The sequence below is a fragment of the Dasypus novemcinctus genome, chromosome 11, assembly GCF_030445035.2.
Source record: "Dasypus novemcinctus isolate mDasNov1 chromosome 11, mDasNov1.1.hap2, whole genome shotgun sequence".
In the NCBI taxonomy this organism is placed as follows: Eukaryota; Metazoa; Chordata; class Mammalia; order Cingulata; family Dasypodidae; genus Dasypus; species Dasypus novemcinctus.
In genome coordinates, this window is record NC_080683.1 from 63,002,986 (window position 1) to 63,060,507 (window position 57,522).

General features: G+C 44.6%; 1 protein-coding gene and 1 pseudogene across 2 annotated transcripts; both read right to left on the reverse strand.

The window, feature by feature from the left end:
• Positions 1 to 11,547: 11,547 nt before the first annotated feature.
• GABRR2 (gamma-aminobutyric acid type A receptor subunit rho2) lies at positions 11,548 to 53,086 on the reverse strand. 2 transcript variants are annotated; one of them, XM_071218596.1, is made up of 9 exons: positions 52,778 to 53,086; positions 45,843 to 45,949; positions 27,894 to 27,961; positions 27,082 to 27,305; positions 25,721 to 25,803; positions 25,382 to 25,522; positions 21,436 to 21,588; positions 19,901 to 20,097; positions 11,548 to 15,787 (listed from the first exon to the last, which is right to left on the reverse strand). In XM_071218596.1, the coding sequence occupies exons 1-9, from the start codon at positions 52,888 to 52,890 to the stop codon at positions 15,476 to 15,478; spliced, it is 1,398 nt and encodes a 465-aa protein (XP_071074697.1). In that variant the 5' UTR covers positions 52,891 to 53,086; the 3' UTR covers positions 11,548 to 15,475. The 2 variants fall into 2 exon arrangements, with proteins under 2 accessions (XP_071074697.1, XP_058163127.1); XM_058307144.2 differs by lacking the exon at positions 52,778 to 53,086 and adding an exon at positions 46,429 to 46,910.
• Positions 38,353 to 38,448, reverse strand: LOC111763209 (U6 spliceosomal RNA; annotated as a pseudogene).
• Positions 53,087 to 57,522: the final 4,436 nt, after the last annotated feature.

Here is a 57,522-nt window from a genome sequence, read left to right on the forward strand (position 1 = left end):
TTGCTTGCTGATGGTGAGTCACCTATTGAACAAGTCAAAATTGCTAGAAATTGTACAATGAAAACCAAGGTGTAAAAATCTTTATTCTGTAGTTCTGATCACTCCCACAGGTGAAAACTAAGAGTATTTCCAAATTAGTGTTCTAATCCTGAGTGAAGCCAGTTGCCCAAGGAGTGCCAGTTCACCAGGAGCATCTGACAGAGCGAATGAGTGTCAATCATTGAACAGCTTGGAATGTGTCTTCAGACAAAGCTAAGTGTCTGTTGCAATTTCTCTCTAAAGATGGATAACTTAAAAAAGAATATATATGCTGTTCCCACCAGCTTTTAAGGAATGCCATCTTTATAGGCATCTAACCTTGTCTATCTCTGTAATCCAATGTGTCCTCTTTTAAAAACGGGTATTCCAAATTTTTAATTAAGTTTGTTTCTTTCAGAGTGAACATCTTATTAACCATATGAAAACTTCATCCAACTTCGTACAGAATGCCAGATCCATCTTCCTCCAGTTAGAATAAATTAAAGAGTTTTTACACCTTATTAGGCAATGACTACAGCCCATGGCCAGCAGGAAGCAGTTACAGAAAAGAGATCGTCTCCCTTCAGCACCCCTTTTAAATTAAAATAATATTGTGTTTTACTTTCAGGTTGATTTGCAGGTGTTAATTAGTGGTCCCTAGACATTTTTAAATGGAAAAAAGAAATGTTATGCCATCCATCTCCACCTATCCCCATCCAATCTCCATATCTGTTATCCATTGCTTCTCAGACAAAAGGAGCCAGAGACTGAGGCCCTAGAGAGATGCCTCTAAGAAGCAAGCCTAAAAGGTCCAGGGAGTGAGGACAAAGAGATGGCCACTAGAGTGAATGGTCCAACCACCTTGGACTTGGGGATGTTCACTTCTTAGCACTCAGTGCTACAGAGCATTTCCCACTTCAGTCAAACATCACGTGATCACATCTTGCAAAGACAGCCCTATATAGATGTTGGCAAGTTCCGTTTAATCAGGTGGGTGATTTGCCTCGTTAAAAACCAAGATTGTTACAGGGCACGCTGAGAATACGGCTGACTTAGCAGTCACAGTGTAACCTCTGAGAAGACCAAAATTGGGAAATGATTGCTACTTGAAGCAAACCTTCAGCTTTCTTCTGTTATGTCTAGCGGGATACATACCAAAAAATGTTAATATGGTAACCCTCCTATAAGGAAATAAAGATTGTGGATGGGGAGAGTTAATGTAATGCAGGGGTGCTAAGAGAAGCTACGACTACATCTTTTTAGAAAAGCAGGTAGCGCAATACTAATGGCTCAGACTCCAGCCAGATCCAGTTGAGTTCAAATCCTACTACGTCTTTTATGCCTGTGTGCCCTGTGGTAGTTTTTCTCAACTTTCTGGGCTTCAGTTGCTTCATCTGTAAAATGGGAATGAAAACAATAGTACTTACTTTTGGGGGAGGTTAATGAGTTAATAAATATGAAATGCTTAGAACAGCACTTGGCACATGCAAAATGTTTTCATAGGGAAATGGTGAGACTTCTTCATAGACAACATCACCACTTTGCTCTTACGTGGGGCTTTAAGTTGACAGATGCTTTTCCATGCATTCTCTTATTTGCTTCTCACAACACTGTGAGGTAGGCTGAGCAGGAATAATCGACTCTGTTTTACATATAAGGAAACTAAGAGTCCAAGAATTTTCTCCACCATAAAATAGAGCAATTAATAGCCTATCAGGTGCAACTTGTTTCTAAATTATAAGCATGCATTTTCAAACCAAGCCAATTTTCTTCATTTGATTGCAATTGGTAAACAACAACTTTTAAAAATTGCATGAATTTGCAATTTTTTTATTTCACCTTACCAACTTCCCTTCTAAATTTCTCATTCACCCCTGTGTCCACCCAAAACAAGGTTAAAGTTGTATGGTGGCCACATTTGAGCCTCAGTCAAGAGTATCTTTTGTTTGGTGAGTATTTTTCTAAGCTAAACCATATGCTCACTCACACATACCCACCAGTTTTTTTCAAAGTTAAATGTATACCTGCCTTAGATAAGACACCAAAAACAAAATCAACCAAAGAAATTATAAATAAATTGAACTTCATTAAAATTAAAAACTCTGCTTCAAAGGGCACCAGTAAGAGAGGGAAAAGACAACCCACTGAATGAGAGAAATCTCTGATAAGGGGTTTCTATCTAGAATATATAAGGAAGTTTTACAACTCAATAATGAAAAGCCAAATAACCCAATTTTAAAACAGGCAAAAGGTTTGAATAAGCATTTCTCCAAAGAAGATATACAAATGGCTAATTAGTACAAGGAAAGATGTTCAGCATCATTTGTCACTAGGGAAATGCAAATCCAAGCCTCGAGATACCATTTCACAGCCACAATGGTGGTTATAATTAAACAGTCAGACGATAACAAATATTAGTGAGAATGTGGAAAAATTGAAACTTTCAGACATTATTGGTGAGAATATAAAATGATGTGTGACTTTAGAAAACAGTTTGACAGTTCTTCAAAATGTTAGACAGAGTTACCATATGGACCCAGCAAATTCACTCCTTACCCAAGAGAAATGAAAACATGTCCATATAAAATAAGGTGTCACAAATGTTCATAGCAACATTATTTACACTAGCCAAAAGTGGAAACAACCTAAGTGTCCAACAACTGATGACTGGATAAACAAAATGTGGTATACTCATATAATGGAATATTATTCATCAATAAAAAGGAATGAAGCACTGATACATGTTACAACATGGATGGACCTTGAAAACATTATACTAAGTGAAAAAAGCCAGACATATTATAAGATTCCATTTATATGAAATATCCAGAATAGGTAAAATGTATAGAGACAGAAAGTAAATTAGTGGTTGCCCAGGGCTTGGGGAGAGGAAGAAATTGAAGAAGGTTAGTGGTGTTAGTTAAAAGGTATCAGGTTTTTTGCGGGGGTGATGGAAATATTCTAAAATATATAGTGGTGATGGTTTTACAACCTAGAATATATTAAAGACCATTAAGTTGTATACTTTAAATAGATGAAGTATGTGATATGTGAATTATATTGCAATAAAGCTGCTACAAAAAAAAAAAATGTACACCTGCCTGTCACCCAACAATTCTACTCCTAAGTATGTACCCAGGAGTAATGAATGCATAAGTTCACACAAAGACTTGTACACACATTTTTGTAGAAGCTATGTTTATAATAGTCCCAAATTGTAAACTATCCAAATGTCTATCAAAAGAATATATTTTAAAAATTGTGGTTTATCCACACAATAGAATACTACTTAGCAGCAAATGGGGATGAACTACTAATTCATGAAACAGCATGAATTAATCTCAAAAACGTTATGTTGAGTGAAAGACAGACTCAAAAGAGTAGGGAGGTTATGATTCTATTATAATGAAGTTTTAGAAATGGCAAACTAGATAATGGTGATAGAACTTAGAACAGCATTTGTGAGATGTGGTCATGCAGATAAGGACTGACTAAAAATGAGGCATGAGAGAACAGCAGGAGGCATCAGAACTGTTCTATATCATGATAGGAAAATGGGTTAATAGGCATACACATTTGTCAAAATTCAGCTAACTGTACATTTATGGTCTGTGCATTTTATTGCATGTAAATCATACCTCAATAAAAACTATCAGCTGAAGGTAGCTATATAGTTATGTATTTACTATGTTTATTAAAAGATAACTTTATCAGAAATACATATTTGTCTATACAATTCAAATATTTAGATGTCTATAACCATGCAGAATGTTGATTAACATACAGTAGACAAGAGCAGAAAAATGGTACAGAAAACAAGAGATGCCTTTGTTCCTGGTAAGCAGAAACAAATGGTCCCCATCACTAATCCACTTAGTAGCATATTGCATTAATTTCCTTGGGCTAATTATAATACCACAGCATGTTACCACAAACTGGGTAACTTAAAACAATAGAAATGTATTCTCTCATGGTTCTGGAAACCAGATATCCAAAATTAGGGAATCTGCAGGGCCACGCTCCTTCCCTGCCTCTCCCAGTTCCTGGTGGCCTCAGTCATTCCTACAAGCCAGTCCCTGCCTCTGTCTTCACATGGCCATCTTCCCTCTGTATCTCCAACCCTGTATCCAAATTTCCCTCTCCTTATAAGGACACTGATAATAGTGGATGTAGGCCCGACCCTAATCCAGTATAACCTCTTCTCAACTTTATCACATCTGCACAGACACTTTCTAAATAAGGTCACAGTCACAAGTACTACGGGATAGGAATTGACGATGTCCTTTTGGGGAAGACAATATTCAACTCACAATGCATTTTTGTCCTCAATGATGTTTTTAAAAATTATTAGGAAAGAACCTCCAGAACATTTAACTCCACCTATTTACTTCACCCTGGATTCTTCTCATATTTAATGCACATGTATCATATTTGCTTACTGACTCACTTTCTTAAAGATACTGAAACTGAGAAACTCTCTTCCGTGTTCACATTTATATCTTTAAGCCAGCAGAATATCTTAAAAATGCACATTATTGTCCACTAAGAGTATGAGGTGACTCAGGAAAAGGCCCCTACCCCTCCGGGAAAAGCAACCTAAGACCATGAATCACCATGGAGGTCATGAAAATATTGTGCAATTTGGCCTTGTCCTGCTTTCTTCAATCTCGTACCAAAGCTCCGTGAGGATGTTGGGAAAATAGTCCAGCTCAGCCTCCAGGGAAGGCGGCATGGAGAGTGGTCACAAGGGAAGGTCAGACAGTTAGTGGAAAGTGGAAATGGCGGCATTGGGCCTTCATAGTCTATCCCAGGAGAGTTGCCTTAGATCTGCTGGTCCCATCTGTGTACCCCCAAGTTGTCAGAGATGGGGAAAAGGGGAAAAAATCCTGCACCCTTCCAAAATAAACAACCACAGAAATTCAGTGCCCAGGTCCTACTTTACATCTTTTGGAGTTCGATTGTCACAGAAGTTGGCACCAATCCAATGCTTTAGAAAGACTCATTAATCTCTGACCTGTCTGCTTCACACTTGAGACAGTTACAAGAAGGTATCTGGGTTAAGGAAGGTCATTGCTAAACCTTTTTTCTCCAATGGGAAATTCCCAACAACTCTCAGCTGGTGGTTTATGGAAATAAGTGGGTATATTCTTGGGTGGAATGGCAGAAACAACTCTTTCCTCCACTATATGTATTTCCTTTTCTTCTGGAGTCCCCTATTTTTAGCTAGGTATATTCAGAGTAAATACATTTCCCAGCATTCTTGGCAGTTAGGTATGCCATGGGACCAAGTTTGGGCCAATGGGAAGTGTGTGGCAGCCTCCTAGAACTTTCCTTGAAAGACAGCTGGGATGACATCGTTTCCCTTCTTCATCCCTTTAACCATCCCACTTCCTCCAATACAGACGCAATGCTGAGAACCCTGTCACCATGAGGCCAAGGGCCACACTCTACAGCTGTAAGCAGTAAGCTAGAAAGGACCGGAGCTTTTGGTCCCTGAGGACTGTATGGAGCAGAGCTACTATCCCATCCTAGATTGTCCGCTTCCAGAATTCTAACCTGTAACTGAATCTAATTGAAACTGATGCAGGTGAAATTCAGCAAGTCACTGAAAGTAAATGCATCAGCCTGAATGGTATTCAGTGACATCAAGTAAGTTTTTTTCAAAGGGCTTTTCCTGAGTCCAGAGATATGGTTCTAAGGAAACCTAATGAAAAGCATAATTCAGTGAAGAAACCTAAGAGATGGGCCACCTTCTCATTCCAACTTCAGAGAGAACACATGATGTACCCAAGTCAGGCTTCCACAAATGCCCCATGGTAAGAGAACCAAGAGAGTGAAATCTCCAGCCGAAGTGAGATATCCCCAACCCAGGTCAAGTGCTAGCACCAATTTCAGGTAATTCCACATGTCTAACTAATTTCAATTCTACAGCTGGCAGATAAGGGTATATGGATAAGCACTTTCCTTTAAAAACTAGCTGCCTGCCCTCTAATGAAGAGTCCCCCAGTCTGCCCCCCAAGATAGGTCATCCCCAAAGTGCTAGCTGCTCCATGATGACATTTCATTCTGTCCTTTGCTGAAAATGTCAGGGTAAAGCTGCAAACTGTGTTTTCTTGGGAAGGATTTCATATAGTCTTAGATCAGAACCTACATTTTCAGGGTTACAATTTTTTGTTGTGGTTTTAGAAATGATGGCGATAATAGATGGGGGCAGTATTTGGGGGGGGGGGGATGGTTTTAAGTGTTCTCAGCTGGCTAAGTTAACAAACGGCATCCCTGCTCCTTCTCTCCTCAGCTCCCTGCCTCTCCTCTCCCTCCTCTGCCTCTCCTCACCCCTGGTTCCCCTCCTCTTCCTTCCTCCCTCTTCTGCTCTCCTCCTCCTTCTTCCTCCCTCCACCTCCTCCCCTCCTCTCCTCCTCCCACTCTTCCTCTCCCCTACTCCCTCCATCCTCTCCTTCCTCTGCTTTGCATTTCCTCTCTGCCAGACACCTGAGCACTTCAGACATACAAACTCACTCCTCCCATGTGCCCTAAGAAACCAAAATTACTATCTTTTTTTTTCTGATGGAGAAACTAAAGCTCAGAAAGGTTAAAGACACTGTTTGAACTCACACAGCTAGCACTGTGCCTTCTACTCTCCAGGCTCCCTCCTGCCTCCACATTGAGCATGAATTGACTATCTCGACAGCTAACAGCTAATGACGCGAGGTAAGCAGAGCACCTAGCACAGAGTCTGGCGCTGAGAGGGCACTTGCAAAGAGTGGCTGTTCACCATTTCTTCCATAAATATTTACTGAGCATCTGCCATCAGCCAGGCACACTTTTGGACTCAGATTCAGCAGCTAAGGAAACACAAAAATGCTTGCTTTCATGGAATTTACATGCCAGGATTTATTATATCTGTGATGGTTGATAATCCCCGCTGTGGCAGCTTTCACCCACATGCTCTTTTTCTGCTCGCAGGCAAAACGACAAAGGGTGCAGCCATGCTCCACTTGACAGCCCTCCCAATGGCCTAGGACTTTAAAACTGGCTGAGCTGAGAGCCCGATAGAAGAGGGGCTGCGGGGCCAGAGCTGCCAGCTTTCTGTTGGAGGCAGAGCAGTGGTGCCCTCTTGAAAAAGGAAAGGAAGAAGTCGGGTGAAGGCTGGAGGCCAGAGCCTGGGGCCAGGAACATCCTCAAAGCAGCCTGGGGAGGTCCACACCACCGGGTAGAAAGCCAAAGCTCTGCGGGGGCTGGCGCCTTGCGGAGTGATCTGAGGAGTGTTGACAGAAGGTTTGAGCCCTCTCTGTCTCAGACCCCACAGCTTTATTTCAGGGAATGAGGCGAATGAAAGTGAAAAGGACTTGGGCCCAGAAGTCCCATTTCCAGGCCTGGCCCTGTCACTTACCATCTTTGAAATGAAAACAGACACTCTGGGGGTGGGGCTGAGACCTTAATGTTGTTTCAGAAGCTCCCCAGGTGACTCTACTGTGCAGCCAGGGTTGGGACCCACTGCTTTAGAGGAAGAATCACTCTATAAAGGAAATGCCTCGATGCACAAATGCATAAAGTGCTTTGGGAACAGAGTTGAGGTAATAAATTCTGTTATGGGAAGGGAGGGGACTTCAGGAAAATTACAGATGGGGAGGTGACATTGGAGCTCAGCTTTAAATGATGAGCAGAAGTCTCTAAAACTTCACTAGCTGAAAATATCGTTTGCAGCCCAGCAGCCCCAGCTTCCCCAGGGCGCTTGTTAGAAATGGATGATCGTGGGCCCCATCGCAAATCTACTGAACCAAAATCTGTGCTTTAACAAGCTCCCTGGGTTACTCACATGCGTGTTGAAGTTTGGGTGACACTGGGCTAAATGGACGGGGGGAGACCTTTTCAAATAAATCCAAAAGCTAATGTTCTCAATGGCTGGCACAAACGTCATTTCCCAATGATACGTGAAGTTCTGAGGTTCAGGACTGAGCGTTTCGTGCCAATCCGCTAATGGGGAATGTTTTCACTTTCCAGGGCAGGCTCTCTTTGGATGGCTCTGGAGGTTGCACAGGCTGCGCCGCAGAGCCCTCCAGGCCTGGGATTTAGCTCTTGCCCGAACGCGCCCCCCAACCCCATGTAGGGCACAGATTTCCTTGTAGCTACGGTTTTAACTCCTGTCCCATTTGGAGTGATTAGTGGGGGTGGGGGAGCCAGCTGCTTTAAATCCAGGCTTAATCCCCGAGGCCACAATGAACTGAAAAGGGGAAATATCTCAAATGAGGTGGGGGGTGCGGGCAATGAATTCTGCTTGTGTGTTCACTAAATGAATACACCATTCCAGCAGCCTGTGTGGTGGGAAGCCCATAGCTGCTCGTGCCCTGGCTGCCCTGAATAGCTGCACGAGCTACAGAACCAGCTTCCAGCTGCGAGGAGCTAACTGGAGGTCCTAGTTGAACTTCAAGTCTTCAGCCAGGGATAGGAAAAACTCTGTGCCAACATGCTTCAGCACAACCCAGACTAGTTTGTATTTTCTTTCTATTCTTTCCAACCCCTTCTCTACTCATCTAAGTAGGAGAATAAATCATTTTTTCCCTGAAAACACAGTAAGGAATGAATTGTTTCATGCAAAGTCCCCAACCTAAATGCGTAGAATACAATTACGGAAGGCAGCACTGTTTAGTGGGTAAGTTGCAGGGGAATTTTTTTCTTTCGTTGGTGGGGTTTATGTGAGAACTGAATGGGGAACCATTTGCACAGGTGCTGGCCACAGAGAGTGCACTCACATAGCCCTTGACACAATGAAGTTGCTATAATGTCTGTTCTCTTTTCTTCTGTGATGGCCCCGGTGGTGCCCACCCTATGTGTGGGGACAGAGAGGGCTGGAGGGGATGGCACAATCCCTCAAGGCTGCTGCTTGTCAAGCTGTGGCCACAGACCTGGCAACTGGGTAAAAACACTGTCCTTGGACTATTCCCCAAATTCCAATACAGCTGTTTGGGGAACCACTGAGAACACAAACCTTCAGTCAGACGAGGTGTCCACAGTGTTATTTTTAAATCCTCCAAGAGACCAAGAGTCTAGAATATCTATTTTTTAACCCTAAAAGTTCTTGCTTTGGCAACCAAGTTTTGCTCTATTTAGTGCCTTTAACAAGAAAACAAAAAAAGAAGATTTTATTATCATCTTCTCACAATAAATAGCATTAATTCTCTGGGTATTACCTTCTATCTACCTAAATCACTTGTTGTGGTTGACAGAAGGGTCGCCCTTCTTTACCAAGGATAGCCCTGTGACCTTGATCCCACTTACCATTCTGCCTAATCTGAGCCTCACTTGGCATTTGTATATTTTATTTTCTGAAAATTTTTCTCTCACAATGAACAGCCACCTCCCAATCACCACATCTGTTCATGGTATTTACTCTTCTCAACATTTCTGGTTATTATTTAACCAAAGCCTCACCCTCCTCCACTAACTTGTCTTCCTTCTCCTGGACCCAACAGTCTTCTGGTTCTCCTCCTATTTCTGTCATCAGTCCTTCTCTTCCCACTTACATGTATACTTCTCAGCTCCTGTCCACTGGCCACCTCTCCTGGTTTTTCTCCTCCAGGAGTTTCATCTACATCTGTAGCTTCATTCTAGAAGGGTCTTCCCAAACCTTATCTCCCTCCCAGGCCCCAACCAGCATCTACAACTTTTTATTTGACACCTCCACTTGCTTCTCAAACCCAAACTCATTGTCCTCCATGCAAAACAGCTCTTTCTCCTGGCTTACCAGGCTCTCTTAATGTCAGCCCATAGGCTGTGGGTCTCACACAAAATCGAACTTAACATAAACTTTCTCCATTATTATTATTATTTCCCTGCCTCAATGTTTCCCTCAAACTAAGCAGTTTCAGATTTTCAAATTCATGGTCTCCCTCCTGCAGATATTTACAAAAAGACTGAACCAAATAAAAGTGTTTATGAAGGCTGCTAACTTTGTAAACTTAAACCCAGCACACAGCTCTGGTTATCTTCAACACACGTGGCCCAGATCAGACCTGTCCTTACTCAGGTTCATTCTAAGTAGAATGAACCCAAAAGGACCCCTGACACCAGATGCAAGGAAGTAGGAGGGTGTGGCTGCCATCCTTCCCATTAAGTGGAAAAAACTATCTGTAGTAGGTGAAAATGAAGATAGGTGACTGATAGATAAAGAGATGACCCTGGAGGTATTAAGTCCTATTGTGAGTTGAATTGTGTTTCCCCAAAAAGAAATGTTCAAGTCCTAACGCCAATTTGGCAGATGGAACCAAGTTAAAATGAGAGTTTACTGGATCAGGGTTAGCCCTATATCCAATATGACTGATGCCCTTATAAGAAGAGGGAAATTTGGACAGAGAAACAGAGACATCCTGGGATGGCCATATGAAGATGGAAGCAGAGATTGGATTTACTCTGCCACAAGCCAAGGAACAACTGGGGCCAAATGGAAACTGGAAGAGGCAAGGAAGGGCTCTTCTCAGAACTTTGCTAACACCATGATTTTGGCTTTCTGGCCTCCAGAACTGTGAAAGAACAAATCTCTGTTGTTTGAAACACTGAGTTTGTGGTAATGTGTTATGGCAGCCCTAGGAAACTATGCAAGTCCCAATTCTAAACCCTTCAGTTCCCAGAGCTTCCCTGCTTCTTGTGAATTCTCTTACATTCTACGAAACACCCCAGGATCCTTCCAATAAATCCCCGTGGATTTCTGTTGCTGGCAACTAAAAGAGTTTTGAAAACATGCCAGCTTATATTCTGTTGACAAATTGATCAATTTACCAAATGATTATTACTTCCCTGCTGAATACCCTCTTGCCCCAGTGTTCTTTTCCAGTTTTTTTCTCTTTATCCATTTGGTAGGCTGGCTGTTTTCACTATCTCCTGAACATACCCCAAGCTTCCCTTCTGCCACGTTATCATTCATGTCTATCCAGTTGATGGCAACACATTATAGTGAGTATAACTAACACAGCTGATTTATAAAAGGGATTGTGGCTAGAAGGGGTGGTCTAGGGATATAAACGTCAATTGAAAGAAAACTGCAGAATAATCTAAGGTCTGAATAACACAGTGAACTTGGAGGTGGATGAGGACTGTGGTTCATAATACAAACACAAGAATGTTCTATGAAATAAAAGAAATGCATGTCACTATTACAAGGTGGTAAGAATATAATGATGCATGGGAAAATACAATTAATGTAACTTGTGGGCTATAGTTAACAGTAATATTGTAATCTTGCAATTAATATCAATGTCAAAGAAGGTGCTATAGCAACACTAAGGGTCAATAATAGGGTAGTATGGAATTTTTTCTTTTGGACTAAGGAAAATATTCAAAGGTTTACTAGGTCAATGGCTGCACAACTCTGTGCTGAAAGTGAGAACCACTGATTGTACACTTTGGATAGAATGTACAAGGCATGGGATTGTATAGTACAGTGAACCGTATGGTGGGAGATGAACTGTGGTTAACAGTGCAAATATGAGGATATTTTCTCATAAACTATAACAAACATACAATATTAACACATAGTGTTGATAAATTTGACATAATTTATATAACAGCATTCTTTCTTTCTGAATGGTTCATAAAATAAGGGTGCATCTTACAATTGATAATGTCTTAAACATTCTGTGAAAAAAGTATCACTCAAGCATCTCTGATAACAATTGTTTGCTCCTCTATCTTCCCATCTCTAGAGTAAATCATTCCATGTTCTCAACATTTCTTAATTCCTATTTCCACTCCCTCTATTATCTCATCTTTACCTCCTTTAATTTTCTACTTTTCTCAAGTAGAGTCAGACTGTTACACTGCAATAAGGCAATTCTAAGTACAATAGATCATTGTATCATGGTTCCCACATCATAAAACACTGTTTGTTTCTAAATGTTTGCTGTAAGATTAACTCCAGTTAAATGTATAATCTAACACAAAAACATTTTTCAAGTTATGAATAGGCAACCACGTTATATGAGCCACAGTTAACAAAGACAACATAGTCAAAAGAAAGAAAAGTGTTGAAGTAAAATAAGAATTGCAACTAAAGTAACATGACATATTTAATGACAATTATAATTATCACTCTTTGAGCTGCATTGTGACTTAGGAGAGCCTCCAGGGATTAAGGGCTAAACATGTCCAGATGCCCTGTATCATCCAATCTTCCTTGTTCTTGTGTTTTCATTTTTCATTTGCCTACGAAACTGGAAAATCTGGTGGTTTTGAGCCAGGCAACTCCGTGGTGGGAGTGCTGTCCTCCTTAGCACTAGCACGGTGGGGAGCTGCCAGACAACCCCGGGTGCCCTGGTCACGACCCCTGGTGTCATGGAAGAGCTAGTTTTTCTCCTCCTCTTCCTACAGCCTGGGCTCCAGTCAAAACAGATAACTTGACCCATAAACCCTATATCCCGCAGTCCCAGATTTTTCTGCCTCTCTCCCTGCCTTTGCTCAGGCTGACCCCATCATCTAGAGCAGTACTGTCCAATAGAACTTTCTGCGACTGTGGAAATGTTTCTTCAATATCTGCAATTTTCTAGTATAGTAGCCACTAACCACATGTGATATTCAACAATTGCCATGTGGCTAGTGTGACTGGGGAACTGTGTTTTTTATTTTATTTAATTAATTAAAATTTAAATAGACACTTGGGGTTAGTTACTACGTATTGGACGCACAAATCTAGCAAGTACTTTGGCCTATTTCTTCTTGCCTAAATCACCAACTTTAAGGTAGTAGGTTAGAGACCATTTTCTCCACGAGATCCTGTTGTAGAATTTGAGAGAGGTTCAATTATTTGCGTATAGAAAGGCCAGGACTCAGGAATGATTTTGAGAAGGAAAAATTATTTATTAATGGCCGGCCAGACTCAGGAGCTTTCTGTTTCAAACCCAAGCCCCGAACAAGACTTTTGAGTTCCTTTTATACAGAGAGGGAAGGCCAAATAGTCCTTTTGTTTCAGTTCTCAATAGGCTTGAATTAGCATATATATTTCCCACATCTAGGTAAGCTTTTAGCATGGACTTCATACATTCTAGATAAGCTTTTAGCACATTTGGTTTGCATTTTCCCTGAATATTTAAAGTTTATAGAGTTTGCATTGATAAACTGTTTCTTGGGACTGGAGTTGTTGCCATGGTTACCAAGGGCAGGGCTGCAGCCTCTCATCATCCCACACCCACAAGTCAGGACAGACAGCTTAGGTTAAGGTTATCTCCGAAGAGACAAAGAGCCTCCCACCCATAGCCCGCATCAATCCCATGTTCCCAGTGGGAATCATTCTCTTCTTAGACTTCCCATCATATTCTGAACCATTACTGTGGCACTTAACACTTTTTAATTTATATCATAGATACTTGTCTTCATATCCTCTATCAGTCTCTTCTCTGTGAGCTGTGACCATCTGTTTTTCTCAATTTGGACCTCCACTGTGCTGGTACAGTTTACCTCACAGGGATGCTTTAAAATATTCATTGCTTGAGTATATAATAGCCGCACAGCAATTAACATTAATAAGGGACTCACAAGGGTCACTCAAGATAATTTATGTCATAAAGTTGCCTGGAGCCAGTCCAGCTGAGAATTTAGCTCCTTGAATCCCAGCCTGGATCACGTGTCCTCTGGGCTGGTGTCCTGGGAGCCACGGTTCAGAACAGGGCTGGTGGCCAGAGAGGAGGCGTCTGGTCCTCAACTTGAGCAAGGGGCTGGTGAAGCAGGGACCAGGATCATTCCGTGAAGCACAAGGAGTGCGTATGAGAACAGAGGAAATGGGTGGGGGCTGACCCAGGAGAAGGGACAGACAAGCTGGGTGCATAGAGCAACGGTGGGGTGAGTCATTATGAGAGAGCAGTGGGAGGATCAGGAAGCTGCAGGCTCCTGATGTCTGGAGGCCCTGATGTCCATGTGGGCCCCAGGCCTCAGGACCTAAGGACCCTTGGCCCTGGGAGCTGTGAGCTCTGGAGCAGACTCCACAGGCCAGAGCTGATATGATTTAAGGCAAATTTCTGCCTCTCTTTTGCTGTGCTACTTGTCTACTCTTGACCAACGTTTGGACTGGATCCTGAGCAGGAAGGATACAGGCGCAGGGGGGGAACGACAGAACAACATCCTTCTGTAAGCAAGGGATCTGTGGTGGGCATTCCCCAACCCCTCTCCCCCAGGGACTGCCTTCTGATTCCAAGTGCTGTGGTTTAAAAAAAAGGCCCCCTTCTCAAAATCATTTCTTTTATACCACTTGAAATTCTACTAATTAGAGATTCATTTACGTTAACTAAAAAACACCCATAATAGCATGAAGGGAAATGGTCATTCACAGTTCAGTGTGGATTCAATAAATCAGATTGCTTTCCTAACTCTGAGCTTAGCTGCATTAGGATCAAGCGTCGTTAGCTTGGGGCATAAGAGAGAGATCATTCTAGAGTATGGAGCACTTCTGATTACAGGAGGTGGGTCTCCTGGGGGTGGAGGCAGGTCCAGGTATGGGGATTATTGTGCTGGGGAAGAAGGAGAGGAGCCTAGAAAGGACGGTAGAACGGCATCTGAAACAAATTTCCATAGCAGACCCATGCCCCCTTCCTCCCAAGACCAAGCCTGCTGCATTAATTCTCACGGCACTGCCCTCCTCCCCAGGCCTGGCTTGTCCCCATGGGGTTTCAGGAGAGGCGCACTGGGCTGGCCCTAAGAGGGCCTCACAGGAGACAGGACGAGCTGTTCGCCAGCAAACACAATGGGTCTGAGGGGTAAGTAGGGCACAAGGGAGGAAGAAGGGCAGAAGTACTTCATGTCATGCCTGGAATGAGCATGGGCTTGGAGAAGTTCTCTGAGAAAACAGACTTCTGTTTGTTCATTTCCACAGTGCACAGGGTGAGAACTCAATATTTAACAAAAGGTTGAATGGATGGATGAATGGGTAATGTCCCCTAATATTGCTGCCACACTCACACATGCCAACCCATTTCCTATCTAGTATCTGACCTTTTCTCCTTCCTAGGTCGGCCCATAATCAGTCATCTTGATTCACAGATTTTTTAATTCCTATTTTGAATCCTTATTTCCTGTCTCCTACCCAGTAGGTCCCTAAGCTTGCCCCTTCTTTTCTCCTTCTTTCCTCCACAACCACATCTTAGGCTTCATAAGGGCCTCAGAATGTCTGGGAGGCATTTGAGTCTTGTTTTTTTATGAAGGATGCTCTGGTGAACCAGTTCACACATAAGAACAGAAGCTAAGCCCAGAGAAGCATGAAGTGGGACACAGAACAGAGCACAAGCGAGGAGCAGACCCATGCAGTCTGCCGGAAGGGCAGCTGGAAGGTTCCAGGTTCCTACCAGGGAGGGGGCCCCCTCGTGGAGGCTCAGAGCTGCTACTGTCTCATGAGGGGAGTGTGGTCAGCAGGTCCGCATGCTGACGGCCGGCCAGCCTTCCCAGATAACCAAGCCCTTTCCTAGGCACAGCCTCGGAGCCCCTAGGAAAACACTGACCAATAAATCAAGTTGAAAACTATGTAGGAGGCAGGGAATATCAACCTCGAGTATTTGTCGATGGCGTGTGTGTTCTGGAAGATGCAAAAACCCATCTGGCCCTTCAGAAGCCCCTTCTTCCTAGAGGCATTAGATTCGTTGCTCAGGGCCAGGTGGACCACTATTTTGTCCTGTCTTTCTTCTTCTGTTAGAACATGGCTTCTCAGGTAACCGGCCAGGCTGTTGGCCTCAGACTCGCTGTAGCTTCCGTCCAGCATCATGGTTCTTGAATGAAGCATTCCACACATGCACGGGAACTGTGGAGCAAGCACAAGAGGAGGGCAGCAAACACATGAGGAGTGTCAGACTCGATTCAGCCTTGGGAAGTGGGCAGAGCAGGGGGCCCGGTCTGAAAGCAAAGCTCTTTTGCTATTTAGAACCACAGAATGGCAGAACTGGATCTCCAGAGACCACTTTGCTCAATGATTCAATACCCTGGCTGCATATTAGCATCACCTGGGGAGCTCCTTAAAATGGCCAAGCCCAGACTCCACTCTAGACAAAGTAGTTTAAACCTCCCGGGTGATTTCTTAAAGTGCAGCCAGGATTGAGAGGCACTGATTTAGTACAAACAGCCTCAACTACAGTGGCAAAAATTAAGGGCCGGAGAGGCTGTACAATTTGCCCGTGATCACAGCTAGGAAGTGCCGGAAGTAGGACTTTTAAAACTCCATGTTCAGATCTTAGTGCTGGACCCCATCTCTTTGTTCGTGGCTCAATAGAGCATCCTTACACTGAAGAGCTAAATTTAAAGATGAAGGGTGATGATGTCTGCTATATATATACATATATATGTAGCATTTGATAAGGCTATGAATTCCAAAAATAGATATTGGATTATTTTTGTAATCTGGTCTGTTCCTGGGCATTAAGTTATGATTAGGGCTTTGATTGGGCCACATCACTAGGGCATTGAGTCCCCACCCCTCGGTTGAGTTGAGGTTGAGAGTTTCTGATGTTGGAGTTTTTATATTGGAGTTTTATGCTGAAGTCTTAAGCTGGAGCCCGAGGAAGTAAGCACACAGAGGAAAGAGAAGCCAGCCCCAGGAAGACAAGACCTGAGCCAGGAGAAGAACACAGAGGACTGGAGATGGCTCCTTATACATGGCAGAAGCCCTGGGGAGAGAGACAGAGCCAGTCACCTGATAGTCTGTAGCTGATCTTGTGAAGAAAACAGAGGAGCTGAGCCCAGAGGAACCCAGGAAGCCTGAACCCTCACAGATGTCAGCAGCCATCTTGGTCCAACACATGGAAATAGACTTTAGTGAGGAAAGTCACTTATGCTTTATGGCCTGGTATCTGTAAGCTCCTACCCCAAATAAATACCCTTTATAATAACCAACCAATTTCTGGTATTTTGCATCAGCACCCCTTTGGCTGACTAATACTATATATATATATATATATATTTTTTTTTTTTTTTTTTAAGGTACTGGGGCCAGGGATTGAACCCAGGATTGCATATGTGGGAAGCCATTGCTCAACCACTGAGCCACCTTGGCTCCCCTGAGTTAGCTTTTTGTTTGCTTGTTGTCTGTTTTTTGTTTGTTTGTTTGTTTGTTTTTAGAAGGCACCAAGGACTGAACCCAGGACCTTCCATGTGGGAAGCAGGTGCTCAACCACTTGAGTCATATCCACTCCCCTGCAGTATATTTTTAAATTGCTCAACTGCAATAATAAAAACTTGTTCCTATGGAGAGAGTGTGCATACAAAAATGGCAAAATGTTAACAATATTGGATCTAGGTGGGGGGTATATGGATGCGCATTATTCTGTTCTTTCAACTATTTTCTGCAAGTATGAAAATGTTCATAGTAAGTTATAAGTTAGAGGGGAGGAAATGGTTTGACTTGACTTTCTTCCACAATTTGAGTCAGCAGAGTAGACTTCCAGCTGACCCCTGGAGAGGTGTTGGCTGAAGGGGTGAGACTGCTTGATCCAGCCAACTGGTCTTAGGTTTCTCCTCTCAGCCTGTTCTGACCTGGCTCTCAGCCCTTCAATTCCTCAACTTTTTCCATCTGGGAAAGTGAAATAATGGCATTTCACAACCTGCTCCTGTTGTGATGGGTCCCGAAATATTCAAATGAATAGTATGAGGCTTTAGAATGTAAGAATAGACGAGTGATTTTTTGTAAAATCAGAATTACCTAAAGTATTCCTTATAATTGAAGAAATTTTTGCGGTTTAGGAGGCTATTTTTTTAAAAATCAGGAATGATTGTTTCAATATTATTCCTATGTCTCTTCCCATCAGTAACAGTAACACAAAAATACATTTCTAGAACAATTAACATAGACTCATAAGCTGTAAGCAATCTTGTAGCCATCTCTTTGCACATGTAAAATAACACCCAAATATATTTTCTTTGGGACTTAAAAAAAAAAACAAAACACGCAAGTCTTTACTAATTTTCCCTGTTCCAATTTTCCTTCCTCTAAACTGAAATTCTTTCTGCTAAAATGAACATAGACTTTTCTCCCAAGGTTTTGAGTTAGAATCAGGAAATGACAAAACATACCCATAAACTCCTGTTACCCTATCAACTTATTTCTAAGAAAGATTTAGTGGCTCCTGGCATGTTGAACGAGTTTTGAATGATCAGCCAGAATATTAGGGTGTGGCAGGGAAGGCAGACCCTGTGCTTCCCCTGCTGCCTGGCCCCTGCAGCCCAAGGCAGCACTTGCCCCCCATTTGAACCAGGGCTGAACCTATCAGGTTCCAGTCAGCTTTGTCCTTTACACAGTAGAAGTTAAACTTTAAAGAGCATCAGACCTGGGAGCTTAAAAATGCCAGTTCCAGGTGCCACCTGCAGAGATTCTGAATCAGTAGGTCTGGGATGCAGCCCCAGAATCTTTATTTTTAATAGGCTCAGGAGGAATTCCAAGGTAGGGCAGATGGTATTTGGCTCCCACTTTGGGGAATTCGGCTCCACTGGGACCATTTTAATGCTCATGAGTGATGGTTTCTCTGTGTGGCAACAGAGAAGAGATTCTGGGTTTTCCCAAAACTGCCTGCCCGCTAGCAACTATGACTTCTTAGCCCTTAAATCACATGTTTCACAAAAGTGGAGTATGAGCTCTCAACTCCTGTATATCTGCCCTCACACAGACAGGAAGACAGACGTAGGAACCCAATGACCTTTCCACAGGTGATTTCTTTGTTGCCCTTTAGACAGTGTCCTATAATCAGTAGCAATGACCAGGACCCATTGTATGGCCACAGGTCAAGGAACCATCTGAATACAAGTTCTGCAGAATTAAGGGTTCCTGAGAGCATAATTGTTGGATAAAGTCTTTGCTGTTTTTTGAATAGCTCTATATAGGAAAGTCGATGGATTATAATTCAAAAGTGTCCAAATATAATCCAAAGACATTTGATAATGATCAGTGTATGAACCATTTAAAATTTAACCAAGTACTCAAATGCTAAAGTAAAAATACTTGGATAGAGTTTTAAAAATAAATTCTTAAACATTCTAGCATACTTGGAGACAATGTAGAAACATTGGCAGGCATAAGACGGGCATTGAAAATCTATTTTTGTAAATGCAACATAATCTCTTTTCCTAAAATCCAAAGGTCCCTCATGCTAAGGAGCTAACAACCACTTTGATGGGCCTAAAGTAAGTGGGATTTTAATGTCTCTTAATCCCCGTACTTTTTAGGTGAAAGTGCATTTTGGTTAGTGCAATGATTAGCATAAATTATTTGAAACAAGTCAGCATTTTATTTCTTACTGTGGTTTGCTAAGAGTCTGAATATGAATGGAATAGACTTTCTCTCCCTGTGTCAAAGGCCCCTGTACATTACCTTGTGGAATTCCACATTTGCCTTCTATTCTCATGGTATGGTATGGTACAGTATAATGCAATGAAGTATAAATAGTTTAGTATTTCCAATCAGTCTAAAGGCTAAAGTCTTACGTGGCTGAATTTTTACTGGACCAGAGTACTGATGAATAAAGGAGATTTTCATTTCAGAATTTCCCCTTCTCTGGTCATAGGACATAGAGGCATTTTCCCCAGATGTGTTCAGTAATAATAGTGCTAGTTTTTGTGTGTCTAGAACCCTACAGTTTTCAAAACAACTTTCATACACATTCTCTCACACCAGGAAGGCAGTGTAAGAATTCTGTTGTCCCCTTTTTACAGATGAGGAAACTGAGGCCCAGAGCAGATGACAGAGTTGGGCCTGAGTCTCCCTGTTCCCTGTCTTTGTACAAGGTCTTGCTGCTTTCTTGGATCCTTGGGGCAGAAGCTACAACCTGTTCTAAAGCAGGAACTTCCTCTTTTGTATAAACATCTGCCTCATCTACACGCATTCACTGACTCCTCACCCCTTAGATGAGGAAATGAACGAAGCTTCTCTCACCTTCTCCCTCAGCTTCCGCTCCCTCCGCTCCTGCACGGTGGTCAGGTAGTTGACGGCCGCGTACTCCAGCACTGAGAGGAACACGAACACGAAGCTGACCCAGAGGTAGATGTCCACGGCCTTGATGTAGGAGACGCGGGGCATGGAGGCGTTGACGCCCGTGATGATGGTGGACATGGTCAGCACCGTGGTGATGCCTGCAAGGCCCCAGGCCCAGCTCAGCCCCAGGCAACGGGACAGAACTGCCCCCCCATTCTGCTAAGGCGTAATTTTACATTCTCCATCTCTTAAATCGAATGAGAAATCCCCCAGCTCTGGTTCCAGCCAGGCCATCCTACTGTCAGCAGGACAACTCACTGCCTGTCTCCTCTCATCCACCTTGGGAGATGGGCTGCCAAGGGATGCTTCAGAAAGAACCTCTTCAGATGTGAAATAAAAACAGCGACAAAAGAACATCTCTAGAGGAAACCTCCTGAACCTCAAGGAATGCGCACACACACCCTCAACTAAACCACGCTTAAGTCCAGGGAGACTGGGGATTACTGCAAGCCTGTCGTGCTAGTTTCTTCCTCACTTTGGCTTGCTGGTTAAACCCTCACATGTCTCAGGGCCCAATCTGATTTTGTCCCAATTTACAATGAAGCGTTATGAACTTTCCCTCTGGAATCCAGGGTTTGTCAAGGATTCAAACCACAGCTTCAGGGAATGCAGCCCTCCCCTTCCCAGCAGTCACATATTATGGGTTCTGTCCCGAAACTTTCAGTCTGTCTAAAGAAGGCCAACAAGCAAAGTTGTTGTATTTACAGAATAGAGTTTCAGCCTTTGTTGAATTATCATATTTGCCTAAGTACTGAGCTCCATTACTGACAGGTGTGGAAGTCTTATACAGTGATGCAAGCAAAGTTGACATAGTTTTAGCTCCCTGGGCTTTTCATAATGCAGTGGGGGAAACTGAGGCCAGCACCTGAGTGGCAAGGGCAAGACACAGGAAGAAAGTTTGTTCTTTTGACTCTGATTCTTGGGAATTGTGTTGGGTTGATTAGAATAGTGTCCCTGAAAATTCTCATCTACCCAGTACCTCAGGAGGTGATGGTTTTTGCAGGTATAATTAGTTAAGATGAGGTCATACTGTATCAGGGTGGACCCTAAATCCAATATGACTGATATCCTTAAAAGTAGAGGTGAGGACACCCAGCAGTACAGACACACAGGGAAGGTGGCCATGTGAAGGAGGCAGAGGTTGGAGTGCCACGGCTACAAGCCAGAGGATGCTGGCCGTCACAGAAGCCAGGAGAGAGGCAAGGAATGGCCTCCTTAGAGCCGTTGGAGCGAGCATGGCCGGCCGACACTTGATTTCAGATTTCTAGCCTCCAGAACTGCAAGACCATGTACCTCTGTTGTGTGACCCCACCCAGTTTGCAGATCTGAGAATTTTTTACAGCAGCCCAGGGAACCAACACAGGATGAACAGCAATTTTACTTTTTCTTGACATAGCAATCAGACCACCTTCCCACGCCTTATCGAATGCTTTTACCCAGTGAAACTCTGGCGGGCACAGCTCTGCGGTCGATCCAGAAGGACACCCAGGACAGCATGACCATCAGGGTGGCAGGGAAATAAGTTTGGAGCAAGAAGAAGAAGATGTGGCGACGCAAAGTGAAGTTGATGTATAGACGGTTGTACCAGCCTGGGGGACACAAGGAAGACATGAGTGAGATCCAATCCCAGTGGGAGGAACACAGCTCCCTCACTGGGAGCTCTCCTTTTCCTAATTCTGCCTTCAGCAGCAGCAGAAAGTTAAAATTAATGATCAATTGGCTTAATAAAATTCCTTTCCTTTTCAAAATCTTAGTCCTCTCTCCTATAAATATCTAATCCGTATCGAGTACATTTACTGTCATATTTTGTTTTATCTAACTTCTCTACACAGCATCCCTGCTAAAGGTAGAGCTAAGAGGAGCTATTGACTTAGTTTTTGGTTTGGCATTTGTTCTTTGCAACCCACAACCATCTTCCCTGAGTGACTCGCTGCTTAGGAGCATAAGGAGTTGGAGTGCTTCTATGGTGTTGAAGGCAATTTCACTGAGGCAGGAGGCTGGGCAGCTGGGCTGTTTTCATTGTCCCCTTTATTGTGCACGGGGTCAGCTCACTCAACCCCTCCTTCACAAGAAGAAATAGACTGTTCCTGCCTGATTACTAAATCAGACATGGGTTCTACCTCTGACACTCTACCTGCCTTGGGGAAGTCATTTACCATTTGATACTTCCTCAGGTGTAAAAGGATGATGTAGAAATGATCTATTTCACTATGCCAATCTGAGAATCACTGACTAATGGTTGTAAGCAAGGACTGAAAGTATAAGGTTTTGAATGACCTGCGAGATCATTACCCAACCATCCTGACCAAAAGATGGCCCAAGGACAGCCTGAGTGCCAGTGAGCAACATTAGACCTCTGTCCAGCCCTGGTGCCCCAAAGCAGGGGCTACATACAATGGTGGAGCACAGATTATTTCAGGGGTACAGAGGCAGGCACTTTTTGCTTGTATTCAATACATTTGTCATTAAAGTCATCTTCTATTTTTGGAAAATGATACCAGTTTTCCATTGATGATAGTGATGTAACATTTATTTTCAAAATAAATTTAAGTACAAAAGGGGAGTTGATTTACAGAAAAACTTGAAGTCAGTGATAGCATAGTTGGTATGGAAGTAAGACCAACACTGCACTGTCTTATGTAATTAACTGAGGTTTCGAATTTGGGAGCTGAGGACACTGAGACTCCTAGAGGTCAAGCTGCTTGTCCAAAACCTGGGCCTGATTCTCGGATGAGCTGGGTCAGCACTTGGGTCTCCAGTGCCCATTCAGGGCTCTTCTCATGTTCCATCCCTTCATTTCAGCAGGTGGTCGGTGAGGGCCCTCGCTTGTGAGTGTGGTGCTGGGGTTGGAGGAGGAGGGAGAAGCCTAGACCTTGGTTCCTGCCTCAAGGATTTTCAAGGAGCTGAAAGGAAATCCCACAGAATGGAAGTGCTTGAGATGTGCAACAGTGTGCATGTAAGTGCTAAAACATCAATGGAAACAGTAAGTGCTTTAGGTTTTGGAAAAGAAAGATCCGTGGAAGACCTGAGAAAGGACTCATTGAAGAGATGAGCACAAGTCGGTTGGGTGGGTGGGGAGAGGAGGGCATTGGGGGCAAGGAGACCATACAGCAGAGGCTCAGAGAGGCACAGAGCTGTGTGGGCTGGAGACTGGGTAACCCAGGACCATCTGGGACCTTCGACAACTCTCCAAAGCCTTGGTCCTATCTAGGAGAGATTCTGATTTATAGGTCTGGGGTGGGGACCTAAGCATGGATATGTTTTAAAACTTCCCCAGAGTTGGAAAAAACAGTGACCTCACAGTGGTTCTCACAGTAGGGTCTCTGGACCAGCAACAAGAGCATCGCTGGGAACTTATCAGAAATGCAAATTTTCAGAGCCCACACTGGACTTACTGGATCAGAAATGGGGTGCTGTTGGAGGAAGGCCCAGAAATCTGTACCTCTCTGGAGACCTTGTTAAAACTCTGATTGCTGGGCCCAGCCCCAGTACTCTTAGGCCATGCTGATGCTCCCAGTCTGGGCTTCACATTCTGAGAACACTGGCTAAGACCAATGGTCTTGGGTCTTTGATGTGCACAAAGCACCTGGGAGCTGTTGACCTGGGCTCCACCCTCAGAGATTTTGACTCAGTAGGCCTGCAGTGGGGCTCACAAATCTGATTGCGGCTCACACTCTCCTGGTGGCTCAGATAGAGGGAGAGACCAGGAGAAATATTGCTGGAGGGATAGAGACCACCTGTCTAGAGTGGTAGGTTGGTACTGAGTTGGGAAGGGGAAGTGCTGGGTCAACAGGGAAAGGCTGAAACAATAGGGCAGATCCAGACAAACTTGACATGTGGCTGCTGTGCAGGCTCCTGGGTTGTTTGAGGCAGGTACTTTTTGGATAAAGAGAAAGAAATCATCAAAGATAGTGGAAACTACTAATCAGTTTTTCATCCCACAGCCTTTGTCCACTCAGGCCAGCTCACCCAGATTCCACCTTTTATCTTTCCTACTCAAACGGGCGGCCATGAAACAAATCACATTGTTCCTTAGGTTTGCATAGAGTCTTTTCTGGAAAGGCTGAGGACTGCCTTTCTTCCTTTAGGGACTATTCTATTCTCCTTTCCCTCTGTCTAAGAAAACCAGGTGAGCATTGCCTTGGAACAGCTGGGCAGGAACCAGGAGCTTTGGAAATGTACTGTGTTCCACATAGAGGGCAGTGAGGTAACAGCTCCCACTCAGCCTAGGGTGTGGGATGGCAAACCTTGAGTGTGTGATATAGTACATAATGTGAGTGGAAGATGCATTTTCATCTGGTCTCCAGAAAGGCTCCAGTGGGGAATTAAACGAACAAATGAATATTATTCTAATAAAGAACATATCTAAGAGGCAGTATCTGTAGAGATTAAGACTGATTGCCTGCTACATACCAACAGTGTAACTTGGACAAATAGTGTAATCTCTTTAAGTCTCAGTTTTCTCCTCTGCAAACTGGGGATAATAACAACATCACACTATAGGTTAGTTGAGTAGAAATTAGTTAATCCATGAAAAGCACTCAGAACAGTGCTGTCACATAGTAAACTTAGGGCTTTACAAAGAGAAGTGAAGCCATTTAGAAAGAGTTGATTTGAGCTTGCTAAGAATAGATAAGAAAGAAAATCATGTGGCAACACAAAGCAGAGTGAAAGGGAAGAGGGGGTGAAGAGGAAAGCTGTGGAAATGCACTGAAGCAGTCCCAGGGGGAGTGTAGGGGAGGTCCTGTTGCCCACACAGCCATGACTAGGGCTCACTCTTTCACCGTGTTTGATGCTATGCACAGAGGGGTGGTGACAGAGAGGAGGTGAGCAAGGAGATGGTGGCCATGCAAGGATGGGCAAGGGCACGAAAACTTCCCGTGGAAGGGCTCAGGCTTCTTAGCACTGGAGCAAAGGCAATGATGCAGAAGCCCGTAGTTCTCCCATAACTGCTGTAGAGCTAATGGTGAAAGTAGAGAAGAGTGGATTCTCTCAAACATGGTTCAGGGTCCCAGAAGAGGATACTCTAAGCATTAAAATTAATGTATTTATTACTTGGGAAAACCGTATGTGCCATATGGTTAGCAAATCAGGTTACAGAATAACCTGTGAAGTGTGATCCCACATTTGTGAAATTGTGTAATCAAAACAAGATGTCTACGAGGTTTACTAAATTGTTAGGATTGATTGATTAGCTCTGGGTGATGGGATTTCAGACAGCAACTTTTTAACTTTCTGCTTTAATGTTGTTTATATTTTGTAGATATATATTGTTTTCATATTTAAAATGTCTTTTCATTGGAAGGAAAAAGGTTAAGGCTGAAGAAGAATTTGAATGTGTTTCCCTCCACATTGAATTAGACTATGGCAAAAGTTAGCTACCGGTGCTGCTGTAGAAGGCCAGCCTGGAAGTGGTGTGAAACTTCTGAATGAGAAACTGAGACAGGGATATCTTCTCATCTGTTTTCAGGGATTCGTCCCCATTCTTCCAATATAGCATCAGATCTTCATCTGTATAAGCATCTTTGGGGGGAAAGGAAAACAGTTAATTTGACTCCTTTGCTTCTGACCCGGTTGAAGCAGCAGAGAAATCTTATGCCAGCCTGAGAGGAAGTAAACACTTTAGGCTGGCAGGCAGCATTCAGTCTCACAAAAACTAAAATGTCACATGGGTCCAAGAGGGAATAGGCATAGTTTGTTGAGAGGAATGCTGATACTTACAGCTTTCCAGTTCCAAAGAACAGGTCTGGGAGTCCAGGGGAAAGTGGCTGAAGTCCATGTTGCACATGGCAGTGACGGTAATCCTAGACAACCCAAACATACACGTTGGCTTGTGCAGTGAGTTATTGGCTCTGAGACCTGCCCAGAGTAGAGGGCATGGCACACCACCAAGAGGAGCTGCCTCCTACGTCTATTTTCAGAAGTTTGGGGACAGATGTCTAAATTACAGGGCTGAACTTTCAGAGCTTTATCTTCTGTAGCAGGTGCTGTTGGTGCCCTGCCCAGACCCCATTTACTGCGCCAGGGCACCCTCCCCCAGCTATTACAGGCCTTGGCTGCACAAGGCCCACACCCTGCACCCCTTCTCCTGAGAACTGCCCCCCCCCCAGCCCATGGGCGACATCCACTCCCAGAGAAGCTTGGGAAGTTACGCTAACCCCCTGCCCCCACTGCCCTCTCCCCAACCAGTAAGTGTCTGCTACTAGTGTTTAATTCTGGTGAAGCATGCAAGCAGGCCAGGAATATGTGGAATAAGATTGTAAACCTCTCAAGTTAGCCCAGAAGCCAGTCTGCCATAGCACTGAAAAAAATGGTAGCTATTGTTGTTTGGTGTTTTTTTTTTATGTCTTTACAGCCAATTAACTAGAATCATGGGCTCTCAAAGGAGGAAGGTGTCTCCTTCAATCTGTTCAAGACCAAGTAGTGTACTACTCTAAGCTTAAGACCTGCAATGACAGGAAAGTCACCAAGCACCAGGCTGGCCATTTCATTTTTGATCAGTTCTGACTGGTAGCAGGTGTGTACCATCCCTCACAGCCCACAGACCCCACCACAATTGTGGGAAGCTGCCTCTGGCACAGGTGCTGTATTGGCCATCTTGTTGCTAAGCGCTATTTTTAGATACTAACCGGGTTAAGTTTCTGTTTCCCCACCCTCGTTGAAGCAATTAAGTTTCTATTCTTCCGCCACTCCACCGGGCTCCAATTAGGCATTCCCTAAAGAGCACAAAAGTCTTTCCGAGGACATTGCCAAATAACCATCCGCACGTGCGTGTGGCACGAGAATAAAATCTAGTTAACCAATTATTTACTGACACATGTGTTGTCAGTATGTACCACTTCATTCATCCCGGCTATAAGAACCCCAGATTGACCCTCAATAAACGAGGCTTGATCAGAATCCTGTCTTGTCTCCATTCTTTGTCTCTTGTCCCTTTTTCATTCCCACTCCCTCCCTCAGGTCTCGGTTCAACTGATCTGCGGGTGGGGTCACACAATGACAAACGCTTCAGGGCCAGAGGGACTGACCACGCAGAAGGGAATGACACTGGAGGAAGAAACGATGGCCCCGTTCACAGTTACCTCATGCTGTACAGCACGTGGCCATCCGGGAACACCCTTAGCATGATGTTGTCAGTGGTGGTGTCGTGAGTGAATGACCTTTTAGAGTGGACAAAGAAGACGTCGGGGACCCAGATCTTCTTCACCAGCCGGCCGTCGAAGGTCATGCTCTTGTTGCCGGTGCTGGGGAAGGCCAGCCTCTCGTCCTTCCAGTAATGCCGCAGGTACAGGGTCATGGTGAAGTCCTGTGGGAGCCGCGGAGAGACAAGAGAGAGGTGGCTTAGAAAGCCTCCTCCCTTTCCATCTGCCCATCGCCCACTGTGGCAATGGGTGCCTCGGGCTCATGCTCCAGTGTCGGAGGTGACAGTGGTGCAGCCCCGAGGCAATGGTGCTCCTGCAGTGGGAAAGAGAGTGGCTTATTCTTGTGTATCAGGACGTTGGTGTTCAGAAGACCAAGCTGTGATGCTGACAGCCTGGCATGATTGCACGCAGAGTGGATTTCTCCAAAGCAGGAAGTCTGCACACTAAAGGAGCAGTGCACAAAAGGGGGAGAAACACAGAGATGGCAGGAAGCTAGGTCATCTCGTGAGCAGTGTTCCAAATGCAGGGCCTTTGACCTCACCCCAGGTGGGGTGGGTTCAGGAATACCCATTTAACCAATGGAGAACCACTGCTCTAGATTTCACTCCCCCTGGCAACGTCCAAGCCCCTCCGACTCCTGCTGCCACCCACACAGGCAGAGCCTGCACCCACTGAGGCCCCACCAGAGCGCCCACAGAAATTTAGCCAAATGATCATTCCCTGGCGGCTGCCCCACCCAGGGTGCAGCATACCATGTCCACCTCAGAGATGCTGTCCAGGCTCTCCACCTGCACGTCCACGCCCACAGGGATGGCAGGGCCTGCAAAGAGCAAAGGCAGCGATTAGGACGCATTCCTCTCTTCCACCAGGCTGGGATGGAGGGAGGAGCAGAGCCTGGGCTGGAGAGGGGTGAGGCAGTGGTTCTGAATTCTGGGAGGGTTTTCTTCCTAGTTCCTGACATGTTGGGTGTTGGAACTCTCTCTGAGAAGGAAGGGACCGTGTTTGCCTTATTTGCCATTCTTGAGCCAAGGTGGATCCATGCTGGCCTGATGAATACATGAGCTGGGTGTTCTTTTCCACATCCCAGGGCTGTCTCTGTAGCATTGAGGGAAATATGTTGCTCTAGAGTCCTGGTCATTTGTCCTTCTGAGACATCAAAAAAGGATAAAATGAGACCTTAGAGCCCCTGACCAGGGTTGGGGCACCCACATGGCTTGGTCTGGATTTCCCTGGTCATTCAAACTCCACCTAGGGAGCACCTAACCTAGAGCTGGACCCTGCCCTCTGAAGCCCTCAACCCAGCATGAGACGAGATCTTCTCTAGGCAAAGTTAGATCTCAGGGAAAGATGACACTGTCAGATTTTGAAATCCCTTCAGGACCTGTCAGATGAGAAGTACAGTTAATACCGAGCACGGAAGCTCAGCACTCAGCATTGAGCCATGGCAAGAATACTAAAACTATGTTTACGTGTGGACTCCTGTTCTACTTCTTGAACTGGGTGGTGTTTACACAGGTGTGTTCACTTTGTGATCATTTTTTAAGCTGTACACTTCTAATTTGTGTGCTTTTCTGTGTGCATATTATATTTCTGAAATGTTTTTGAAATTCTAATATTTTTTTAAAAGATTAGGATGCAGAAAACAAAAACCTGCGTCTGTCAAGCACATCAGCAAAGACTATTACTCATGGTGGAAAAAAACGTTTCCAGAGAGAGACACGTGGCAGCAGGGCTGAGCTCTAGGGGGCAAGGGCAGCCCCCAGCCCTGACCAGTGACTGCAGGACCAGCATGTTCTGGCCTCTCTGGTCTGAGCAGGGCAAAGCTTGGGGCAGCACGAAGAATCTAAATGTTAGGGAATGTGAAAAACTTTGGCCATGGACAGCAGGAGGGTCAGAGATCCTGACTTGGAGAAGATCCAGAAGGTTCAATCCTTACTTCCAGCCCAAGTGCATGTTGTGGGGGGGAGGGACGGGTCCTCCTGGAGGGGAATCAGAGCACGCCCCCCCCCCCATGTCTCCCCTGTAGGCTTGCTAATACTTGAAATAACATTAGTAAAGATTTGTTCTTTGAGCCCAATAGAAGTATTTTTATTACTGGTAGAATATTGGGAATGTTTTCTGTTCTTACACATGAAAGCAGATATGTAGAATGTTTTATTTTTCACCTTTATTTTGTTCCTCTCAGATAAATTAGAGTGCAAGGTGATTATCTTATTTTCCAGTCTTGCTTGAACACTGGCCTAGTAGGACAGCGGCCCATTAAAAATCCCTGCTCTAAGGCTGAAACCTCTTCTTATTCCAGGTTCCAGGAGGCTCCAGAAGTGGAATACTCAGAGTAAGGAGCAGGTCTGCTCCCAGGGCTGACTGTCCTGCCCCTCTCTCCAGCGGGATCTGCCACCCGAGGGAGGGGCTTGGAGCAGGACGCAGAGCTCTGGCTATGCTAAGGGCTCCCGACACGATCGTTGTGAGAAGGCAGGTTGGTGGGTTTCCCGGCCCCAGAGTCTGAGCTCAATTCCTGGTCAGCGCTGCCTCTCACGGATGGTGTGCTGCACTCTGCCCTGCCCCCCAGCCCCTTTCTCCCCTTTCCCTGAAGTGCCAAGGGAGGAAAGAATACCGCAATCACCCTCTTTGGACCCACTTCCCAGTGGCCTGGTTCTCACACAACGTGCTCAGTGTTTCCTCAGGAGGTGGTGTGGGCTAAGGACATTCTCCTGATAAAGCACATCGGCTTGCTTGGTGCCTGTTACTGCGTCTCTCTGTTCTCTGGGCCAGGCTTGCTCCAGATGCCCTTCTAAGGAGAAATTTGAGAAGACCTGTGAGGGTGTGGAAGTATCGCTCTGGTGGGTGCCAGGTTCTCAGGTGACCTCAGCTGATGGAGGTAAACAGTCTGCGCAGAGGAGGCTTCGGAGCTGCACTCAGGGGAATCAGACCTGAGGTCTGCCTGAGACCAGCGGCCCCGCCCTCCTTGGTCTGAGCAGCGAGGAGTTGAGACTTGCCTCGTGCCTGTCCCACTGCGTCAGGCTGACTCTCCTGGGCGCTACATTTTGTGGCCATTCCCCAGCTGGTTTAGGAAGAAATGCTTCCAGATTGCTAGTCTTTCTCCACCTCCTCTCATAAATACTTTTAGGTTTTAAGTGGGTTGAGTCCTATCAGGTGTTAGGAGGAAAAGTAATCTAATTAAACTAACACTGCTGTGGGTTTTTCTGCTTTAAGCAAGGGGTCTAGCAAGCCAAATAGGAGTCCTTGGTGGGACTTGAGGCAGTAGAGCCAAGGTCCAGTTATAGCCCTGGATTCTTCTTAGTTCCTAGCCTTTCTGCTATTATTTCTCCTCACATTGTCCTAGAAAGCACACCTTAGGAATGTGTCAATAGTGAAATGTATCAAGATATATGTAATGTCTTTCCCACCAACTCATCAAGAATAAATATGAAATATAGACATTTTCAGACAAACTAAAACAGAATGTGCCAACAGGTAGCCTGCTCTAAATAAAGGGCATCCTGTTCAACAGGATAGATTGTGATTCCAGAAAGTAAGCCAGAGATACAAGAAGGAATAAAGAACAACAAAAACAGGAAATAGGTGCATAATTATAAGTGAACCTTGACTGTATAAGACAATATTAACAATGTTTTGTGGAATTAAAAAAACACTTAGAATTAAAACACAATAAAAATACTATTTAAGGGTAGCAGATGTGGCTCAAGTGATAGAGCTTCCACCTAGATATGGGAGGACCTGAGTTCGATCCTGGGGCCTCCTGGTGAAAAAGAAGAAGAGAAAGTGTGCCCGTGTGGAAAGCCAGTGCCCATGCAAGTGCCCACGTGGTGAGCAAGTGCCTGCATGGCAAGCCGAGTGCCTGTGTGGTGAGCCAGTGCCCTTGCCTGTGCAAAGGAGTCACCCAGCAAGATGATGATGCACCAAAAAAACAGAGCGACAAGGGGAGAGTCAAGGTGAAGCACAGCAGAAACCAGGAGGTGGTGCAATTGACAGGGACTCTCTCTCCACATCAGAGGTCTCCAGGTTAGAATCCCTATGAATCCTAGAGGAGAGAAAATGAGAAGACAACACAGACAGCAAAAATAGCAGGGTGGGAGGAGGGGAAAAGGTGGAATAAATATATCTTTTTAAAAAAGAAAACTATTTAAGCTAAGAGATATAAAGAGAGTGAAAGCACTTTAAGATCTTTGCATTGACAACAGTAAAAGTAGTTAATTAACATATTAGTATGATAAACCAAGGATCCATATTATTTTCTGAGGAGCCACCAAAAATATAGTGAAAGAGTATATACGTTCCAAACTAAAATAGGAAGAAAAAAAGAGGAATAACCAAAAATAATCAAGTAAAAAAGGAAGAAAAGAGAGAAGGAAAAAAAGAACATAGAGTAGAAAAGACCTAGTAGGGCAGTAGATTTAAAACCAATATATAGGGAAGCAGACTTGGCCCAATGGATAGGGCATCTACCTACCACATGGGAGGTCCCCGGTTCACACCCCAGGCCTCCCTGACCCGTGTGGAGCTGGCCCATGCGCAGTGCTGATGCGCGCAAGAAGTGCCCTGCCATGCACATAGGGGAGCCCCACACACAAGGAGTGTGCCCTGTAAGGAGAGACTGAGTGACATTTTTAAGGACCTCATGGGCCTAGGAGACAGGGATTAAATTCCAGGTCACCAAGGGGGCTGTTTTGCACTGGGGTCTCAAAGAGTGCCCCCAAGGAGTAAAGGAGAACCAGGAGTAGATAGGCCCTTGCAATGTTTGCAGCTTAGCATCAAATCGTGTCAACGCCTGCAATTGAATTAAAGCTCTCTGGCATCCTAAGGTATTAGTGTCACCAAATACCTGGCAGAAATAAATGCAAATCCTATCTGGAATAAGATAACATCATTCTAGTTCTCCAATTATTTCTACCAAAAAATGTAAATACAATTTACAGTTCATAAGGAAAAATAATCAGGCACACGAGAAAATAAGACAGGAACAAGACCCAGCAGGAAAAATAGAGAAGAAACAGACCCATAGGGGCTTCAAATATTGATATGATAGAGACTTTAAAATAGCAAAATTTACCATGTCTAAGGAGATTTTTAAAAATTAAGATTAAGAATTTCAGCATAAAACTGGAAATGCTAAAAATAAAAAATCAACATAATTTGCCATATTAACAGACTAAAAGAAAAAAAATTGTTTATCTCAATAGGTATAGGAAAAGTGTTTGCTAAAAGCAGTACCCATTGATGATTTTTAATAAACACATACAATGCAGATAGGAATATAAGAGAACTTCCGTAATCTGATTGAAGGATAGCTACACTACAGCAATTATCATATTTAGTGGCAAATGTTGCAAGTTTTCCTTTGACACCAGGAATAAGACAAGAATGACTGTTAATGCCATTTTTATTCAATATTATATGGAGGTCCTATCCAGTATACCAAGGAAAAAAAAATTTTTTAAGCTAAAAATTGGAAAGAAAGAAACAAAAGTGCTATTGTTTGCATTTATATGCTTGCATATATAAAATCCAAAAAATCAACATGTAAAATAGAATTAATAAGAGGGTCTCACAAGGTTTTTGAATACCCAGTCAATACACAAAAAATTAATTGTATTTCTATATGTAAGCAAAGTTAGAAAAGGAAATTTTTTCAAAAATATCATTTAATGATATGAAAAATACCTAGATATAAGTACCTAGAAATCTGATAAAATATGTGAAAACTATAAAACATTACTGAAAGAAATTAAACACCTAAATAAATGGAGAAATATATTCATGGATTGAAAGATTCAGTATTGCACAGATGTAAATTACTCATATTTATCCATATAATCAATGAAATTCCAATCAAAATCCCATTACTAGGGAAGCGGCTGTGGATCAATCGACTGGGCTCCCGTCTACCATATGGGAGGCCCGGGGTTCACGTCTTAGGGCCTCCTTGTGAAGGCAAGCTGCCCCGCGCCCATGGAGAGCTGATGGCCCGTGCCCGCAGAGAGCTGGCACAGCAAGATGTCACAACAAAGGGAGACATGCAGACACGGAAGAACGCACAGCGAATGGACACAGAGAATAGACAGTAAGCAAGCTGCAAGGGGGGGAGATAAATTTATTTTAAAAATCCCATTACTGTTTTCTTGTAGACCTTGACAGAATGATTATTATGAAATTCAAAGGTTCAAGAATAGACCTTCTGGAAGAAAAAGAGGGTGGAAAGATATGCTCTACCAGAAATCAAGACTCATTATAAAGTTAATGAAGTAAATTAAGGCAGTGAAGTACTGGCATAAAGATAGACAAATTGGCAAATGCAACAAAGCAAAGGGTCCAGAAACAGATACACACATAGAAGGACATTTAATTTATTTAAAGGATATCATTGCAGAGCACTGGGGAAAGAATATCTTCAATAAATAATGCTCAGACAATTGCCTATCCCTATGAAATTCATTCAATAGATTAAAAAAATTCCAAGTCGATTGTAAATCTACATGTGAAAGGCAAAATGATAAAGCTCTAAAAGATAGCATAGGAGGATACATTCTTATCTTGAAGTAAGAAAATATTTAACAGGACACAAAAAGCCTAACCATATTAAAAGAGCAATAAATTTACATTAAAATTATGAACATCTGGTAAAACTAATCCTTGGTGTCAGAAGTCAGGATAATGGTTGTCCCTGTTGAGGGAAGAGTGAATGGGAAGACATGCAGGCCTCAGAGATTCTGGAAATATTGTCCCTTAATCTAGGTGCTCTTTACATGAATGTGTTCACTTTTTGGTAATTCATCAAGCTGTGTACTTATAGTTTGTGTAATTTTATGTATGGATATTATGGTTCAGCAACCCTTTTGGCTGACTAATACAAGTTCCATTATGAAAAAGCCAGACAACCCAATAGGAAAAGAGACAAGAGACCTGAGCAGGCATTTTAAAAAAGAAAACCACTGCACCTTTGTGAGGCCTGGACAAAGGAGCAGGCTCTAGGGCGGGTGGGAGGCCATCTCTCTGTGCCCCTCCAGTCCCCAGCCTGGGCCTACTATGTGGGTATGACAGTGGCTGAAAGGGAAAGTCTCAGGTCATGTATGTTACTACAAGGAAAGCTAAAAAATGTAACATGGAACTGCATAGCATAGTAAAACCTCATGTGAAATTTGAATATGAGTAATATTGCATACATAGGCCCATTTTTCTTTAAAACTGAACAAATGTGTGCTAATGTTGCAAGATGTTAATATCAGACAAAAAACCATTACGCTAAGTGGAAGAAACCAGACACAGATTACTACATATCGTATGACCCATTTATATAAAATGTAAATATAAATCAATTTGTAAAGATGGAATTAGATTAGTGGTTATGTAGGGATGAGGAAAGAATGCTAAGAGTGTGGAGTTTTTCTTTTTGGAGTAATGAAATTGTTCTAAATTATTTGTGGTTATGAATGCACAACACTGTGATTATGCTAAAAGCCATTGATTATACACTGGATAGATTGTATGGTGTGTGAATATATCTCGATAAAACTGCTTTAAAAACAAAAACAAGTTTGCCTGTGAGTAGTCATGACCTTTTCACGGGCTCTGTGCTTTCCTCTTTTAGGAAACAACACAGACATTTTCATCTCTGAGAGAGGTAAGAAGGACCTGAGCAGGTGTGGGGTGGACAGAGATTCAGAGGGAGGGGTATCCTCTCACCCAGCCCCTGCTAGGGTGTAACACTGATCTTAGTTTCCACCAGCATTGAGTCTCGGCTGGCACTTGGACCGCTCCCCCAGCGTGGTTGGTTGTCTCTCTGCTCACACCTGGGATGACCAGTCCAGGCCCAGCTGTCTTGGCATTGCTGGAGCAGGAGGGTTCTCATTACTGGGGTGGTATGGTTTGACTTTGGGTTTGGGACCACTTTTATTCCCTGCAGACAGAGGGCCCCTCACACAACCAACTCTCCCCTTAAAGCACAGGGAAGTAGAGATGTTCAACTCTCTCCTGAGTCCCAATTTCTGATTGTATAATGGGTTTTAAAAGAGGTCACCACTGGACATCTAACCAACTTCTTGAACATTACCTCCCCAAAGAGGCCTACCAGTTGGGGCCCAAACCAGCCCCCTCCACAGTCCCCTGTGGCTCAGAGGCATGGTGACCTCACAGGTCACCTGAGCTCAGATCCCTCAAGAAGCACCAGGCTGGATAAGGAGTGAGAGTGCCTTGAGGGCAAGGGCAGCTCAGAGGAGAGGCTGTTTGGGGCAAGAAGAATTGATTGGAGTGAGAAGAATTGATTCTTCCAGATCTCTTCCTGCTAGACTCCCTCTCCTGAAGGCCACAGCTCCTGTTCTGTGCCCTTTTCCTATCGCTAGAGCCCTTTTCCAGGTTCACATAACTGCCTCCTCCCCTTCCACCTCAAGCCCAGCTCCAGTAATGGCTCCCACTATCACCATAGCTCATTGGTTTTTCTTTAACCCTGTCCATACCTCATAAATAGACTTTAATTGAACTCTTCAACTGACTCTTTGAACACACCATCTATTTCCCAACTGGTACTATATCCTTTCCCAATTGCTTTTGCTTTTCCTCTGTGCCCCATCTCAGCAAACGGGCTCACCCTCCAACACTTAGGAGATCCCATCAGACACTAAGGCCTGACTATTCCCCCTCCTTGGCATTTTTCAGGTCTCTTTGCTTGTTTTTACTGCTTCAGTTGAATCCCTCATGAGCTCTTTATTTGTCCCTTTTTTCCAAAGATTCATTTTATTTATCACTTCACCACCACCACACCCCGTTTGCGGTTGCTGTCTGCTCTCTGTGTCCATTCACTGTGTGCGTTCGGTGTCTGCTCGTCTTCTCTTTAGGAGGCACCAGGAATGAAACCCATGACCTCCTATGTGGAAGAGAGGCAACTGATCACCTGAGTCACCTCAGCTCTCTGGTTTGTTGTGTCTCTCATTGTCTTTCCTCTTTGTGTCTCTTTTGTTGCATCATCTTGCTGCATCAGTTCACCATGCCTGCCTGCTGCATCAACTCGCCTTCTCCTGGAGGTACTGGGAATCGATCCCAGAACCTGCCATGTGGTAGGCTGAAGCCCAATCACCTGAGCCACATCCGCTTCCCCCTCATGAGCTCTTGTTTGGTCCATGGCTGAAGTGCCCAGCCAGGGGCCTGCATCTATTTTTTTTTAATATTCTTTTTTTAAAAAAAGATACTCAGATTACATAAATGTTACGTGAAAAATATTGGGTATTCCCATATGCCCCACTCCCTAGCCCTCCTATATTTTCCCACATTAACAACATCCTTCGTTAGTATGCTACATTTGTTACAATTGATGAACACATTTTGGAGCATTGCCACTAAGTGTGGATTATAGTTTACATTGTAGTTTACACTTTCTCCCACACATTTTTGTAGGTTATTACAAGCGATATAATGGCCTATATATGTCATTGCAATGTCATTCAGGACAATTCCCAAGACCCAAAAATGCCCCCAAATTACAGCAATTTTTCCAACTCCCTCCCCTCAGAACATCCAGTGTCCACTAGCACCTCAACAATGATAAAAGTTCTTCCATTGCTAGAGTCACAATAAGTCTATAGTAGAATAAGAGTAAGTCTACTCTAGTCCATTGTTCATTTCCCAGTCCTGAGGATTCTGGGATGGTGAAGCCCACTCTGCCTCTAATTGAGAAGGGGCTTAGATTTCATGGGGTAGATGGATGAAACTATCTTGCTTGCTATTGCAGACTCTCTCTGTTCCTTGAGATGGTCATTGTCTAGCATTATCTCCTTGTTAGTTATCCTAGGTGAGTCCAATGAACTAAAGAGTAGGTGTCGCAAATCTGTTGAGACTCAGGGTCCAACTGGTACATGGAGAACCCAAAATTTAAGTCTTTTGGACATACCTCTATCAACTCTAGTACTAACTATAGGTTCAAATAGAAGAGGTAGAAGAGTCATGTGTAGGGAAACCACAACTGAGTCCAACTCTGTCACAGGAGCATAAATTCCAAATTAGGGCCCACACTGGCAGGATGCCAAACTCCTGAGCTATCTGTCCTGCCTATAGTTTCTAGATGCCTCCAGAGCCCTCAGGAGACCCTCTATATGACACAATATTTACTTTGGCAGTCAAATGATATCCTGCTGAGAGGTACATAACTGTAAGTACTGGGATGACCTCCCAACTCACTTTGAAGTCTCTTAGTCATATAAACTCATTTGTCTTTACCCTTTCCCTCTTTTGGTCAAGGTCTTTTTCTGGTTGCATTGCTCATTGGTGCTTGGTAGTAATCCCTCAGTGCCAGGGAGGCTAATCCCCAGGAGTCATTTCCCACACTGGGGGGAATGTAATCCATTTAGATGCTGAGTTTGGCTTAGAGGGAGGTCATGTTTGAGCAACAAGGAGGCTCTCAGGAGGTAGCTCTTAGGTATCCTATAATACTATGTGAAGTTTCAATGTCAAAAGTAAAGGTTCATAAGTACAGTCATCACTATTAAGGGGCAATCATTGGTTCAACCTCCTTCACTAGTCTCTACCCCTTTTTTTTTTTTTTTTAAAGATTTTATTTTTATTTATTTAATTCCCCTCCCCTCCCCCGGTTGTCTATTTTTTCTGTGTCTTTTTGCTGCGTCTTGTTTCTTTGTCCGCTTCTGTTGTCATCAGTGGCACGGGAAGTGTGGGCGGCACCATTCCTCAACAGGCTGCTCCCTCCTTCGCCCTGGGCGGCTCTCCTTATGGGTGCACTCCTTGCGCGTGGGGCTCCCCTACGCGGGGGACACCCCTGTGTGGCACTGCACTCCTTGCGCGCATCAGCACTGCGCATGGGCCAGCTCCACACGGGTCAAGGAGGCCCGGGGCTTGAACCGCGGACCTCCCATGTGGTAGACGGACGCCCTAACCACTGGGCCAAAGTCCGTTTCCCTCTACCCCTGTATTCAGGGAATTCTTGCTGTCCCATTTGAGATTGTGGCAGAGCTCCCCAGGATAAGAATTCAATATTCTTTCGATTATTGTGTGAAACTCCACCCATTGCAACAATGCCCCAAGAGCACTTGAACACATTCACATGCCTTATAGGTGTGCCCCAGGTGAACCTCCTCCCATGCATTCCCCATCTCTGACACCCCACACCAATGATCCTCCCTTGCACAGAAGTTGTAACCCTTCTGTGACCCAAAACTTCTTCAAAATTGAAACCAATAAAATAATTGAATAAAAAATATGGAAAACTTCACACATTTGCATGTCATCTTTGCACAGAGGCCATGCTAATCTTCTCTGTATTAGTATATGTGCTGCCGAAGCAAGCACTGCATCCATTCTTAAGCCCTCCAGGCACCCTCCATTATGGCCCACATGATTCTTCTAAAGCTTAAATGTGATCCTGTCATTCCTCAGCCTAGGCTAAGGTGCTGAGAGCCCAGAGTCCCCAGTAAAGCCTTCCAGGAGCAGGAGGGCCCCTGAAGACTTCTCTCTGTGTGCCCCTGCCCTGCACCCCCTCCGCCTCCCCGGTCCCACACTAGATACAACCAAGTTGCTGCTGATCCCCTGACATGCTTCATGATCATGCTCATATAAATTGTGTAAATAACTCTAAGATGGAATCTAAAAACAATTATGGGATAAAAACATTATTTTAAAAAATGGTATAGGAGCTCAGAGGACACACATACATCATATGGGCACTGGTGACCTCAGCAGGTATTATGAAGAAGTTGAACTTTGAGCTGCTTTATTGAAGGGTGGATAGAAATGTGTAGGGCAGTGACAACATACAGGCTATCATCCTATCTGCTCATGTTCAAATGGAAAATTCTAGTTTTTGAAATTTTATCTTTTTAAAAGTGGAAGACTTGGGGGTTTTTCCTCCTTCATTTCAGCAACTCAAATTCAAGGTGTCACATATCTTATCAAATTCAAGAAAATTCATGTAAAATACCAGGAAAGCTTGCAATTCACCTAGATAGACTTCATATTAGTATATGAGAGAGGAAATGTGGGTCACCCACGTATCTTTGTTTGGAGAGGCATAAGTCTCAACATTCTAGCAGGAAATCGAACTTTAGGCAAATGGAAATACTCAAATTATTAACTCTAGAACTACATTTGCTGCTGGAAAAGATGACATCCATGTGCAGGCCTTCACAAATACTTGTACATTTTTCGTAGAGAAACTATCATCTCTCTTTTGCATTGGGAGGCCCAATTCCTGGCCGTCTCTTAAAACAGACACACTGAAATGAGTCCATTACACATATTGCTTCCTGAAGGGCAGAGCCTGAAACAGAGACTGGCCAGAAGGGCATGACCATCTCTGGTGCCTCTGTTCACAAGCATCCTTCCTCACCCCTAAGCATCTGCTGGTGCTCGTCCCTCCACATCTTTCAGGACTCCCTGCTAGTGTCACCTCTGGAATGGAGGATTTTCTGGTCCTCTCTGGGCAGAATGGACCATTCCCTCATTTCCCCCACACCATTAGTAGAGACATCCCCCATTGCTGCTAAGATACTTCATTCATCTGTTTCCCCAGCAGACTCTTCGCTCTTTGAGAACCAAATATTATCTGATGTAGAAGTGATGCATTGTAAAAAGGACTCCAATAATATGAGCTTCCCAGGCACAGCCGGCTCCTCTTTGTTCCCCCTCACTGGCTCTGTGGGGCAGCCTTTCCTGGATGCTCACAACCAGATCTGCTACACACACACTCACAGCCCATTCCCAGCAGCTCACAATTTGATATCTCAATGTGAGTATTCGTTTACACTGGTCTCCTCCACTAGAGAGTAAACTCCAAGGACTTTGTCTGTCTTGCCCCTCCCTAGGTCCCCAGTGCTACAGACATGGCCTGACACATCATAGCAGCTCAAAAATATCTGTCTATGAACGAAAGCATTGTGGTTGGGAACCCTGATCTACTTTGTTGCCAGCATTTTTCTTGAACATTCTGGCAAACTCCCTAGATGTGTTTCAAAATAATCCATGATTACATTACATCCTCCTTTCCCCTTCTATCTATAGAGTTAGAATTAAAAGTTAGCACTGCATCGTTTCTCCTAACAAATGGAGAGAAACTCTGGTGTCTGGGGGCTCTTCTAACCTGACACTCCACCTATCAGGCAGCTGGTTCCTTAGACAAAGTATTTTGTTTTAACTGACCCCTGGGATTTTTAGAAAGCAGTAAGTTATAATGCATTGTTTGGAATATCACCCACACCCAGACACACACACCTGTCCCACAAAACTGGTGCACTGAGGCAGGGCCACATTATGACTTTTGAGGGCCCTGGGCACTGTCTTCACGGGCCCTTTCCTCCATAAAAGACATTTAAAAAGTATATTTTACAACTGGTATAAAGAGAAATATATTAATATTATATATTCAAGGTGTTTTACACATAATATTACCTAAAATTTCATTTTTTTCTGGTTAAAAAAATTAAAACATTTTTGAGGGCTCCTATAAGTATTGTGGGCCCTGGGCACAGGGCCTACTCTGCCTAATGGATAAGTCAGCCCTGCAACAAGGGATGTAGGGCTAGAGAGGGCAGGAAAGAGACCCAGCAGGAAAAAGGGCCAACCTCACAGGAGTATGGCCTAGGCCAGTTATGTCACCTCTCTGTGCCTCAGGTTCCTCACCTGAGTATAATAGTATCTACCTCATGGAATTGTTATGAGGGTTACACTAAAAATCATATATGTAAATTATCTTGATTAGAATGGTTGGTGACACAGAATCATTATGATATGAGTATTAGTTGTCATTGATACTGCTTTTGCTGTTTTTGTTCCTAGCTACTTAGCTGACCCTCTGTGTTCTTAACCGACACTGTCCAAGAAAGACAAGGTAGAGTTTCCACTTATGGGGGACATCTTGCTTGGCCCTCCTAGAGCAGATACAGCTACTTTAAAGTTGCTTATTCAGAAAAAATATATATTTTTTATTTTTTATAAAATACAGGAGGCCTAGGTCACTAAGGGAATTTGAACTACCAGACATGGTGGCAGGCTCTTGACCTGGCTGAGGATGTTGCTGGTTAGGAAGGAGAAGACTTCCGGGACTAATCTGCTTCTGTCTTTTCTCCTTCTGCTTGACAGGGGTCAGGGTTCAGGGGGATTAGTGGAAGGCTTTGAGTCCTTTTAAAATGCAAAAGCCTCTGGGATACATGAATTTCTTAATCCCTTAACAGCCACATAAAATAAGAGTCTGATAGTTTAATACTTTGAGATTATTTATGAATCCCAAAATGAGAAAGATTATATTTGTAAACAAATTTATTTCTGTGGGTGTGATAGTCTTTGTTTGCATTAAATCCAGTTGTGATGTCTTTGATTAGATTACCTGTTAAGATTAGGACTTCTGGGAAGCAGACTTGGCCCAATGGATAGGGTGTCCATCTACCACATGGGAGGTCTGCGGTTCAAACCCCCGCCTCCTTGACTGGAATGGAGCTGACCCATGCACAGTGCTGATGCGTGCAAGGAGTGCCCTGCCATGCAGGGGTGTCCCCTGCGTAGGGGAGCCCCATGTGCAAGGAGTGCGCCCTGTAAGGAGAGACGCCTAGCGTCAAAGAAAGTGCAGCCTGCCCAAGAACGGTGCCGCACACACGGAGAGCTGATACAACAAGATGATGCAACAAAAAGAAACACAGATTCCCGGTGCCGCTGATAAGGATAGAAGCAGTCACAGAAGAACACACAGCAAATGGACACAGAGAGCAGACAACGGGGCGGGGAGGAAAGGGGAGATAAATAAATAAATAATAAATAAATCTTTAAATTGAAAAAAAGATTAGGACTTTTAGCAGTACACCATGCCTCAAGCAGGGGTGGCCTAGGGCTCTAGAGCAGGGATTGTTAACAAAGGATCCATGAGCTTGAATTGAAATTCAAAAAATCATTGTTCTGATGGAGGCCAGTGCCCATCCTCCACTGGAGGCACACATCACCTCGGGAGCTGTTCCACGGCTGGAATTGAAAGCTCCACTTACCAAACACAGGGAAGGAAGAGACAGGTGGGCATCAACTTCAGCTACTGATGAGTAAATTCAGTGGGCTAAAGTATAATCCTAAGAACAGCTAAAGTTTGCACCTGTCCAAGTCAGAAAGAGGCTGGTAGCCACCATCTTAACTCTAGCCTGACACAAGGGGAAGTGGGGAAGACTGAAAATCACAGTGCTGGTAGGGACTGGCTTCTTTCCCAAGGTCATATCGCAGCTCTAGCCTAAGCTCCAGCCCCACCCCCGGCAAGGAGGAAGCTGGGGGAACCTGTGCCCAGCCTCTCTGGGAAATTACTGGCCAAGCCACAGAGGCCGGTGATTATCCTACTTTGGCAGTGCAAGCCGCCCCAGGAGCTATTCTGTGGCTGAAATTGGAAGCTCCATTTCTCAAAAACAGGGGAGAAGGAGAGGGTTAGCCACCGACCTCAGCTACTAATTAGTAGACTCAACTGGCTAAAGTATAACCCTAGGAACAGGTAGGGTATGAATCTGTCCAAGTTGGAAAGAGGCTGGTGGCCACCATTTTGACTCTGCCCCCAGCCTGAGGGGAAGCCTGGCTGGCTGAATATCACAGTGATGGTAGGAACCGGTTTCTTTCACCCAGATCGGCCTGCAACCCTAGGCTAGGCTTCAGCCCCACCTCTAGCAGGGAGGAGGCTGGTGGGCACTGTACCAGCCTGCCAGGTAACTTCAGGTACCTTTGGCTGGCACAGACTGAATAATCGGAAGTCTACCAGGGCAACTGCAATCATCTTGGACCCACAGTGCATAGATTGCCACCCACAACTGCAGCTCCATCCCCACCCCAGGCAGGGGAGAAAGGGGTGAGAAGTTTCATCAGTCTCTCTGGGCAACTACAGTCTAGGCCTGCACAACTTAGATTATTCCACACAGCTGTGACTCTGCCCCTACCCCTACCAAAGGAGAAAGTTGGGAGGCAATGAGCCAACACAGCTTATAGCACCAACCACATCCTTGGCTCCTACTGTTACAACCAGCAAGGGAGAAAGGTCAGGAAGCCCTAAACTAAAGAGAAAAACTGCACCCAGAATAAATACTCTAGTAAGCCAGATGCCAAGATTCCAACAAAAAAAATTACAATCTACACCAAGAAACAGGAAGCTAAGGCCCAGTTAAAGGAATAAGATAAGCCTCCAGATGACATAAAGGAATTGAGACAACTAATCATAGATGTTCAAACAAATCTCCTTAATAAATTCAATGAGATGGCTAAAGAGATTAAGAATATTAAAAAGATATTGGGGGAAATGAATGTGGCTCAACCAATTGGGCTCCTGTCTACCATATAAAAGGTTCAGGGTTCGATGCCCAGGGACTCCCGGTGAGGGCAAGCAGGCCCACATGGAGTGCCGGCCCATGCAGGAATGCAGCCCCATGCAGGAGAGCTGCCCTGCATGGGAAGCCGCCTCATGCAGGAAAAGCCGCCCCACGCATGAGTGCTGGCTGACATGGAGAGCTGGTATGATGCAACAAGAGATTCAGAGGAGAGAAAATAAGAAGACATAGCAGAACAAGGAGCTGAGGTGACGCAAGAGAGTAATTGCCTCTCTCCCATTCCAGAAGGTCTCAGGATCGGTTCCTGGAGCCACCTACTGAGAATACAAGTGGACACAAAAGAACACACAGTGAATGGACACAGAGAGCAGATACCAGGGGAAGTGGTGGGGGGGGGGGAAGATTAATTAATTTTTAAAAATGAGGGCAAGATTAGAATATTCACAGATAAACAGAAACTGAGAGAATTTCTAACCAAGAGACCAGATTTTCAGAAAATACTAAAGGATGTGCTAGAGCCTGAAAAGAAAAGACAGGAGAGAGAGGCCTGGAAGAGAGTCTAGAAATGAAGATTATATCAATAAAAGTAACTGAAAGTGTCAAAAGAGTGGTGAAAATAAAATATGACAGATAAAACTCAAATAGTTAGGAATAAACTTAACCAACAATGTAAAGCACTTGTATTCAGAAAACTGCAACTTGATGTTAAAAGAAATTTTAAAAAGCCTAAATAATTGGAAGAACATTCCAGCTCATGGACCGGAAGACTAAATATCGTTAAGATGTCAATTCTACTCAAACTGATATACGGATTCATGGTTACTAGCAATGCTTCAATATGTGTTCATCCGTTAAAACAAATGTACTACACTAACGAAGGATGTCATTAATGGGGGAGAGTGTGGGAAGGGGAGAGGAGTGAATATATGGGAATCCCCTATATTGTCAATGTATCATTTATGCAATCTAAAGCTTCTTTAAAAATAAAATTAAATTCAGAAAAGATTAGGGCTTTTGATTTGACTATGTCAGTGAGCATGATTCAGGTTGAGTCCCCACCCCCTTGCTGGGTTTAATATAAACGGTCACTAACACAGACAGACACACAGGATGAGAGAACTCTGTCCTTTTTAATCCTGCCATGTGACAGAAAGGGGAAGGCTTGAGCAACTGGGGCCCTGGGGCGAGATTAGCCCTGATAGTTTACAGTTGACCTTGGGAAGAGAACAGAACAGCTGAGACTGATATAGGAGGCCTGGAAAGAAACGAGCCCTATGCCAGGAGAGAGAGGACTGCAGGGTCACTGAGCACGAAGCCTAAAGAGGCTGGGCCCCCAGAGCTCAGGAGGAAGTGGAAGCCCGCAGACATCGCCGCCATCTTGCTTCAACACATGGCAGCTGACTTTGGTAAGAAAGCACCTCTTCTGGTGCTTTCACAGCCTTGGAACGTTACACTTTTACCCCAAATAAAAGCCAAAAGATTTCTGGACTTTGCATTGGCACCCCTTTGGCGGACTAGCAACAGACAGCTAGGTTTTTCTGAAGGGAATTGAGCCAATATGTGCCAGAGCTTTACACACATTCTCTCGTTTAATCCTCACAACTCAAACGTAGGGATTATTATCCCCATTTCACACATGAGGAAACTGTGGCTCAGAGAGGGTGGGTGACTACGAAAGAGCACCCATACTCGTTCCCCCAACTCCAGGAGAACACTGGGACCTATGAGAGGATCAGTGAGAGAGGAGAGAGACCAGGAGGAAGGAAAGCCTATCCATCCTCTGAAATGCGCTGGGCCTTCCTCAGTTTCCCCATAACCACAAGGGGGAAGTTGGCCCAAGGATCTCTTGCATTCTGCTGTTCTCATACCTCTCCCTGCCTGATGGAGCAGGGCCTCATTTACGGGCCGTCCTTGGCATTGCTCCAGCTCCTGGGAGGCACAGCCACTGGTCATTCCCCTTTTGGGAGCAGGTCTGTGAGAGGGGCCTTTTAAATGGACTAAATTGTTGCTGCATTGGAAAGTTACCAGCTAGTCCCCTGACTACCTCCTTTGCAACCAAGCAAAGGGTCAGTTTTGTTTCCAGATTTAAACTATCTGTTCTTTTTATTATTTTTTTTTGGGGGGGGGAGAAGGGAAATTGGTGGCAGCAGGGTGGGTCTCCTTTCTGAATATAAACTGCTTAGCCACCAGTCTCCTCCATCAACAGCCCTCTCCACTCACTTTCTTCCAGCTCTTTTCTCCTTGGGAAAGTTGTTGACTCGAACTGGAGTTGGGCTTATTTGTGCATGGGGAAGCCAGAGCACTCGAGGGAGTGCTGTGCTCAAGAGAACCCCACAGCCAGCCAGAGCTGCACCACGCGGCCCCAGAGGCCAAGCCCCCCACCCCGACAACGAGGGGAGGACGCAGCCCTACCTCCAAAGGCGGGCCTCATAGTGAAGTCATGTTCATCCACCCGGAGAAGCGGCTGAGGCTTTCCTTTTTGGATTTTGGTTATGTCAAGTTTCTTCTTATATAAGTGGCTGCAAGGACAAACAAGAAATATTTCCCATCAGCCCTCAAGACATTGAGAGAGATGATTTTTTGGAGTTCTCATTTTGCAGGATCTGTCCGCCAGACACCCTTTCTCCACCTTGCATCATCTCCCCAGGCCTTTTTTAAAAATTGTGGTGAAACACATGCAAAATTTGCCATTTTAGCCATTTTTAAGTGTACAAGTCGGTGGCGTTAATTATATTCACAATGCTGTGCGACCATCACCATTTTCAAAATTTTTCAACACCATCTTCCTGCGTGTCCTGCTCCAGCGGGCCCACAACACGGCCCAGGGGTCATGTAAGCTCGATCCCCACTCCCCGTGTGGCTATTCCAACCCCTTTTCATTTTCCTCAGACTTTCTCCCTCATCACTCTCCCTCTTCCTCTAAAAAAAGTGTCATTCCCTACCTCAGCCAAGGAAGCACAAGCCACATGCAGCCCTCCCCTTTGTCACAGACACCTACCCTGGGGCCGGGCTTGCCAAGCGCAGCGTCTGCTCCTTCCCTCTCACTGCGTTTCTCCTCGTGGGTTAGGCTCTGCCCTCACCTCTTCTGGAGGGGCTCTAAGCACGTAATGTCTGGAGTTTCCTCCTTCTGCTGTGTGTAAAAATATCTGTGTTGTCACAGCTCTCCTCCTGTTGTTGGCGCTGGGCCTTTTTCTTTGCGCTCTGAGCTGCTTTTTAGAGGCCTGGTCAAGTACACCTGCGGCTTTTCATTCCAGGTAGGTGGACAGGTTCCAGCGCTGGGAGCAGGATGCAGCGGGATTCCGGGGGCAGCTGCTTTGTCAGTGTCCCCCAGTCAGCTGGTGGCACTGGCCGGGGCACCCCCCGTGGCCCTGCTTTTTGCATCTCTGCCCGGACCAGCTGAAGGGCCCCATCCAAGGTGATTGTCCTGGGCTCTGTCCTGGGCTCTGTCGGACCAGAGGACTCTCACTGCTGCCAGCAGACACGTCACCCTCCATTCCCCACCCCCACCCCTTTTTACCCATCCCTCGGGAATTCACGGGTACTTTTGGGGTGAGAGGAAATAAAGCCTAACCGTTTATTGATGAGACAAACTGGCCAGATAGGTTCTGGGAGAAACTGGGGACTCAGGAGAAGTGCCTGGGCCTCCCCAGGGCCCTTTGAACTCGGTCCTCAAACACCCTCACCCTGCCTTTTTGCTCACTCACGGCTCATTGTCATCATCATTTAAACTGGACTCAAGCCTCTCCGCACAAAACCGAAACAAAACAGAGAAACAGTCTAGACCCAAAATTTACTGAAAAGTGGTAGGAATATGTGTTAGTTACATTTTTCTATAAACATTTCCCTTTTACATTTTTCCCCCCTCTCCCAACAAATAAATACACCCCCCCCAAAAAAAAAAAAGCTGGGTTCTGAGGACTGCAGGCGCCTCCTCACACCTGACCATTGTCGCCCGGCCTCAGGGCCTGCAGCGGCTCTGCTGAGGCTGACTTCTCAGAGCCAGGGGGGACCTCAGCTCTGCTGGAAGCCTGGTTTTTCAGGACAAGCCCTGGCAGTGCCCTCTCAGTGACCCCTGCAGCCCCCTCCTCCTTGGCCTGGCCCTTAAATGCCAGTGACCCTGGCTCTGTCCCAGCACCTTTTCTTCTCCCTCTCCACACTCATGCACAGGCTTTCCTGTTTCCATGGCTTAAATCGTCATGAACGTGCTCATGATTCCTGAATCTACGCCCCCTTACTCTAGACCTGTCTATCCAACTGCCTGGCAGAGTGTCTCCAGTCAGATAGTGTTATTTTTTTTTTTACTCCCCTCCCCATTCCCCCCATTGTCTGCTCTCTGTGTCCATTCGCTGTATGTTCTTCTGTGTCTGCTTGTATTCTCATTAGGCAGCTCCAGGAACCGATCCCGGGACCTTCTGGAGTGGGAGAGAGGCGATCATTCTCTTGCACCACCTCAGCTCCCTAATCTGCTGCATCTCTTATTTTCTCTCCTCTGTGTCTCTTTTTGCTGCGTCATCTTGCTGCACCAGCTCTCAGCATTGGCCAGCACTCCTTAGCAGGGCGGCTTTCCCATGCTGGGCAACATCCCCATGTGGGGGGTGGGGGGTGCACTCCTGCATGGGGCGGCATTCCCCCGTGGGCCGGCACTCCGCATGGGCCAGCTTGCCCTCACCAGAAGGCCCTGGGCACCGAAACTTGGACCTCCTACATGGTAGACGGGAGCCCAATTGGTTGAGCCACCTCCATCTCCCAGCCACACCCATTTCCCCAGATATTGTTCTGACTTGATGTGTGTCCCCCAAAAATGATGTGGTCCTAACCCCTGATCCTTGTGACTGTGACCTCATTTGGAAATAGGATGTTTGAAGATGTGATTAGATTCAGATGGGCCCTAACCCAGTATGACTGGTGTTCTTATAGGAAGGGGGGACTGAGATGGAATGATGCACCCGCAAGGCAAGGTACAGCAAGGATGGCTGGCAAATGCTGGAAGCTGGGAAGAGGCAGAGCAGGTTCTCCTCTAGAGCCTCCAGGGGGAGCCCAGCCCTGCCTTGGTTTCAGACTTGTAGCCTGCAGAGCTGTCAGATGGTACATTCCCATCATGACTGCTGTGCAGCCCTGGGAACCTAAGACATATCCTACAGGCATTTAAACTCAGCAATGTCACAGGCTCTAGTGATATCCAATGGAGAGCGTAAGTCCCCTGCCCGCGAGAGCTGTTTGATTTGGGACAGGCTGAGTTTGAGGTGGCCTGGGTGGAAGGGTGAGTGGGCACTAAACGAGAAGGGGGAAGGTGTGGCGACAATGAGAGGATGAGGCTGCAGGAGCAAGCAGGAGGCAGGGTGTGCAGAGGCTCGAAAACGGTGTGAACGTTTTTATATTTATCCACAGGCAGTGGGAACACATGGAAGGGCTTTAAGCAGTTGGAGGAGGAAGCCATGACCAGATTTGCTGTTAGACCATTGCCGCAAACTCCGAGGAGAAAAGCCCAATTTAACTTCCTCCCCTTCAGGGGGATTATGTGAGGTTAGCCCCATCCCCTCGGAAGTATCGTAGTCACTGCCAGAGTGTTTCTGAGGAACTTCCTCAAGCCTTGCCTCCAGAAGACGAGCAGGATTAGGCCTGGTTCTTTGGGCAGCCATAGAGGCAGGGGCTGCATTCAGAGGCCCAGCAAGGCAGGAGAGAGCACGGCCCAAGGGCTTACTTAGCAGGTAGTGGACATTAGATTGGGAGTCCACCCAGCTCACTGCCTCTGCCTTGTAGACAGCAACTTCCCTCCTAGTCAGCAGTTCCCATATCCATTTAGAGGGGAGGATTAGGGAGCGGAAGACCCAGATGCCAGCATCCTGGAAAGAGAGAGGCAATTTAAACCTGGGTGCCATTTAAGAGGGCCTGGGACCTGGTAACTCAGACTGCTAATATTGCAAGCTTTAGGCTGTTCGTGTGGACTGGGTGTTCTTGACTCATCCTTTCATAGCCTGCCCAGAGAGCCTTGGCCCTCAGACCTCAGACTCCAGGGACAACATCCTGAGCCCCCACCCCAAGTTGGGACAACCAGAGCCATCCCAGGATCTCAAACCCAGCCCGTAGCAGGGGAGGGTGAGCGAGAAGAGAAGGCAGGACTAGTGCCAGCGTGCTGTGGGCTGCTTGGCGGTAATAACAAGCACCAGAACCAGCTTGCACATCGCGGCCCTCTCTGCACCAGTCCTGAGCTCACCCCATCCTCACAGCATCCCAGGGTGGAAGATGTCACCACCCTCATGGAGCTAGAAAGGTCAGTCAGGAGACAGTCCCCACAGCCAGGACAGGCACAGAACCTGGTTGCCTGACATCTGGGCCCCTTGCATTTTCTGGGCCTCTCTAGAGAGGAATGAGCATCACTGATGGCAGGAGAGTAAAGCTGCTCATGGGTCCAACAAAACTTGAGCCGTGATGCAAATCCAGGGAAGGATAGTCAAGAACAGGAGGCTCCAAAGAGGCAGGTGAGCAAGGGAAATATTGAAGGGGAGTCTGGGCTCTGAGGCCAGGGTGGGGGGTGGGGGTGAGCAGGCAGTGTTATCTGGGAACAGTCCAGAATTCCTCAAGGCCAGAGCATGGTTTGTGTTTCAGATCTCAAGGGAGAAGGGCCTCCTTTGACAGGAAAGCTAGCAGGTAGTCAGCAGCAGGGCAGGGAAGAGCTGGAATGAAGCTGGGGGCTGAGGGTCAGGAACCCAAACCAAAGCAAACAAGCAAGAGAAAACAGGCTCACTCACAGTGAGTCAATAAATAGGGACACGCAGGGCCAGAAAACCCAAAGCAGTTTTTGGTTAAAAGAAGCTACAGGGCAGAATGGCTGTTCTGTGGGTGGCTTGGCAGGGTGATGGGAGGAAGGCTTATGGGAGGTCAGAAGAGGTCTTGCCAGTGCCTGTGGGTGTGCATGTGCGATTGTGACAGCATGTGCCACCATGGGTTGTGAGTATATTGTGTGACTGTGTGTGACTGTATGTGCAAGTGTGTGTGTTGCATGTGCATGCATGTTGTGACTGTGTGTGAAATCATGTGTTTGGTGTTGCATGTCACAGTATGTGTATGTTTGTGTGTGAACAGAACTTCCTAAGAAAAGGAAAGATCCTGAAGAGATAGAGCTCTAAGGCTGTAGACAGAAAAGGAGGTCAGGTCATTTTATGTCTGTTATTCATTAATAGAGCCTAACCCTTGTGTGTCAATGAGGAAAATAATTTTGAAAAAATAAACTGACAGATGCTTGGCTGACATTTTTCTGAGAAAGACATAGATCTCTGAGAGCTATGGATGTCTGATCATATACATGCCCTGTGGGAGCAGGAAGGCCTAGAACCGTGTTCCTCGATGTGACATTTTCCCTACCCTTTTCACCAGCCCCATTCAATAGTATCTTTTCTTTGAATGTACATGTTCATCTTCTCATTCACTTGAATGCTTCACAGGATGAATTCCAAGAAATTCTCCTCTCCCCTAAGTCAGATTCAATCTTTCTGGAAGCTCATGCATGTGTCTGAGAACTAGAATGTGGGTCATCTGAGGTGGGGTGGCAGATGTGACAATCAAGGGTCCTGGGGGGTCCCTAAGGATCCCTGGGGGCTTGTGCTGAACACCAGCACCACGCTTACAGGAACAGAGAGTTTTAGACAATGCTGCTTCTCTGGTCTGAGTAAGCCAGGAGGCTGGCTTCTGGTCCCTAGAGATCCGCTAGCAAGTAAGTAAGCCCATCTCGGAGCTGCGTTTCTACAGCTGTAAAATGAGCTGGATTTGGACCATGTTTCCCAATGTGTGCCCACGGAATATGAATGCCATGAGATAGTGCCCAAAAAAGTGTGTTTGTGTTTTTTTGAGAAACACTGCATAATTTATCCTCTTTCTCAAGATTCATAATACCCATTTGTATAATAAAGGTTCTGAGAAATTCTGCTACAAAGAAATCTGTTAAAAATGGTCTAAATCAGGGTTTCCCAAGCTTCTTTGACCTTGGAACCCCCTTTTTAACCCAACCCCTATTGACATCTCACAGAATTAGACCTCAGGGGAATTATTGGACCAAATGGCCTCTGAAGTCCCTTCAGTTCAACAGCCTGATTCTGGCAACATAACTAGGAGTCTTCCAGAGCAATGCCTCTTTCCTGTCATTCTGCAGGGTTTTTAATGTCTGTTTTCTGACTGAGTAGGAAGGCGTAGACCCTACACAGCCCTTACATCTCCCTGAAAAGCAGTCTCCAAATCAAGGGCCTGCATCTGGGGAAGTTGAGATGGGGTGTGGGAAGTCGAGATCGTAACTTTAATTTATTTTAGTTTTTATCTAACAAATAAGGAAGCAATCAAGCTTTTATTTACTATATATTTCACATATCTAATACATAAGTAAATATATATATCTATAGGAGGCACAGTTTAAAAATTTTTCACTGATAGCGGTACATGATTAAATGTTTGGAGACCACTGACCTAGAAAATATGGCTTAAGATATTAGTTTTTATTCAAAACCGTTAACCCACTGGATGCTTAGTAGAGCGAAAAATAGATGTGTAACATCTCACGCGTGGTGTTTATAGCTTAGCTACATGTTTTTTTCTTACCTTCATTCTTAGCAACCCTTACGTCTACAACAGGCCTGGAGTATCAGGCTTTGTACATTAGTTTAAAGCAAACTTATTAAGGGTCTTAGATTTATAACTGTGATGATTTTGAATGCAAATTCTGGACCCAATCAATATTTCTTGGAAATGTTTCCATCATATAATCAAATGGCATTCATGTATGTAAACGGTCTATACATATATTTCTGATAATCTCCCAAATTATGAACACCTTTTCTAAAGTTTCAAAACAATAAAATGAAACCCAATACCGTTATAAGGTTAACCCCAATCAAATAACTTAAAGAACTCTCCTGGTTATAATTTTTCTTAATAGTTCAGGGTAAATTCCTATATATGGTTCCCTAAAAATTACGAGGACATAATTATTTAGCAGGCTATCTATGAGATGTAAATCTTGAGAAGCAAAGCATTACAACCTGAAAAGTACAAAGATTGTTTAATCCACTAAATCTTCAATGAGTGGATTTCTTTTACCTGCCTTAAATCACAATGAACATAGCTTTAGAATGAAAGACTCACCTATTATAGCTTTGCTCTCTGCCTGTGACAAGATAAGAGTGTTTGTGTCCAGAGAGAGAGTGTTTTCAGTAAGGTGGAGACCCCTTCTTATTCCTGCTGGAAAACAGATTCCCATAACCGCTGTATAAGCACCCGCCCCTCCTGGGGAGCTGTCCCATTGGGCATGGCAATTGCAGCTGCTGCAAAGTGACCTTCCTCCCCTCAACCAATGACTTTACCTTGGCCTGGGCATTTCCAGCTGCCCTGTCCATCTCCTCCTCCTGGGCTTTCTGCTTTCCACAAGAACCACCAGGCAAAACAAGATCAAAATGAGTCTTGTAAAATAAGGCATTTTGTGGATGTCTTTGATGCAACAAGCGGCTTTCCAGTAACCTGCAACAGGGCAAATCCCCCCGGCTTAACCATCGATTCAGTCTGCTGCCCCGAGATGGTGATGGTTCTTCCCAGTGCAGCTGTGAGGACATGGCTAGCAAGGCTGATTTTCCCGACTTAATATCTGATACTGATGCTTGCTCCACCTCTACCCCCCTACCTACCGGGCAGGCTGTGACACAGCCTCCCTGCTGCTTAGTGATTGGCTATTAGTCAAGAAGTTTGTCCTATTAAACTCTACTTCCACCATCCTAGAACAGCTTTGGCTAAAACTGTTACATAAAAAGTAGTAAATCTCTTGAACATGCCAGCTTTATGCTGAGGTCATTAATCCTCCTCTCTGACTACATAAAACCAGTCTGTCTCATCCACCAGGGAGCCAGCTTGGATTCTGAGTAGATTGTCAGGGGAACATTGGTGGGTACACAGATGAGTACATGCATGAATGTGTTTAGGAAATGTTCAGTAAACACACAAAAATCTGTTTTCACAGGGTTGCTTTATTTCTTGATCTAAAAGATTATATCTATGGCCAAGGAGACTTGCTTTTCCCCAAATATACAATTATTTAAAAACTTGTATTTTTATTTTATTTTTTTAATCTATTTCTCTCCCCATGCCCCCCACCCCCAGGTGTCTGATCTCTGTGTCCATTCGCTGTGTGTTCTGTGACTGATTCTATCTTTATAATGGGAATCTGTGTTTCTTTTTGTTGCGTCATCTTGCTGTGTCAGCTCTCTGTATGTGCGGCACCATTCCTGGGCAGACTGCACTTTCTTTCGCGCTGGGTGGCTCTCCTTACGGGGTGCACTCCTTGCGCATCGGGCTCCCCTATGCGGGGGACCCCTGCGTGGCAGGGCACTCCTTGTGAGCATCAGCACTGCGCATGGGCCAGCTCCACACCGGTCAAGGAGGCCTGGGGTTTGAACCGCGGACCTCCCATGTGGTAGGCGGACGCCCTATCCGTTGGGCCAAGTCTGCTTCCCTGTATTTTTATTTTGAAGAAAAGAATAAACCAAAGGCTCTAGCACACCCTTTAGCATTTCCTGAAAATCTAGTCTCTTGGTTAGAAATTCTCTCAGTTTCTGTTTATCTGTGAATATTCTAATATCGCTTTCATTTTTGAGAGACAATCTTGTGGGATATAAGATTCTCGACTGAGAGTTTTTCTCTTTTAGTATCTTAAATATACCACTGTCTTTTTGCCTCAATGGTTTCTGGTGAGAAATCAGCACTTAATCTTATTGGATATCCTTTATATGTTATGCATTGCCCTTCTCTTGCTGTTCTCAGAATTCTCTGTCTTTGGCATTTGACATTCTGATTAGTATGTGTCTCGGAGTTGGTCTATTTGGATTTTTTCAGATGGGAGTATGTTGTGCTTCTTGGACATGGATATCTATGTCCTCCAATAGAAAAGTCATTATTATCTAAGTTTTTCTTTCTATCACAAATATTAGACTGTGGTCTTTAACCCTAAAATTATAATCAAACTTTATAAATTAGCTTTGATTCCTCCCCTGGGATAGGGAATTATGCACACTAGAAGTGTAAAGATGTCTGTGGCTATAATCTACTCAACAGAATAAAATATGTTTGAAAACTACTTATCACTTGCCTGCTCTGTCCTAGGAATGGAAAGACATTTAGTGTGCTAGAAACATAAGGAGATGGGAATGGGTCTGGAAGAGGAATGGTCACAAGTGAGACAGAACAGGAACTTTATTGTGCAGGAAAGAGAATCAAAGGAAGCTTTTCTGAGTCTTTTAAGCAAAATTGGTTGACATGATCCACTTTGTTTTTTAAGGAATTCTTAGTTGGGATGGGTTGGAAGGATGGGTACACAGAGAGGTTGTAAACCAAAAGAGGATGAGGTCTTGCCCTAAGGCAAGGGAGGAGGGAAGGAGAAGAGGAGGGAAGATAGAAGAATGAGATAGTCATATTCAAGTTTTTTCTGAAGTAGATTACATTCGTTGACTGAATAGAGTAGGAAGTGAGAGAGAAGTCAACTATAATACCAAGGATCCTAGTTTGGAGATCTACCATTAACTGATAATCTATTAGAGGTGGACAAGTTTGGTGGAGAGACAAGAACAATCTCAAACTTCTGGAGTTTGACTCCAGATGTCCAAAAGGAAGTTGGAGCATGAGCCTTGAGCTCAGGAGGAAGGTCTGAATTGAAGAAATAGATTTGGAGCCATCAGTGTGTATGGATGGCAGTTAACATAGGAAAAGGTGAGATTTTCCAGGGAAATAAGAGGTCCAAGTACAGAATCCTGGAGAACCTACACTTATGAAGGATGGGTAGGGCAGCAAGAACAAACACAAAGAACTAGCAAAGAGGCTGACCATGAAAACCAAAGAAGAGTAGTTTCAGGGAGAAGGAGCTAGTCATCAGTTCCTCAAGCTAGGTGTAGGCAGGAAAGAGGTTACCAGATCTGGCGACCAGATCTTAATTAACTTCTGAAAGTGCAGTTTCAGTTGTGAGATGTGGTAGGATGCCAAATTACAATGGGTTGACTGGGAATTCAGGAATAGAAATAATTTAGCCATGGGTACTCATTTAGTGGTTCCCAAATCTGGCCACTCCTCAGATTTACCCAGTAATTTGTTTAAAGTCCCACTCCTCCTGAAGAATTAGTGGGGAAGGGTGGGACCTATTAAAGTTATTTTCCATATATTTTGTTCAAAAGAGGTCTTCTTTCCTCTATTTGGAACAGGACTATAAAGGTCTGGCTGGAACCTTAGAATTGTGCCTGGATGTTGTTGGTTTCCAAGATTATTGCATTACAGATAAAAACTTTAGACCCTACTATTCTTTTTGTTCAAGTTCTTTTATTATATTTTGATTATTATGGTTACAGTAGGGAGAAAACTATAACTGGATGCTATAATTTAGAGTTTACTCTAACAACTTTATTGATATAATTTACATACCATATGTTCACCATTTTAAAGTGAACTTAAAATCCAGTTTTCAGCATATTCATAGTTCTGCAACTACCACCACTACTTAATTGTAGAACTTACATCACCCCCAAAAGAAACCCTGTACCCATCAGCAGTCACTTCCCCTTCCTCCCTTCCCGTCTTCCCCTGACAATCACTAATCTTTTTGTCTGATTTACCTATTCTGGACATTTCATATAAATGGAATAATACAAAACTTAGTCTTTTGTGTCTGGCTTCTATCATTTAGCATAATATTTTCATGGTTTCTCCATGTTGTAGCATGTATCATTACTTCCTTTTTTTTTTTTAAGATTTATTTATTTATTTCTCTCCCCTTCCCCCCACCCAGTTGTCTGTTCTCTGTGTCTATTTGCTGCGTCGTCTTCTTTGTCTGCTTCTATTGTTGTCAGCACCACAGGAATCTGTGTTTCTTTTTGTTGCGTCATCTTGTTGTGTCAGCTCTCCGTGTGAGCAGCACCATTCCTGGGCAGGCCGCACTTTCTTTCGCGCTGGGCGGCTCTCCTTACGGGGCACACTCCTTGCATGTGGGGTTCCCCTATGCGGGGGACACCCCTGCGTGGCACAGCACTCCTTGTGTGCATCAGCACTGTGCATGGGCCAGCTCCACACGGGTCAAGGAGGCCCGGGGTTTGAACTGTGGACCTCCTATGTGGTAGACGGACGCCCTAACCACTGGGCCAAGTCCGCTGCCCTTCATTCCTTTTTCTTGCCAAATATTCCATTGTATAGATAGAACACATTTTGTTTATCCAGTCATCAGTTGACAGGCATTTGAGCTGTTTCAACTTTTTGGCTATTAAGAATTATGCTATGAACATTCATGTAGAAATTTTTGTGTGGACATGTTTTCATTTCTCTTAGATATATACCTGAGGGTGGAATTGCTGGCTTATATGTAACTTTTTTTTTTGTGCAGTACTGGGGCCTGGGGGTTGAACCTGGAACCCCATATTCACATAACTCAGGGAGCCACATTGGCTTCCCTGAGTTGGTTTTTTCATTTGCTTGTTTTGTTTTTCCCAGGAGGCACCAGGAACTGAACCTGGGACCTCCCATGTGGTAGGTGGGTGCTCAACCACTTGAGCCACATCCACTCTCCTATATAACTTTTTGATTAGCTGCCAAGCTTGTTCTAAGTGGCTGTACCATATTACATTCCCACTGTCAACATATGATGGTACCAATTTCCTCACATCCTCACCAACATTTGTTATTGTCTTTTTTATTACAGCCATTCTAGTGGGTGTGAAGAGATATCTCATTGTGTTTTTGATTTGGATTTTCCTGAGGGTTAATGATGTTGAATACCTTTTCATGTACTTATTGGCCATTCATATATCTCCTTTGAAAAACTGCCTCTTCAAGTCCTCTGACATCTTTTAATCAGGTTGTCTTTTTGAGTTTTAAGAGTTCATTATATATTCTGAACACAAGTCCTGTAACAGATACATGATTTGCAAATATTTTCTCCCATTCTGTGTTGTCTTTTTCATTTTCTTGATGGTGTCCTTTGAAGGTCAAAATTTTTTCATTTTGCTGAAATACAATGTCTCTTTCTTCTTGGATTGCTTGTGCTTTGGGTGCCATATTTAAGAAGCCTCTGCCTGTGCCAAGGTCA

What these genes read in the sequence shown, in the direction of transcription:
- GABRR2 (XM_071218596.1), bottom strand. Translation starts at nt 52,890, where the DNA reads ATGCCTTATTTTACAAGACTCATTTTGATCTTGTTTTGCCTGGTGGTT. An exon ending in GCATCTCTGAGGTGGACATG is followed by an intron (nt 27,306 to 27,893) that starts GTATGCTGCACC and finishes CGGCTCCCACAG; the next exon opens with GACTTCACCATGACCCTGTA. An exon ending in GGCCTTCTACAGCAGCACCG is followed by an intron (nt 21,589 to 25,381) that starts GTAGCTAACTTT and finishes TGTGTCCCCCAG; the next exon opens with GCTGGTACAACCGTCTATAC.